Source organism: Scleropages formosus, chromosome 9, assembly GCF_900964775.1.
Source record: "Scleropages formosus chromosome 9, fSclFor1.1, whole genome shotgun sequence".
NCBI classification, from domain to species: Eukaryota; Metazoa; Chordata; class Actinopteri; order Osteoglossiformes; family Osteoglossidae; genus Scleropages; species Scleropages formosus.
Window position 1 is genome coordinate 16,998,533 of NC_041814.1, and position 72,089 is coordinate 17,070,621.

Below are 72,089 nucleotides of genomic sequence, written 5' to 3' on the forward strand. Positions count from 1 at the left end.
CAGGTAAGATTGGTTCAGGTAACCTCGGGCCCGGATCTTTTCCATACAAATGGGACAAGGTATCGGCCTTGGCGTTCTTTGTTCCTTGCCTGTAAGACACCGTGAATCTAAACTGTGTAAAGATCAGTGCCCAGCGGGCCTGGTGTGGGTTCAGACAAAACGCCTGTTGCAGGTATTCAAGGTTCCAGTGGTCCCTGAGCATGAAGAATGGTTGCGTGGCGCCCTCCAACCATCTTCTCCACTCCTCAAGGGCCAGCTTTATGGCTAACAGTTCCTGGTTCCCAGTATCGTAATTATGCTCGGCCTGGATCAACTTGCATGAAAAGCATGCGGACAGGTGCAGTTTTGTTGGCGTACACTGCCATTGAGGAAGGACAGCTTCGACTCCTACCTCAGAGGTATCCACTTCCACCATGAATAGGAGCGAGGGGTGTGGATGTCGCAGAATTAGTGCCGTCATGAACCTGTCTTTGAAGTTCTTGAAGGCTTGCCATGAGCCTTCAGTCCACACGAGCTGTATTCCCTTTCCCTGCAGCAGAGCCATCAGGGGGGCGGCCACCGAGCTGAACCCCCTGATGAACCAGCAATAGAAATTCACAAACCCTAAGAAACGCTGCAAGGATTTAACAGACATGGATCGGGGCCAGTCCAGCACAGCTTGGACTTTTTTTGGGTCCATACTCACTCCTTTGGCCTTCAAGATGAACCCAAGGAAGGCCACCTGATGCTGATGAAATAAGCATTTCTCCCCCTTGACATAAGGACGGTGCTGTAGCAGCCTCTGCAATACCTGGTGCATGAACAGAACATGCTGGGTCATGGTGTGTAAGTAGATTAAGATGTTGTCAAGATATACCAAGACTCTGTGGTTGACTAGGTCCCCCAGAACATGGCTGACGAACACCTGGAACATTGACTGTGTGCTGGATAGTCCGAACGGCATGACGGTATACTCGTAATGACCGAAGGAGATGCTAAAGCCTGTCTTCCATTCATTGCCTTCCTGGATCCAGATCAGGTTGTATACACTGCACAGGTCAGGCTTCATGAACACCCAAGCTCCATGGGCTTGCTCTAGAGCCACAGTAATGAGTGGCAGGGGATGCACGAACTTCACAGTAATAGTGTTTCAACCGCGGTAATCAATAGAGGGACGCAACCTACCGTCTTTTTTTCCTATGAAAAAGAACTCCGCTGCGGTTGGGGAAGTGGAGGGCCGAATGAGCCAAGGTCTCGGACATGTACTCCTGCAATGCCTTTTGTTCAGGTAACGACAGTGGACACCCAAGGAGGAGTGGCGCCTGGCAACAGATTGATCGCACAATCCCAAGGTCGGTGCAGGGGGAGTTTCTCAGCGTTGCTCTTGCTAAAGGCCTCGGCGAGGTCCTGATACTCTGCAGGGATAGATACCGCCACAGTGGTGTCCAGGCTCTCCACCGAGGTGGCCCGGCATGGAAGTACTAAGCAGTTTTTGATGCACTGCAGTCCCCACGTCACTAACTCACCGGTGCTCCATGAATAAACTGAGTCGTGTTTCGCTAGCCAGCTGAACCTCAGTATTAATGGCTTGTCACGGGACCAAATCAGAATGAGAGATCCTCCATATGGCAAACCCCCACTTATACGTGTAATGACTCGGTCTGTCATTCCACCACACAGGTGACCAACGGCTGTCCATCCAGTGCACTAATTCGGAGTGTGACATCACACTCTCAAACCGGGATGCCCTGCCATAGGGCAAAGACCACATCCATAAAGCAGCTGACTGTACCCGGGCGCCCCCCAGCACACCTCTATCAGCACCATCAACTGGGTAACAGAGCAGCATAAGCACTCACCTTTGTTCCCTTGCACGGGTTCCTGGTGGGTCATCTGGCGGGGTAGATTGAAATTGCTTCCAGAAGCAGTCATATGTGGTGGCCTCGCATTTGTGCCAAATGGCTATAGGAAAACAGTGCAGAGAAATGAGTACAGGAGATACATGGGAACACTTTGGCAAGTCAAACACAACTTGTGCAGCAGCATTCTGTATCAGCTGCAGAGGTTTGATGGCAGTAATGAGAAGGCCACACAGGAAGGAGTTACAGTAGTCCAGACGAGATGTCACCATAGCCTGACCTGACTTGGCCTAACCTAGGACCGGGTTGTGGCTTCGATGTTCTGAGAAAAAGATAGACTTGAGTCAATCATCATTCCCAGACTCTTAGCCAAGGAGGTTGGCAAAATGACTGAGCTGTCCAGTTTTATTGATAGATTGGGACAGGAGGACAGGCCAGCTGGGAGGTGAAGAATCTCTGTTTTGGAGAGGTTGAGTTGGAGGTGGTGATCAGACATCCATGCAGAGATGTCTGACAGGCAGGCAGCAATGTGTGTGGAAATGTCTGATGATCCAGGTGGAAAGGAGAGGAAGAGTTTTGTATCATCAGCACAGCAGTGGAATTGAATCCATGGGAAGCTATGACCAGGCCGAGAGAGAAGGTGTAGATCAAGAAGAGAAGAGGACCTAGTACTGAGCCCTGCAGGACACCGGTTAAGAGAGACAGAGGAGAAGAACGAGAGCTCTGCCAGACCACTTGATAGGATATGTCAGATAGGTAGGACTCAAACCATCTTAGTGCCGCTCCTTTGATACCAAGCTGACTAAGAGAAATCAGTAGAATCTGGTGGTTGACACTGTCAAATGCTGCAGACAGATTGAGGAGGATGAGGACTGAGGTGAGAGAGGCAACTCGAGCCGACTGGAGAGCATCAGACACCGCCAGAAGTGCCGTCTCAGTGTAGTGACCAAGTTTGAAACTAGACTGATTTCCATCAAGGAGATGGTTCTGAGTGAGGAAATCGGGCAGTTGATCATAGGCGGTCCGCTCTAGAGTTTTATATAGGAAGGAGAGGAGGGAGACTGATCTGCAGTTTTGGACTAAATTGGGATCCAGGGAAGGTTTCTTTAGCAGAAGTAAAATGAGAGCAGTTTTGAAGGCAGCTGGGAAACAGCCAGAGGAAAGTGAGGAGTTGATGATGTTAGAGATGAAAGTAGAGAGTTGCAGGGAGATGTTCTGTAGGAGTAACGATGGATTCGAATCTTACGTTTTCACACACATGCTCGCGCGCGCACACACACACACACACACACACACACACACACACACACACACACACACACACACACACACACACACACCTTGTCTTACATTTTGATAACTAAAATTCCAGTTAAATGATATTTACTACACTTCTCACATCTTCTCAGATCTCCAACATTCTAGCATAAAGGAATGCACTTAAGGGCTCCAAGAGAGATTATGGTGTACCAGCATTCCGTTAACCTGATACCCTAGCCTATAAAATAACTCAATCTTGATGATTTTTCCGATTCCATTCAAAACTGCACGCATGATCTCATTTTCACTTAATATGCTGCCTTCTTCTGCTGAGGCCCACAACAACAACAACAACAACAACAACAGCAGCAGAATATTGTAATGTATCCTGTTACCAGGAATAAGGACAGACAAGTCAAGTTGACTTTGCACGAACGTCATATTTGAGGAGGTGATGACCCAAGTGCTGTTTATTTGGCAACTGTATCCGATAAGGGGTGGGCGAAATAGAGAAGTCAAACACGCAGGGGTCACCGATGTGCTGTCGTCAGAACGGGTGGGGTAATCCAAAAGCTGTATGCCGAAGAACAAAGCAAAAAGGTCTAGACACCAGGCAACCATAGAGAAAAGGGCACAGGACCACAAGAAAGACCATATGGCAGCACAGGCAAAGATGTGCAGTTGGCTCAATGAGGTTCCACTCTCAGGAGTGTCTGGGCTACCTTTTTATCCCTTGGCTCTAAATCAGCTGCAGGTGTGGTCAATTGGGCAGGTGATTGGGGGGCATGACTATGAGGTTCACAAAGCTTTGAAGTTGAAGCAGCTTGAAAAACTTATCCTGGATCCTACTTTTCCTAGTCATCATAGAGCAACTTCAAATCTCCTATTCATCTCTAAAATCCTGGAAAAGATTGTTTCACAGGTATAATAAAATGTTGAAATGTAGAAATCCCACACTAAAATGTTATATTCTTTGACTCCATATCCTCGTCTCTTGTATTACACCTTGTGTCTCAGTATAGGGTGAATGTGCTTCCTCTGCTGCTTTTCTTCAAACAGTGGTAAGTTGCAACAAACCTTAATGCAAAAGGTTTTTATTAAAATAACCAAGTTGGTAGAGAGATAGAGACAGAGAAATGTCTGTTCTTCTTTCTCTCCAGAGCAGAAAGAGCCCTTTATATAGCCTCCCATTTTTGTCTAAGGAAGGACTGAGACATTTTCACCAGAAAAGGGGTATCAATGATGCAGATAAGAACTTGGCAAAACAAATTTGCAGATGAATAGTTAAAATAAACCACAATTTTCATAAATACAAAGTGTGATTTGAAACCGTGTCCAAAAGTACAGCTCAAGAGCATTATTGGCACTGCCTGCTGCACCACCAAGCCATCAAAAACTATTAACATTTCATGCTAATACCTCAACCATATTTACACTAGTGAAATTTACCAATCACCGTGGAACCTGGCAAAAAATACCAGTCGACAAAAAGTTATGGTGCTTCTTTCTTGTAAATCATTAATAGTTGTAGTATTGATTGCGTTTCTCTTGTAAAGATTCAGGGCAAAAAATGGCACTTATGTACTCTTCATTTATCCTGAAGTTTTAATAACACTCCCAATTAATTTGTATGTCCAAGTTACATGATACAATCAAACTGGAAGCCAGGACAACTGACCATTCCTCATAACACAGTTTCCAAGCTAACAATCACAGTGTTCATTTTTTTATAACCTAAGAATCCTTTGAATGTAAAAACAGAAGGTAAAGTACTACTACATTTAGGATAGATTACAATGTTGTTCCAGTTTGTTTCATGCTTTAATTCTGCATTTTAATGGAGTTTTAACTGTGATTTTTCACCTTGAAGCAAACTTTATGTGCAAAAAAAAAAAAAAAAGGAAAACACACATACACACAGACGAGAGTAATAATTCAGCCAGAAATATGAATGAAATTGTCCATCTATGGGAAAACCATGACTGCACATTGGGTAAAACTAGTGCTTCACAACTCCTGCTCCTTCAGGCAGAGGTTAAGGGTGTGCAGAGTCAGGATATTCTCTCTGTGTTCCCAACTGAAAGACATATGTGGAAGAAAGCAATCGCAAACCATTTCCGTACCCTCCTTTAGCGAGAAAATCACATGAGTTGTTGCTAGGAGTTGAAAATAGTCTGACAGCACCTCCCCTTACGGTAACCCAGACATAACGGTCTTAGACTGCCAGGTAAGGTGACCAGTTTTTAAATTAGTACTGGAAATGATTAACTTATGTTAATGATTAACTTGTTTTTAAGTTAATATAAATGCAGGCTTTGTCATAGCAGACAGTTTGGAAACTTCTGTTTCATGTTTATATTTTGAACATGAAGGGCATTAAAACATTTTTTATTTTTTCATTATGGATGCCCTTCACTGTGGTCCCAGAAGTGAATAGTAAGAGAATTGCTTATTTATACTTTCAGTGAATGTATGTATCCAGTCCTTACAATTTTCAAAACATTTAACAGAAAAAATTATATTGTTTAGAAATGTATTTCTTATGTTATGTTATGTTATGTTATATTAATTTTCCCACCTTTGCAGTGATAACTTGTATAGCTGTGTCTGTATATGTAAACAGAAATTATTTAATAGTTTCTGCATAACTTCATAATGAAACTATGAAACATATATGCTTCAATCTAATACATTTCTACTGAAAGCCTTAGCATGATCTAGGGTAGAGTACATATCACTCATACATACATATAAGAAAATGTTGCATAATGAGCACTAGCAACATATCACGTGCTCTTTGTGATTTTGATTTTGTATTTATAGATTTTACTCCAAGAGATGTGTAGCTCACAGTATACAAATGCTTTCAATAATTCAGAGCTTAAAAAAAAAAAAATTATCAAAGAACAACCTGTTTGTTGGGTACCACAGTTTTGGTAGTACATTTATTGCTCCCATAATTCCCTGGGGCGTGCAGTGGCGCAGTGGGTTGGACTGGGTCCTGCTCTCCGGTGGGTCTGGGGTTTGAGTCCCGCTTGGGGTGCCTTGCAAGAAACTGCCATCCTGTCTGGGGTGTGTCCCCTCCCCCTCCAGCCTTATGCCCTGAGTTGCTGGGTTAGGCTCTGGTTCCCTGTGACCCTGTATGGGACAAGTGGTTCAGGAAGTGTGTGTGTGTGTGTAGTTGCCTGTGGAAGTAACATTTAAATAACAAATACAGAGATAATATTAGCCTATACTGCAATACTTCCTGAAGAGGCTATCAGATATGCGGGGTTGTATCAGTGTTGGAAACAGTTTAATTTCCTTTTTTTTTTTTTTTCTTTAATTTGAATGATTTCCATTCCCCTTTCTTATTCCCCCGCTTCTGAAATCACTTCTGGTCCTGTACACATGAAATTTTACTGAAATGATAACTGGGAAAACTGCTGTCCTGGATATATTTATTGCAAGGGTAGGGGGGTACAATCAGGACGGGACACCACTGCGTCACAGGGTGTCACTTTTCCACTCATACACTAGAGGCAATTTAGTGTCGCCAGTCCACTGAAATGCATGTCTTTAGACTGTGAAAGGAAACCAGGGCACCCAGACAAAACCAAGGCAGAGACATGGAGAACACGGAAAATTCACACAGACTGAACAGGGATCAAATCCATGTTCTCTCACACCACCAAGGCGCTGTGAAGTGGCCGCGCCACCGTTTCGGCTTTGTTATATTAAATGATTTTTGAAAGAGTACATTGATTAAAAGAGTATTTCAAAATACTCATTACAAACACAATAGACTGAAAAGGTGTGAGGTTCTGACAAATGCCAAGTAGCCACGAATTTAAGTATTAGCCCTTTATGCGGTGGCCTGGGGGGCGTGGTGGCGCAGTGGGTTGGACTGGGTCCTGCTCTCCAGTTGGTCTGGGGTTCGAGTCCTGCTTGGGGTGCCTTGTGGCGGACTGGTGTCCTGTCCTGGGTGTGTCCCCTCCCCCTCTGGCCTTACACTCTGTGTTGCCAGATAGGCTCCAGTTCCCCACGACCCCATATGGGACAAGCGGTTCCGAAAGTGTGTGTGTGTGGTGTCATTTATGCACAAGAGTTAGACAATCTCAGTGAGCTCCACTACATCACACACTGAAATGTAGATATTAGTAAGATATTAAGTGCCCTTGCATGTCAATTCTGTCTTTCACCACATCATTGAAGGAATGGTCTTACTGGTAGTAGAAACAGCTCAATCAATTACTGCTCTACAATCTTACTTTCTGAATGTAACTTAATTATGATCTTTACAGAACAGACATGCAGTGTGCTTTACAGAAGCGATGTGGATGAAAAATCCTTCACACAGTCTAGTTACAAAACTGGAGAAAAAGTTTATTTCACTTGCAAGGGAGGATACAGAAAAAAAGAGAATACAGACTACATCACATGCACAGAAGGTGTCTGGGAGCCAAGAGATATGTGTGAAGGTAAGAGGTTTTTAGGCAAAAAAACCTGTAGATTTCGGTTTGATCTGTCATAAAACACTATTCTCAGAAGTGGCGCAAGGAGGTAGATGTTGATCATATTTTGATTACATAAATTTTAATATATATGTATATATGTTATTTCGGGGGGGGGACGGTGGTGCGGTGGTGCAGTGGCGCAGGGGGTTGGACGGGCTCCTGCTCTCTAGTGGGTCTGGGGTTCGAGTCCTGCTTGGGGTGCCTTGGGACGGACTGGCGTCCCGTCCTAGGTGTGTCCCCTCCCCTTCTGGCCTTACGCCCTGAGTTGCCAGGTTAGGCTCCGGTTCCCCGCGACCCCATGTGGGACCAGCAGTTCAGAAAATGTGTGTGTTATTTCACATTTTTTGTTTGTAAAGTCAGCAGTAGTGTTGAACACAGGATGTGAAGTTAAAATTGTAACAACATGAGGGTTGTGGTTGTCTGGAACCTATCCTTGGAAGCACAGGGCCCAGGTTTTTTAATGGCTACAGCAACTCATCGTAGGACACCCACACAGAATGTAAATGCACCTCACACACACGTCAGCTGGAACCACTTGTCCCGAGTGGGGTCGCGGTGAGCCGGAGCCTAACCCGGTAACACAGGGATAGGGCTGGAGGGGGACACAACCAGGACGGGACACCACTCCGTCACAGACACCCCTAGCAGGACTCAAACCCCATGCCCGCCAGGGAGCAGGCACAGGCCAAACTCGCTGTGCCGCCACCACACCCCCTGTAAAGCTACCTCTTCAGTAATTTATTAACTTGTTTTCAGTCTGTACTGCCTGTTTGAAAGGATCTGAAAATTGATTGTATTTCAACGCAATTTTTTATCTGAAACATGTTATGACATATTTTAATTTTCCCATCTTTGCAGTGATGACTTGCAGTGTGACAGATCAAGATCCATTTGTCATTGGGAGATCAAGACACTATGACGGACTTTACAGAGTTGAACCATATCAGTACAGGTATAACTGTAAGGAAGGATATGAAAAACCAGACAGATATGCTTATGCACAATGTACAATAAATGGATGGAAGCCAGATCCACTGTGTCAGAGTAAGTTTTTTGATAAGATTTATAAAATCCTTTTGCAGCTATATCAAATTTATGTAACAATAATTTTTGTGCAAAGCAAAAAATCAATTGTGAATATTTTGTATCTCATATGTGTGTGTGTGTTTGTGTGTTTATGTAAACAAATGTTTAGTAGTTTCTGCATAACTTTATAATGAAACTAAACATATATGTTTCATATTGAAACATTTTTACTGAAAGTCACAGCTTGATCTTGTCAGACATGCTGGGATATGCAAGGCTGTATCAGTGTTTGAAAGAGTTTAATTTCTTGATTTTTTTTTTTTTGTTTGGATGATTTCTGTTCTCCTTTACTATTCCCCCAGTTCTGAAATCAGTTCTGGTCCTGCTTTGTTATATTAAACAATTTTTGAAGGAGTACATTGATTAAAAGATTATTTCAGAATGCTCATTACAAACACAATAGACTGAAAAGATGTGAGGTTCTGACAAATGCCAAGTAGCCACATATTTAAGTATTAGCCCTTTATGTAGTGTCCTTTACGCACAAGAGTTAGACAATCTCAGTGAGCTCCACTACATCACACACTGAAATGTAGATATTAGTAAGACATTAACTTCCTTTGCACTTCAACTCTGTCTTTCACTACATCATTGAAAGAATGTTTTATTGATGGTAGAAACAGCTCAATCATCGACATCATCGCTGTCATGAAAAAAAGTCTTGCGGGATTTTTCCTGGCCTAAAAATTGTTTTACATTTACGTTAACATTTACATTTATTCATTTAGCAGATGCTCTTCTCCAAAGCGATGTACATCACATAGAAAATACAATGTATGCATTACATTAACAGAAAGAGAGACTTAGTGTCAAGAATGAGGATGGGAGACCAATGAGTAGGTGAGGACCCAATCACAGGTTTGTTTATGTTGGGAGGATTGGAGAAGGGAATAGGGAAGAATCGTAGTTGGGGACAGCCAAAGGTCGTTCCAGGCACAGGCATTGTATTTCAGGCAAGACAGGAATCACGGTTGATCAGACGAAGCAGGCGATCAGGAACCGAGAAGACAAGGACCAGGGGACAAAGGGCAAAGGACAGGGAGGGCTGTAAGAACAAGGCAGCAAAGGGGCCTCACTGGTTGCTGCAGGAGAAGCAGTGGGGACAATGAGATTCCGCAACCTTGGATGTCTGCTCGGCTTCCTTTATGCCTGGTCGCTCTGATGTGCAGCAGGTGCGGTCGTTTGACTTGATAATGTGGGCATGACACTTAGATGCAGACATGTCATTCTTAAGTGCAGTTTGTTACTTTCCACCATATGAACCAATGAACATCACACGAGTAGCTGCATGAAACTTTATCTGAATATTGACAATTCCTAATCTCTTTCCCAATTTTTTTTTTGAAAAATATATAAACATTAATGTTACATTACAGGAGTAGCAGTATGAAGGTTTATCCATTGTTTAACATGTATGATCTCAAAGTTATAGTACATGAACATTTACACCTTACACAAACTTAAGAGATCATGAGTGAAGTGGGTCCAGAAGAGATGAGTTTTAAGACTCTTTTTAAATGTGAACAGATATTTAGCAGTTCTGTGTGAGAAGAGGAGGTCAATCCACCAGATAGGAGCCAATATCAAGAACGTGTTTGCTTTTGGACCTTTTGTGCGTGGGACCACCAAGCAGGCAAAGGTAGAGGAGCATAGCAGTCTGGTTGGGGTGTAGCAAATTATCAGGTCTTTGTGAATATCTGGGAGTCTAGAGGAAGCCAATGCAGAGAGACAAGGAGGGGAGATACATGCGAACGCTTCAGCAAGTCAAACACCACTCCTGCAGCAGCGTTCTGCAGCGTTTTCTTGTCCTACTTTTAAATGAAAAGAGCAGAACAGTTGTTTCAGGAGGTACCAGACTCAGTTCCAAAACCGATGCCAAAGATAAGAAAAAATGACTTACAATACTACTTATCCAAAGAATGTCCTTTTAATACTCTTTTCCTGTATTTTTCAGCAAAAGAAAAAGTGTGTAATAAACCTCAGATAAACAAAGGATATATCTACCCAGGTAAAACCACTTACAATAATGAAGAAACTATATATTATGTTTGCGTTACTGGTTATAAACCTACAACAGAAGGATGGTGGGGACACATAACATGCACAGATCGAGCATGGTCGCGCAATCCCAAGTGTATTGGTAAGGAAATAAATCTATAAACTCATGTTTTTCATTTTGTTAAATAGATTAATACACAGGACAAAGTATAAATTTTAAGCATTTTAACATACTGAAACAACTCAAATGTTAATAATAATAAATAATATACTTTCCCAGTATGTATTTTAGCTCCAAAACTTTGAGTGCAATTTATATGTTGGGACACTCACTGAGTTTACAACTGATAAACAATGTAAAACACTGATAAACAAAGCTACATGTTGTCACTTTTTTATTCTGGTTCATATATAATTTCAGACGAAATGAACTGTGGCATTCTACCACCGATTGTTAATGGAAGGTCATGGGGAGTCCAACGTGATGAGTATTCAAATGGAGAAACTGTACACGTTCAGTGTAACACTGGGTACAAGCAGGTACGCCACAGTGCAAAATGCGTGAACGGAAACTGGATATTACCAGAATGTACAGGTGAGTACCTTTGATTAAGGCTCCTAGGTGTCAGGGAGGCATGGTGGGTCAGGGGGTTGGACGGGGTCCTGCTCTTCGCTGGGTCTGGGGTTCGAATTCTGCTTGGGGTGCCTTGCGACGGATTGGCATCCCGTCCTGGGTGTGTCCTCTCCCCCTCCAGCCTTATGCCCAGTGTGGTCTGGTCAGGTTCCCTGTGACCCCGCATGGGACAAGCTGTTTTAGATAATGTGTGTGTGTAAAAGCATGCTTCATATTTATTCATCCTGTAAATGCATTTTGTTTGCTTGTCTCATACAGAAATTGGCTGACTACATCCCATAATACCAGACAATATATGTATTCATAGAAGAATCATTTACAAGAATAACGACATCCTAATTTGACATCTTATTTAGAAAATGCAAAAGAATATATACTAAGTACAGTTTTCATTGGCTAAACCACACACACACACACACACACACTTTCTGAACCGCTTGTCCCCTACGGGGTCGTGGGGAACAGGAGCCTACCTGGCAACACAAGGCGCAAGGCCAGAGGGGGAGGGGATACACCCAGGACGGGATGCCAGTCCGCCGCAAGGCACCCCAAGCGAGACTCGAACCACAGACCCACCGGAGAGCAGGACCCCATCCAACCCCCTGACCCACCATGCCTCCCTGACAGCTAAACCACAACTACATATATTTCATATAAATAGTATTTTTATTTCCTAAAAAGTTTCTATGTACCTGAAAAATGTTCTCTTTTTTAGGCATCTTAAATCATTAGTCTTTATTTATTTTAATGATGGGATTTATCATACAATTTTTTTAGGCCTGAAATAAAAATCCATTCATGAATGTGTTTGTCCTGAAAAAAATGGCATTTCAAGGGTATTTATATAGAATTTATTTAAAAGAAAACACACACACACACACACACACACACACACACACACACACACACACACACTTTCAGAACCGCTTGTCCCATACAGGGTCACGGGGAACCAGAGCCTACCCGGCAACACAGGGCGTAAGGCCAGAGGGGGAGGGGACACACCCAGGACAGGACACCAGTCCGCCACAAGGCACCCCAAGTGGGACTCGAACTCCAGACCCACCGGAGAGCAGGACCCAGTCCAAACCACTGCGCCACCACGCCCCTTAAAAGAAAACAATGAATAATAATTAGTGAATTAATGTGAACCTGAATTATAAGAAAAATTTGAATCAAATAAAATTGATATGTTTCATAATTTGTGCTTAATCTTTCAAACAGAAACTGGACTACCTTGTAAAGCCCCTCCTAGGATAGAAAATGCAATAATTACTTTGCCCTATGAGAAGACATATCTTCATGCATCCAAAGTGACATATAAATGTCTTCCTTTGTTCACCATTGAGGGGAAAGAAGAAGTTGAGTGCAGAAATGGAAACTGGGCTGTTTTGCCAAGATGCATACGTAAGTACTAATATATCATTGCAAAGTGATTGTTTCAAAAATAAATCATGAATGGCTGTATAAAGATAAGTCTGGGTTTTTGAGTCTTCATTAGAGTCTAATGTTCTTTTATATTGATTTAGTTTTCATTGATTGATTGTTGGTTTTTTTTTTTGGCAATTTCAATGATGGACTTTAGGTGTAGGATGTGAATCCTGTCCACATTTTCAGACTCCAGCCACTGAAGTGCGCTATCCACAGCTGTTGGAGCCTCAGTCACTTTAGGTGGTGGTGGAGGAGCTGGAGCATCATCTTCATCACTGCTTTCATGAACTTCAGTTGAGACATGCAGACCTAATGCATTTTCTGCAATGGTCTCATGCCCTAGACATTTATACATCGCACATTCGTCATCTATAGTTTGTAAATTAGTCACATCTGTAAAGCATTGCTCAGTGGGTCAAAGCAACATCATTTTGTAGCAAGATTGCGAAGCTAAATCAAAAGATTGGGGGGAAAAAAAGGTTTTTGCGACATTGTTGACTTGACAGTCTTTGCAAATTAGTTTTTCAACATGTGAGCAATTTAAAGCTGTACTTCTCTGGAGCAAGAGATCAAAGTTACTCCAACAGATCATGGGAATAAAAAGCTTTAAAACATAAGTGACAAAAGCCACATAGATCTACTAGTGACCATTCAAAAGGTTTTTCATAAAATGTCAACATTTTTTAATTTTCATTGTAAGTCTGTGTTGTATGAATTGCTCTATTATATTAACTTTACCTTTCACCCTTTGAAAATGTGTTTTTGGGAACCATCCAGATGTGAAACACATGGAAAAGAATTGACTGAAAAAAACTTGGTGTCCAGGCTCTGACCGTGTTATATGTGATCCGGCATTATATCAGTCCTTAAAAAATTAAATAACAAAATTTGTTTTAAAGTAATGTACACTGATAATTCTTTCTTTTTCGGCAAAGAAATATATTTTACTGCTATGATTAGCAACCAAAGTTCCACATTAAATTTGTGGATGACTGAAGTGTTCAATTTTCTTCCATTTCAAAAGGTAACAAATCATCTGCAGGGCAATTCAAAGGAATTCTGGAATGTCTGGAAATTCTTTAAGAAGGGAAAAAAATGCTGCATAATGACACTGATGAAATATTGCAGTCTTTTGGCCCTTTGCCCTTGTTTTAATATATACAGTATTTTAAAAAAAATATATTTTTCTTTCCCAAAACATCCAGCAAATCTTTCATCGTGCAAACAGCTTCCAGCAATAGAAAATGGGGACACAATTTCTAATAAACGGAAAGGTGACCTGTATGAAGAAGCTACCTTTCAGTGTTCCAGGTATTATAAATTGGAAAGCAAACGAACTGTCAGATGCCAGAATGGAAACTGGGAGGAACTCCCAAAATGTTTAAGTAAGTAAATGACTTTTGTTTGTATTTTATTTCCGGACATTGTCATGCAGCATGTGTAATCATTTTGTCTGTTTTTTCTTCATTAGAACCTTGTGTGATAGAAAACATACCTGAAAAGCATCATGTTCAGAATCCAGGTTCCACAGTATATGTTGAAGAAGGGAAAAAACATACATTTAAATGTAAAAGTGAATATTATAAAGACACCTGGTACTGGAGTACGAATGTTGATGGGATTTGCAAAAATGGACATATGGAATTTCCAACATGTTATGTACAGATACTAAAAGCTATTATAGAAAACTGACTTTTAAAAAAATCACAAATGCAGATTGTTTATTGCATTTGAAAGTAAATTCTTGTTCCTCAACCTCAGTGAAGGAGCATGTGTTTAACATATTAATAAAGTGGAATGTCTGCAGTAATAATTGTTATTAACTACTTTAGGAAAGCTGGTTCTGAGCTTAAAATATAAAACAACAAACACAGGTATTTGCCAAGATAAAGGAAACATATGATCAAATGAAATTTTCATTCAAATTATATTCACATCATTCAAGGGCACCGGTTATTTTGGACTTTATTGTATTCTATGAAGTCAAGACTTGTTCAAGTGTGAATAATTCACATTGCATTTCTTACAAACATTTTGATTTTACCACAAAAATCTATTCCTTCTCCTTACAGGTGTACAGATGTAAAGCTAGACATCTATACACAGGTAATCACAGGGTTTGGATTTATTGCCAGTCAGACAAGTAAAACCCAGACATGTTCTTTTCTTATATGTCTAGACAAATCATAGTTTATTTTACTGACTGAAAATGTTTCAGAAATATAAATAATGTGCTTTCAAATGTAGGATTGTGGTGAATGACACTGTTATCAAGTTTGAAACAATTAATTTGGCAAAGTTGATGAAGTTTAAGAATTGGCTTAAGCTCCTGAGGAAAAGCACAAATATTGACAATGACAGATGTGCAATATATATATGAATAACATTTAATGCTCTTTGTAATCTTTTTGTCAGGTTTGTTAGTATATGAAAAAGAAGACTGATGGAATAGATAAAAGAATTTTGTTGATCGGAGACAAAATGTTTTCTTGAATTGCAATTTTGTTTGCTTTGAGTTATGCAATATTTTGGAGAGGAATGTCTGTAAGTGAATTAATGTAAATATAAATGTCAGAAACATGGCATTTCTGCTGGGGGATTGAAAACATAGAGCTTTATAGATGTGAACATTCAAGCATTTGTTTAAAGGGCTTTCCAAAACTAGATATGCTTCAACTCTTGAATTCTTAATTGATGTATCTTTAATTTAAAGAACTGATCCTAATACCTTAACAAATGTTTTTCCAAAAAATATCATAGACTGTTAATGTAGAACTCTTAATAAATATATACTACTATCGACCAAAGAGTATTTATTGCATTCATGAAACAACAATGACTACATTGCCATCTCCCACATGAACACAGGGAGAACATGTGAACCGCACACAGGCTGAGCTACATTCAAAATTCTACCTAAACAATCCAGGCACGGCACTGCGAGTCAGCAGCACTGCTTGCTGCGCCCCCCCAGATACTGATTTTACAGACCATTTTTGGTGGTCAAATGTGTCTTTGTATCTTTAAACACAAAATTTTAATGAGGTGCATTTTCTCGAATACTACCCAATATGTGGATCCTCAGCCATGGTATCAGTTCTCTGACGCCAACATAAGACCTTTGATCCGACTTATCCATTTGCAAAATACAGCAGTTCTGAAAGCAACTAATAGTTTGGATTTTATACTTATTTGTTGCTTAATGATTAACCTTAATTAAGCTTTCAAGATACACACCCACAGGTGGGCAAATACAGCAATCTACAAGAATCTTCTGTTTATTTAAGGTATTAAAGATGCGGCAACTGTCAGCACACTTCAACTAATACATGTTTTACTTCTAGACATGGTACCAGAAAATGAGACACAGCTAACATTTTTTTTTTTGGTTTACGTGATATATTAGTGGAATAAAAGCATTATATTTTGTTATTAATTTTATCATTTTTGTGTGTCACAACGGGGGTGCGGTGGTGCAGTGGGTTGGACCGGGTCCTGCTCTCCAGTGGGTCTGGGGTTCGAGTCCCGCTTGGGGTGCCTTGCAATGGACTGGCGTCCCGTCCTGGGTGTGTCCCCTCCCCCTCCGGCCTTACACCCTGAGTTGCCGGGTAGGCTCCGGTTCCCCGCGACCCCGTATGGGTCGAAGTGGTTCAGAAAATGTGTGTGTGTCACAAAACATTTTCAGAACTCATCACTCATTTTCTATTTTCCCAAATAAAAGTCATAATTGGTATCTGACACTAAAATAGTTTGTTTCATCACATCCACCCAAAGGAATGTATACTATTGTTCTAATGCAGCTTTGACAGCATGTGCTCGCACCTTGTCGACATATTCATTACCTTGATTCACATGTCATTTGCTTCAAAAGCTTTTTGCTATATTCTAAAATTTTTCAACAGCATCCAGAGCAAACTTCACTTGCCCCATCCATCAGCTATGCAGTGGCAAACTACTGCAGCTTGACACACTACTTTAAAAGAAGCTTTAAGAACTAATATGGTATTTGTTTGCGGATGATCCTATGCCTAATTGTGTAACACATACAAAATAGTTAGAGAACTGGGCAAGTGGGAAAAAAGAAAATCCTAGGAAACCCCTTGCAAAGGTTTCTGTGAGAAATACCTTACAGATCCTGCTGCCATATTAAGTTGCATGTGTAGTACAACAGTGAGAGTATCCATCAATCCATTTTCATTAACTGCTTGTCCCTAGCAGGGTTGCGGTAGTCTGGAGTCTACCGAGGAACTACCGGGCACAAGGCTGGGGGGGCACCCAGAATGGGGCACCAGTCGATGCCAGGGCATCCACATAGTCACCCCTCTCCAAGATTACACCAGATACAAGACCTATATCACTCAAGACTAGGATCCTTCATACCTTAGCAGGTCCATCCACCTGTTGGAAACTTTATCTCTCTAAATGACTGAAGACTTCCATCACAATGAATTCATAACCTGATCTTGCAGACACTTCCTGTATATTGTCCACAGGACCCAGCCCAAATCTCACAATAGACTCTACACAGCTCCTTTCCCAGGCTGCTGCGATATCAGTGGTGATAGTTTGGATTATTACACTTACCCTCTGTCTGGTACTGCAGCCTTTATGTCAAAGCACCCCCATGTATCTCTCCTCCTCGCCTCACTGAATTATTTCCTCTAGCTACCCATATCATGTTCAACACATTGCTCAGTGCCTAAAAGATGGTCAAAGAATTTGCAGCCTCTTATCTAAAGGGGCTGATCAGTCTGTCTTCGTCCTTTTGCCATCTGGCACAAGGTACAGGAGCACTCATGCCACCACCAGCAGACTCCACAACAGTTTCTTCCCTGAGGCAGTCAGATTACCCAACACCCTGCTGCCAAAAGCCAGCATGACTCCATACACTACAGACTGCCTACAATTCACAGTCCATGTCCGTGTCCACGTCCTGTCCTTTGTATTTATTTATTGTCTTTTACTCCTGTTCTGTGTTGCACCATGGTCTCCAGAGAAACAAAATTCCGTTCCACTGTATACAAGCTATATAGAGGAATGACAATAAAAACAACTTGAACTTGAACTTGATAACTCAACAAGACTGCTGTACTTCTCCACCTCTGGCCTCTTGGTGATCAGTTCTACAGGCAATTATTCATGTGATGTGGTCTATCAAAAGATGTGATGTTGGATAAATTGATTTTGCTTCAACAATGTTGTATCTGCATCTAAAACTCAATCTAAAATGTAATTTTGTTTACCCTAAGTAGTATCTTTGGAGAAAAGTGTTTCCATAATAAAGAAATGTAAACGCATGCTATTTTATTGCTGTCATCTACAGATTTCTTTGCCATATATGTAATTAATCTGTGATCCCCAAACAACACATCCAATACATGTTTGGCAAAATTAAAAAAGATTTTAAAGCATACTCTTTGTCCTAAGATCAGCTATAATCTCCCATACAACTTGGTACAGAACACATTTTATAGCATTTATTCTAACACATTATATACATATAGCCAAATTCCACTCTGCCCATGGTATGTTTTCACACACACACACACATATTGTCTTACATTTTGCTAACTGAAATTCCAGTTAAATTATATTTACTATACTTATCACATCTTCTCAGGTCGCCACCATTCTAGCATAAACAAATACACTTCAGAGCTCCAGGAAAGATTATGGTGTACCAGCATTCAATTAACCTGATACCACAGCCTATAAAAGAACTCAATCTTGATGATGTTTCCGATTCCATTCAAAACTCCACGCACCGCACTCAATTCCACTTTTGTATTGACTCTTGTACATTCTTCTATGCCTCCTATTTCCCTATCATTATCACTTTGCTGTCACTATTGTAAACTTCTAGTCCTTATATTGGTTAATGAATATGTTGCCTTCTACTGCTGAGGCCCTCGACAACAACAACAACAACAGCAGCAGAAGCAGCAGCAGAAGAACATTGTAATGTATTCTGTGTACAAGGAGTAAGGGCATACAAGTCAAGTTTACTTCGCATGAGGTTCACAAAGCTTTGAAGTTGAAACTGCTGAAAATACCTACCCTAGATCCCACTCTTCTTAGTCTATTGAAAACTGCACGCATGCTCTCATTTCATTTAATATTCTGCCTTCTATTGCTGAGTCTGACAACAACAACAGCAACAGAAGAACATTGCAATGTATCCTGTGTACAAGGAATAAGGGCAGACAAGACTAGTCAACTTTGCATGAGTGTCATATTTTTGAGGAGACAACAGTCCCAAGTGCAGGTGCATTGTTTGTTTGGCAACTATATCCGATAAGGGGTGGGCTAAACAGAGAAGTCAAACAACTAGGGGTCACTGATGTGTTATCATCAGAACAGGTGGGGTAATCCAAAAGTCATATGAAGCAAAAGGGTCTAGACACCAGGGAACAGTAGAGAAAAAGGCACATGACCACAGGAAAGACCATATGGCAGCACAGGCACAGATGTGCCGTTGGCTCAATGAGGTTCCACACTCAGGAGTGTCTGGGCTACCTTTTTATCCCTTGGCTCTAAATCAGCTGCAGGTGCGGTCAATTGGGCAGGTGATCGGGGCGGGGGTATGACAATGAGGTTCACAAAGCTTTGAAGTGGAAGCAGCTTGAAAAACTTACCCTAGATCCCACTTTTCTTAGTCATCATAGACTAATTTCAAATCTCCTATTAATAATTCAGCCAGAAATATGAATGAAATTGTCCAACTATGGGAAAACCATAACTGCACATTGGGTAAAACTAGTGCTTCACAACTCCTGCTCCTTCAGGCAGAGGTTTAGGGTGTGCAGAGTCAGGATATTCTCTCTGTGTTCCCAACTGAAAGACATATGTGGAAGAAAGCAATCGCAAACCATTTCCGTACCCTCCTTTAGCGAGAAAACCACATGAGTTGTTGCTAGGAGTTGAAAATAGTCTGACAGCACCTCCCCTTACGGTAACCCAGACATAACGGTCTTAGACTGCCAGGTAAGGTGACCAGTTTTTAAATTAGTACTGGAAATGATTAACTTATGTTAATGATTAACTTGTTTTTAAGTTAATATAAATGCAGGCTTTGTCATAGCAGACATTTTGGAAACTTCTGTTTCATGTTTATGTTATGAACATGAAGGGCATTAAAATATTTTTCATTTTTTCATTATGGATGCCCTTCACTGTGGTCTCAGCAGAAAATAGTAAGAGAATTACTTCTTTCTGCTTTCAATGAATGCATATATTCAGTCCTGATGATTTTCAAAATGTTAAATAGAAAAAATTGAAACTGTTAAGAAATGCATTTCTTGTAATCTCGCAAACAGTACCTTTTTATTAATAATACATTTGAAGTTCTTCGTATTCTCTGTGTTTTATAAAACAATCACCAATATTTTCTTCTTCAACTGATTTCCCTGTCATTGTTCTCATGTTACTAATCATTATATTTTGTTTTCACGTTTTTAGATTAGCATATTGCTCTTTCTCTTACAGATTGCAGTAGTCATGGAATTCCTCTACAGGGAAACTTTGAGTTGGCTTCTGATATAAAAAACTCCTTTAGCCCAGGCGAAAGTGTGATTTTTTCTTGTCAAATTAAATTTACTTGTGATGATGGTTTTTGGAAGAGAAGTGCATCAAGGTGTCAGTGTAAGATAAGTATTTTCTTCAGATGTTGTCTTAGAAAACAGTAGAATGAAGATAAATGTGTGAATTTACATTGTGGACATCATTCTTGTAACAGAGTATTTTTATTTTGTATAAAGTACACTGTTTAAAATTATCATGATTCCCCAGTAATGGTGTGTGTGTCTGTGTGTGTGTACATAAAGTAAAATGATTTATTTTTCAAATAGGATACAAGTTTAATGTTGTACATTTTAAAATATTTGCATTATATAAATTAGCAACTTTTATCTTCAACATATTCAGCATTTAAAAAAAAATCTTGTGTTTTTGCTTGTTTGTGTATTTCAGTGGTGAAATGTGAACCAATCCAACCAACTAAAGGATTGGTCATGAAAGGAAATTTTGCCAGTCCTCAGTACAATGATGTGATTGAGTTTGAATGTCAGTCTGATGACAATCAACTAAATGGACCAGGTCAGATACAATGTACTGAAAAAGGTGAATGGAGTGGGCCAATCCCAGAATGTGAAGGTAATTTATGTTTAATTATAACTTTCATAAACTGAAATCATGTAGCTTTTCTCTGTGCCTTGTAATTAAATCAATACCTTTTAAAGTTAAAAATTAAATTTTAAATTTAATGAAATGTGTTTAATAAACATATGAGTTCACTGGCTTCATGACATGTAATCATTTAGTAATACAGTGCCTTTGAGAAATGTCCTTCTGATATTTTATTATTTAATTCTGCAAGAATTCTTAGACTGCAAATCCAACAACATGTACAAAATCCAAGAGACCCAAGTTTTACATGAGTGAACTGTTGGTTGCAGTCATGGAACTCTAGTAGTCTGTGAGTTAAAACAAAGGAATTTTAAAATGCTACACATTTGCTGTATATAACTGGGAGAAAATGTGTGTTTTCAGGGTTTTCACAAGTTGCTGACTGCAAATACTTTACAATTCAATGTAAACTTTATATGCATTATCACCTGTCCTGGATATAATTTGTGATAGTGAATATGGGATATTTAATGTGCAATAAAATATTTCATTTTTCGTTGTTTGTCAGAACCTGCACAAGGCATTAATAATCTGTACTATACCTAACTGTATACTCTTTTGTAAATCAACCATAGTAATTTCACTAATGTCTGGCTGCATCATAATTATCATTGTTATGGATGATCAAAAACTAAAAAGCTGTTTCCAATTATTTATTCACATTTTATTTCTCTTCTTAAGAAATAAGATGCCAGTACCCTCTCATACAACACGGTAATCCTAGAATTTCAGACACCATCTACAAGAAAAATTACATCCTAAGATTCTCTTGCGAACAAAACTACATACCTGTTGGAAGTGGGACTGTTAGGTGCACAAAGACAGGTTGGAGTCAACAACCACGATGTGAAGGTAACTGTTGTTTTCACTGAAACTGCAATTAGATGTTTCGCTACTTATTCAGTTTATTAATTACTCAGTTTCGATTATTTGTGCAACATATGTAAAAATGTGAAATATACAATAGTGTGTAACTGATGTATTACCTTAGCGTGTTTTCACTCTTTAGGACTGAAAACACTATTACTGCTCTACAACTTTACCTTCTGAATGTAACTTAATTATGATCTTTACAGAACAGACATGCAGTGTGCTTTACAGAAGCGATGTGGATGAGAAATCCTTCACACGGTCTAGTTACAAAACTGGAGAACAAGTTTATTTCACTTGCAAGGGAGGATACAGAAAAAAAGAGAATACAGACTACATCACATGCACAGAAGGTGTCTGGGAGCCAAGAGATATGTGTGAAGGTAAGAGGTTTTTAGGCAAAACAACCTGTACATTTCTGTGTTTGATCTGTCATAAAACACTATTCTCAGAAATGGCGCAAGGAGGTAGATGTTGATCATATTTTGATTACATATATGTATATATGTTATTTGACAGAGGGGGTGCGGTGGCACAGTGGGTTGGACCGCAGTCCTGCTCTCCGGTGGGTCTGGGGTTCAAGTCCCGCTTGGGGTGGCGGACTGGCGTCCCGTCCTGGGTGTGTCCCCTTCCCTCTCTGGCCTTACGCCCTGTGTTGCCGGGTAGGCTCCGGTTCCCCGTGGCCCCGTCAGGGACAAGCGGTTCTGAAAATGTGTGTGTGTGTGTGTGTGTGTGTGTTATTTGACATCTTTTTTTGTCAAGTCAGCAGTAGTGTTGAATACAGGATGTGAAGTTAAAATTATAATCCATTTATTATAAATGACACCAAACAACTTGGTAGCTAATGATGTTCTTGACAAATATGCACGCACTTACACTCATTCACTTACTCATTGTCTATCACTGACTGCTTGTCCATCCCAGAAGCACAGGGCTCAAGTCTTTTCATGGGTATATCAGCCCATTGTGGAATAGCCACACAGAATGTAAACACACCTGTTTAGTAATTTGTTAATTTAGTTTTAGTCTTTAGTGAGTCTATTTCAAAGCATATAAAAATTGTATTTCAAAAAAGTTTTTTATGTTATGTTATGTTATGTTATGTTAATTTTCCCATCTTTGCAGTGATGACTTGCAGTGTGACAGATCAAGATCCATTTGTCGTTGGGAGATCAAGACACTATGATGGACTTTACAGAGTTGAACAATATCAGTACGGGTATACCTGTAAGGAAAGATATGAAAAACCAGACAGAAATGCTTATGCACAATGTACAATAAATGGATGGAAGCCAGATCCACTGTGTCAGAGTAAGAGTAAGTTTTTTTGATAATATTTATAAAATCCTTTTGCAGCTATATCAAATTTATCTAACAATAATTTTTGTGCAAAGCAGAAATTAATTGTGAAGATTTTGTATCTCGTGTGTGTGTTTGTTTACGTAAACAAATGTTATTTAGTAGTTTCTGCGTAACTTTATAATGAAACTAAACATATATGCTTCAGTCTAATACATTTTTACTGAAAGTCACAGCTTGATCTTCTCAGACATGTTGCGATATGCAAGGCTGTATCAGTGTTTGAAACAGTTTAATTTCCCGATTTTTTTCTTATGTATTTGTGTGATTTCCATTCTCCTTTCCTATTACCCCACTTCTGAAGTTAGTTCTGGTCCTGTACATGAAAAATTTTAATGAAATCATAACTGTAAAAGCTGTTTTTCTTTACAACATCTATAAAAAACAGGGATAGCAACAATATTGATGATGTGAGTACAGTGTTCAGAGTCTTTGGACTCCTTTAAATATTTCACTCTCTTTGTCTGGATGTGTTATAAATGCCATCCATTCATTCACTCAACAATTGCTGTCCTGGACACATTCGGTGCAAGGGTCGGGGGGTACACTCAAACAAAATAGACTGAAAAGATGTGAGGTTCTGACAAAATAGCCACGAATTTAAGTATTAGTCCTTTATGTAGTGTCCTTTACACACAAGAGTTAGACAATCTCAATGAACTCCATTACATCACACACAGAAATGTAGATATTAGTAAGACATTAACTTCCTTTGCACTTCAACTCTGTCTTTCACCACATCATTGAAGGAATTGTTTTATTTATGGTAGAAACCTCTCAATCACCGACATCATTATTGTCATGAAAAAAGTCTTGTGAGGTTTTTCCTGGCCTAAAAATTGTTTTACGTTTACAGTAACATTTACATTCATTCATTTAGCAGATGCTTTTCTCCAAAGCGATGTACATCACATAGAAAATACAATGTGTGCATTACATTAACAGAAAGAGAGACTTAGTGTCAGGAACGAGGACAGGAGACCGATGAGTAGCTGAGGACCCAATCACAGGTTTGTTTATGTTGGGAGGATTAGACTAGGGAATAGGCAAGAATCGCAGTCGGGGACAGGCAAAGGTCGTTTGAGGCGCAGGTGTTGTACTTCATGGGGGACAGTAATCGAAACTGATCAGAAGACAGGGACCAGGGGACGAATGGCAAAGGACAGGGAGGGACTGTAAGGACAAGGCAGTAAAGAGGCCTCGCTGGTTGCCACAGGAGAAGCGATGGGTACAATGACATTCAGCAACCTTTGCCATCAGCTAGGCTTTCTTTATCCCTGGTTGCTCTGATGCGCAGCAGGTGTGGACATTTGACTTCATGATGTGCACGTGACGCTTAGATGCAGACGCGTGATTCTTAAGTGCAGTTGGTTTGTTACTTTACACCAATGAACATCACAGGAGTAGTTGCATAAAACTTTATCTGAATATTGACGATTCTTAATTTCTTTTTGAACGAACACACACACACACACACACACACACACGGAACCAGAGCCTACCCGGTAACACAGGGCGTAAGGCCGGAGGGGGTGGGGACACACCCAGGACGGGACGCCAGTCCGTCGCAAGGCACCCCAAGCGGGGCTCGACCCCCAGACCCACCGGAGAGCAGGACTGCTGTCCAACCCACTGCGCCACCACACCCCCTTTTTTAAAACACATAAACATTAATGTCACATTACAGGAGAAGCTGCATGAAGGTTTTTTCGTTGTTTAACACTATGATCTCAAAGTTATAGTACATGAACATTTACACCTTAAATGAACTTAAGAGGTCATGGGAGAAATGAGAAGATGTGAGTTTTAAGACCCTTTTAAATGTGGATAGAGATTCAGCGGTTCTTAATGAGAAGGGGAGGTCATTCCACCACATTGGCGCTAGAATTTGTAATGCACAAATGTAAGGCAAATGTAAAAAGTTCTTGCAACTGACTGTATGTTTTATTTAGGAAAAAACTACTGTGATAAACCTGAAAAATAGACATATGATAACGAAGAAGGAATTGAATTCGTATGTTTAAAACCAGTTGGGGGGGGGGGGGGGGGGGTGCAGTGGTGCAGTGGCGCAGTGGGTTGGACCAGGGTCCTCTTCTCCAGTGGGTCTGGGGTTCAAATCCTGCTTGGGGTGCCTTGCAACAGTCTGGTGTCCTGTCCTGGGTGTGTCTCCTCTCTCTCTGGCCTTATGCCCTGTGTTACCGGGTAGGCTCTGGTTCCCTGCGACCCTGTATAGGACAAGTGGTTCTGAAAATGTGTGTGTCTGTGTAAAACCATATGACAGTATACCAGGAAGTTTTGTAACCTGTAGGAATGGGGACTGGAGTAGAAAAATAGAATGGAAAGGTATTTTTTTTATAGCCAGAAAATAAATCACCTCCATTTCCCTAACCCAAACATAAGTGTGTGTGGACTGCAGTCTGATAACCATACAAAATATCATCATACTGTAAAAAAAACACTTGGCTGCCTGAAGTATGTCTGCATGAATGAACTTATGCAGCAGTATTTATGCAGCTTCATAATTTTCACTTGGTAGCTCAGAGTAATTTTTACGACTAGTACTAATACATGTGCAAATCTGGCAGTAGTTTGGTTCATTGCTATTTTCTTCCATTTCAAAAGGTAACAAATCATCTGCAGGGCAATTCAAAGGAATTCTGGAATGTCTGGACATTCTATATTAAGGGGGAAAAGTGCTACATAATGACACCTCTACAATATTGCAGCCTTTTGACCTTTTGCCCTTGTTTTAATATATGTAGTATTTAATATGTTTTTTCCTCTCCCAAAACATCCAGCAAAGCGTTTATCCTGCAAAGAGCTTCCAGAAGTAGAAAATGGGGACAGAATTTCTGAAAAACAGGAAGGTGACCTGTTTAAAGAAGTTACCTTTCAGTGTCGCAGGTCTTATACATTGGAAGGCAAAGAAACTGTCAGATGCAGGAATGGAAACTGGGAGGAACTCCCAAAATGTTTAAGTAAGTAAATGACTTTTGTTTGTATTTTATTTCCAGACATTGTCATCCAGCATGTGTAATCATTTTGTCTGTTTTTTCTTCATTAGAACCTTGTGCGATAGAAAACATACCTGAAAAGCATCATCTTGAGAAATTACCTTCCACAGTATATGTTGAAGAAGGGAAAACATATAGATTTACATGTAAAAGTCGATATTATAAAGACACCTGGTACTGGAGTACGAATGTTGAAGGGATTTGCAAAAATGGACATATGGAATTTCCAACATGTAAGTAAAATTATGTACCATAAATAAAAGCTATTACAGTAAATTAACGTTTTAAAAAGCACAAATGCTATTGCTTAGTAAAGGGCTTTTGCCAACACTTTGATAATTTTCTGTGTTTCCCTAAGTTGACTGAAGAGCAGTTATAGTCCGTAACAGTGTCATTGACAATTCTTGTCAGATTGTTTATTGCATTTGAAAGTAAAATCTTGTTCCTCAACCCCAGTCAAGAAGCAAATGTTTAACATATTAATAAAGTGGAATGTCTGCAGTAATAATTGTTATAAAGCAGTTTAGGAAAGCTGGTTTCAAACATATGAGCTTAAAATATAAAACAACAAACACAGGTATTTGCCAAAATAAAGGAAACATGATCAAATGAAGGGGAGCAGCGGGCTTGGTTGGGTCCTGCTCTCTGGTGGGTCGGAGGCTCGAGACCCTCTTGGGGTGCCTTGCGACGGACTGGCATCCCGTCCTGGGTGTGTCCCCTCGCCCTCCAGCCTTGCGCCCTGTGTTGGCGGGTTAGGCTCCGGTTCTCCGTAACCCCTCTTGGGACAAGCGGTTGTAGATTTTGTGTGTGTGTGTGTGTGTGTGGTTCTAAATTTATGAGCTTAATATATAAAATAACAAACATGGGTTTGTCCTAAAATAAAGGAAACATATAATCAAATGAAATTTTCATTCAAATAATATTCACATCCTTCAAGGGCACCACTAATTTTGGACTTTATTAAACACTATGAAGTCAAGGCTTGTTGAAGTGTGAATAATTCAAATTGCATTTCTTACAAACATTTTGATTTTCCCACAAAAATCTATTCCTTCTCCTTACAGGTGTACGGGGGTAAAGATAGACATCTACACATAGGTAAGTTTCTGTAATCCTTATATAACTTTAAGAATTCAGTTTTGTCTACTGTCTACAAACTAGTCAATTTATCAGGAAATATTTACCAGGATTTTCTTCCAGATCAGTCAGGCATATAAAACCCAGACATGTTCTTTTCTCATATTACTAGCCAGATCATAGTTTATTTTACTGATTAGAGATGTATCAGAAGTATAAATAATGTTCTTTAAAATGCAGGATTCTGGTGAATGACACTGTTCTCCAGTTTGAAACACTTAGTTTGGCAATGTTGATGAAGTTTAAGAATTGGCTTAAGCTACTGAGGAAAACTACAGATATTGACAACAATAGGTGTGCAATATAAACGAATAGCATTTAATGCTCTTTGTAATCTTTTTGTCAGGTTTCTTAGTATATGGAAAAGAAGACTGATGGGATACCTAAAAGAATATTGTTGATCGGAGACAATTAAAATGTATTTACATCTCATAACTGTGTGTTTCTTATTAGATTATTTAGAATTTTCTTTCAATTTCTGAATACATTTGCAAATTTCAGTGTGTGCGCAGTTGTACTTTAAAGTTAATACTTTGAACATAAATGAATTCCTTGATGACTCAAAATATCAAAAATTAAATTAGAAAGTTAGTCAGATCATTTATAAAATTATTTTAAATTTTTTTTCTCAGTAGACACAACACAAGTGCTGTGAACAGTTCCCTCCATTAAAAATGTCTTTTTACACATTATAAAGAAAGTCTTAAATTAAGACTGATCCGTGACTTCAGATTCAAGAACTGAATATGAGGACAAACACCTTAGACATTCTTTATGTGAATGCCAGTGCTTGCGAAATTTCATAGTTCACACATTTAAATGGTTACAGCAGTTCCTTTGAAGGCTGTCTTTGGATTATGAGAGAAACTCATACACACGATGGATTCTTTCAATGGCTACCCTCAAATGACTTACCGGACACATGTAGGTCCAATCTTGTGGCTTTCTTAATTTCTTTACAGTCAAAACAGATTGATAATGTTTAAAAAAAACAATGTTAATTTACTAGAAAATATCTTAACAAAATTATTGTTAAACTGATTCCAATGTATGAACATTCATGTCACTGCATTATAAGGGATTTTACCTCAGTTTGTTTTAATGAATAATGTAGACTGTGTTTTGACAATCATGTATAATTGTATCTCTCTTTTTGTTGGTGAATTGCAATTTTGTTTACTTTGAGTTGTCCAATACTTTGGAGGAGTGTCTGTAAATGAATAAATCAAAATATAAATGTCAGAAACATGACATTTCTGTAGTGAGATTAAAACCATGGAGCTTTTCAGATGTGAACATTCAAGCATTTGTTTAGAGGGCTTTCCAAGATTAAATATGCTTTAACTCTTGAATTCTTAATTAATGTATCTTTAATTTAAAGAATTGATCCTAATACTTTAACAAATGTTCTTCCAAAAAAGATCATAGACAGTTAATGTAGAACTCTTAATAAATATACATTACTGTCAACCAAAGGGTGTTTATTTCACTCATGAAACAACAATGACAATATTGTCATCTCCCACATGAACACAGGGAGAACATGTAAATATTCAAGCATTTGTTTAAAGGGCTTTCTGAGACCTTTGCACAACTGACACAAGCTGTTGGGAGCAGCTGGTAGCATAGTGGTTAGAGCTGCTGCTTTTGTGTCACGTCCACAACCTTGCCCCGGATACCTGCACCTGCCCAAAATCAGAGCAATGGGGCCGATGAGAAGATGCACCAGCACTCCTTGGTTGTGGAATCTCATTGAGACCACCGTCCCTCCTGCACTCTTGATTCGACCCACAAAATCTACCTGTCCTTCTAGAACCCTCACCTTCCTAGATCCATCGCACGTCTCCTCATCCCTGTACCTGTCTTCAATGGCTTTTGACCTTCGCATTGCCTCGTCGACCACGACACCAGATCCTCCTCCAGAGCCCCGTTTGTACATCAACTCACCCCTGCTTGTCTCTGACCATGAACCTTGCTTGATCCCTTGAGTTTTTAAAATAAAAGATTCTGCGATTGGGTCCACACACCCCGGTATCCTGCCCATTCTGTGTGACACTTTGGATCCAAAAAGCTGCAGGTTTGAACCTCACCTCCAGTTGTAGTACCCTTGGGCAAGGAACTTACCTGAAAATTGCTCTAGTAAAATTATACAGTTTTATAAATGGGTAAATAATTCTAAGTCCCTTAACATTGTACTCTTAACATTGTTGCTTTGGATAAATGAATAAATGTTGCACTATAGCAGAATTCTGTAACTTTTGAATTGCGCACTGTCCATAGTATGTTATTTGACTGCCCCCAGTTACAAGTATTACATGACAGCATCATACTGATGATCACAGTTCACATTACATATATCAAATTGCCCCAGACAGCCTGCTTTCAGTATAGAGGAATCTTTCAATATAGAGAAAAGAGATAAAATGCTACTACGTTTAAAAAAAAATAGCTTCAAGTTTTCCAATTCATGTCCCAATTAAGCCACTGCTGCTATGACCTTCAGTAAGGTATTTCCACTAAAATCTTTAGCTGTTAAACATGAAAATTCAAAGTTGGAAATAAAAAAGTGAAGCTACACCTTTACAGTCTGTTTAATCAAAATTCTCCTGAACTACAGCAACCTTTTGGAAAATGTACTTTTTTTGTTCCCCTAAAGGTGTTCCCAGTATCACTTTTGATATTGTGATTGTGGAACAAGGATTGCAGAAGTAAAAAAAAAAAAAAAAAAGTTTTTTAGCATAAGATCCACAGGCAAATGCTAAAAAAAAATAAATAAATAAATCTAGGCAGAAAAAACAGAAAAAAAAAGGAAACATTTAATTGTAACCATAATGAAGTGCAGCTCAATCGCTGTTGGTGAGGTTTATTAGTTGTCTTCATTTACATCTGGTTATTTATGCTTAAGAGGGTTCCACATGTAAAAACTCAACCATGAAGAGTACATATTTCATACAAAAGGTTTCTAAGTGTTGGTTGTTTTTTTTTTTTTTTTTTTTTATGATGATGATTATATGATTATAATGATTTCATAATGATGATTATAAAGTTTGAGCTTGGTCTCTCTCTCATGAGGTTAGATTGATGTGTTAGATTTGTCTACTGGCACGGAATATAATGATACAGTAGTAGTATTTATTTAGCCAAAGCAACTTACAGTGTTAGATACACTGCATTAAACTCCCTACCAGTATCATTCATCTATGGAGCAGAGCAATGTAACGCATTCACTCACAAAGAAACTATAAGCAATTCAGTTACCAGTTCACCTGAAATAGACATGTTGGACAACTGGAGCACCCACAGGAAACCCACATGAACACAGGGAGAACACGTGAACTCTTCACAGTCTGAGCTACATTCAGATTTATGCCCAAAGAGCCACGACACTGTGAATCAGCAGCACTGCCCACTGCATGACCCATACATACATTTTATAGACCATATTTTGGTGAAGACTCGATAAAGGTTAAATGTGTCTTCGTACATATGATCACAAAATCTTATTGAGGTGTACTTTCTCTTCACCATCTAATATGTGGATTCTCAGCCATGGTATCAGTTCACTGGGACCTGAATAAGACCTTTGATCCAACTTATCCATTTGCAAAATACAACAGTTCAGAAAGCAAATAATTTTTTGGATTTCAAACTTTTTTGTTGCTTAATGATTAGCCCTAAATAAGCTCTCAAGATACACACCCACAGGTAGGCAAATAGAGCAATTTACCGGAATATTCTGTTTATTTAATGTATTAAAAATATGGCAACTGCCAGCACATTTCAGATAATACATATTTTACTTCTAGACATGGTACAACAAAATGGGACACAGCTAACAGGTGTCACTCACACACTATGGGTGAACCTGAAAAGCTTGTCTTTGGAAGGAAACCAGATCACCCAGAGGAAACCCACAGAGACATGGGGAGAACATGCAAAATCCACACAGACTGAGTGGGGATCAAACCCACGTTCTCTCACACTACCCAGGCGCTGTGAGATAGCAGCGCTACTCGCTGTGCCACCATTATTGAGATCCTCTACAGCAAACCTTGCAACGGTTTTAGCTGGGATGGTAAACTGTCCCAAATTTCTCTGCTTTAGTTACATTACATTTATTCAGCAGACGCTTTTGTCCAAAGTGACGCACATCTCAGCAAAAGTACAATTTAAGCATTACATTAAGAGAAGGAGATATAGTTGCAGACATGAAATTCTCAGGCAAACCTAGTTTGTTACCTTCCACTTGCTGCACCGAGGTTTGAAGAAGGAAGAAAGAAACTGAATGTCGTTATAGTTGCCCTTCAGCTTTGCCGCTCTGAAATTGATTGTCTTAATTTAAACAAATGTATTTATTATGTGCTTTTTTTCTTACACTCATGTAATGTCACAATTCTGATTCTGTCTCCATGAACAGCTACATGAAACTTACTTCAAACACCACTGAACGTATTTTAAATCAATTTTAAATGTGCGAAAGGATCTTTCATGAATATACGGGTAGTCATTGTTTAGCTAGTACTTTTGTTCAAAGTTAGTTAAAATGGTAGCTTAAAACTAAGAAACTTTGGTTTTATCCTTAAAATTTTAGCTCATCAAAAATCCTAATTTAAACTTTACAATATTTCACAACCAAACAAACAGAGAAAAATGGGCAAAAAAAAATCATGATAGAATAAAGATAAGCAGCCTGTAAACTACGAGAGTCAGGGCAAAGAGAAAGGTCAGATGCAGAAAACTATTTGTGTGATAGATCAGACTGTTGATCCTCTCCTCGTTTTCCACCCCCACAAATGCCAGTGGCTTACAGGAAGCTGACTGTTGAGAAATCTTGAGTGAAATGTGTAGGGTTGCAGGAATCATTGTCTTAAGCTGTCTCGTCAGCCATTTATCAGTTGACCTGGAGGCTTTCCTTCATGCCTTGATCATACGTCACTGGCCTGTTTGACTTATAATGGTTCTCATTCAATTGTCATTGGGTGAAAGCAAAATGTATTGCCAACACATTTCTGTGTTTCTCAAAACTGTTTGTTGTTTTTGGTACGATTTGAAAATCAGCTTATAGTAGTGAAATTAAAATTATGGTACCACAATGGACTGCGATGGGTACCAGGCATCCTCCAGTCAGGTCCAGTGGGTTGATAGTTCATATTGAATATTATATATTTGTTTCAATTACATTTAAAAGCAGAGGAACGGTAAATCAAACATGTCATGCTGCTCTCAATAAATCGATGTTGCCACATAACAGCTATGTTCCAGTTTAGCTAAGCTGATTAAATGCTGCACTTTCAAGATTCAACCATCTAACCAATCTGCTTAAAAATACACAAAGCTACTAATCTCTGAATCCAGTCTAGAAATCATTAACTTGCAAAAGTCTATATAACCAAAACCTTTGTCCTTTAGGATAAAACACCAGAAATTGTCAATGCCTCTACGGCACGGTAGTTTTATAAAGATGCAGGTAACTAAAAGATGTCTCATTTTTTCCTTATGTATATACTTCACTGCGGTTACAGCAAGAAAAGGTAAGAAAATGTCTTACTTCTTCTAACCAATTTATATTGTTCTGGACAAAATGTGAATGAATTCCAATTATTTTTCAAAATGTTGTATTTGATGAATTTTGAAAAGTGGAAAAATTTCAAAAATATATTGCTCTGAGCTAGCAAAATGTGTTTCTTCCCTATCAGTCTGCACACTTTACAATCAACAAATTATTTATTATTCTGTCATCTTTATTACATCTTTTCCAGATTGCGCTAGTAAGAAAATTCCTCGAGGTGGAAACTTTGAGTTCCCGGCAGATATTGCGGACACTATCAATGACAAGGAACAATTGAGATTTTCATGCCAAATAGGCTATACTGGTATGGTTAGGTTCACTTGTGAAGATGGTTCTTGGATCAAAAATGGACGGGGCTGCCATCGTAAGAATAAGCAATCATCTAACAATTTCAGAATATTTTACTGCTCCTGCTATTTCATCATTATATTGTACACTGTCTCTTTTTTTTCTTTAGCAAAGCAGTGTGGTCATCCTGGTGATACACCCAATGGTGACTTCACTCTTACAAAAGGAGAGGATTTTGTATTTGGATCAGAGGTTCAGTATACTTGCAAAAAAGGGTATAAATATTTACTCGTAACATCTAAGTTGTAACTTTCTTCCTTAGTATTTTCATTGTATCATGAAGCCTATTGTGTCTATTCATGTGGCCAGATATAACTTCATTAGTGTAAATTATCATTTGATTACACTTAATTATTTCATAACAAAACTACAAATTTGATGCCTATTTTTACAAATATTATGTGGAGACACTTTGAATAATAAGTGATATTTTGAGAATATATGTAATAAGTAAGTAAAAAAAGACTGATTTCCAAAATTAGATTTTTTTACGTTTGCTTCCATGATAAGGTATTCTATTTCTGAGAAGTACAATATTCTCATGTTAATTGTAAGATCTGTAAGATTATTATTGTTTTAGTTGTTACTATTATAAAAAAAAAAAGGTGTGGTATACCTGGCCTGGCTGTTTTCTGTTACAAAACACTGTATAACCTACAATGCATGCAGTAATGACAGCAGTACAATAAACTTTTCAGATATGTAATGGTGAGCCGAGTTAGTCACCGCAGTTGCTTGGACAAAGGATGGGATAATTCTGTTCCTATTTGTGAAGGTACAAAGTAGGAATTTAACTAAAAGTAAAACGCATCAACATTATTAAGTATGATGTTTGCATGAATACTGTTTCTTTAAAATTATGAAAGATTTTTAAATGTGCCACAAAATGTTGATTTTTTTATTATTTATCCATGAATTTTTCTGACAATCTGAAAAAGTGTTGCTGTTGTGTGTTTTCATGTGAATGCTTTGCTTGTTTCTCTAATGCAGTGGTGAAATGTGTACCAATTCAATCAAGTGATGAAATGATAATAAGCGGAAATACAGAACAACCTCAGTACAGTGATGTACTACAGTTTGAATGTCGGTCAGATGATCATAAACTCAGTAATCCAGATCAAATATATTGCACTGAAAATGGAGAATGGAGCGGGGACATCCCAAAATGTGAAGGTAAACAAAATGAAAGACATTATGATATATAACTTGCGTAAGTTTTTCCAGAGTAACTAGTCCAGCTGTTTTATCCTTTTTCAACTTCAGGACAAGTTACATTAACTTTCATAAACTGAAATCAGGTCATATTAATTGAATAAGATGAATCCTCAGACTATAAACCCAGCAACATGTACAAAATCCAAGAGACCCAAGTTTTGCATGAGTTAACTGTTGGTTGCAGTCATGGAACTCTAGTACTCTGTGAGTTAAAACAAAGGAATTTTAAAATGCTGCACATTTGCTGTATATAACTGGGAGAAAATGTGTGTTTTCAGGGTCTTCACAAGTTGCTGACTGCAAATACTTTACAATTCAATGTAAACTTTATATGCATTATTACCTGTCCTGGAAAAAATTATGGTATTAGCTATGGGATATTTCATTAATCATTGTTTGTTACAACCTACACAAAGCATAAATAATATGTACTTTTACTAATTGCTGTAGTAATTTCAGTAATGGCTCACTGCATTATAATTATCATTTGTCATGGACGATCAAAAACTAAAAAGCTGTTCACAATTATTTATTCACATTTTATTTCTCTTCTTAAGAAATAAGATGCCAGTACCCTCTCATACAACACGGTAAACCTAGAATTTCAGACACCATCTATAAGAAAAATGACATCCTAAGATTCTCTTGCGAACAAAACTACATACCTGTTGGAAGTGGGACTGTTAGGTGCACAAAGACAGGTTGGAGTCAACAACCACAATGTGAAGGTAACTGTTGTTTTCACTGAAACTGCAATTAGATGTTTTGCTCCTTATTCAGTTTATTAATTACTCAGTTTCGATTATTTGTGCAACATATGTAAAAATGTGAAATATACAATAGTGTGTAACTGAAGTATTATCTTAGTGTGTTTTCACTCATTAGGACTGAAAACACTATTACTGCTCTACAACTTTACCTTCTGAATGTAACTTAATTATGATCTTTACAGAACAGACATGCAGTGTGCTTTACAGAAGCGATGTGGATGAAAAATCCTTCACACAGTCTAGTTACAAAACTGGAGAAAAAGTTTATTTCACTTGCAAAGGAGGATACAGAAAAAAAGAGAATACAGACTACATCACATGCACAGAAGGTGTCTGGGAGCCAAGAGATATGTGTGAAGGTAAGAGGTTTTTAGGCAAAAAACCTGTAGATTTCTGTGTTTGATCTGTCATAAAACACTATTCTCAGAAATGGTGCAAGGAGGTAGATGTTGATCATATTTTGATTACATAAATTTTAATATATATGTATATATGTTATTTCGGGGGGACGGTGGTGCGGTGGCGCAGGGGGTTGGACTGGGTCCTGCTCTCCAGTGGGTTTGGGGTTCAAGTCCTGCTTGGGGTGCCTTGGGACGGACTGGCGTCCCGTCCTAGGTGTGTCCCCTCCCCTTCTGGCCTTACGCCCTGAGTTGCCAGGTTAGGCTCCGATTCCCCACGACCCCATGTGGGACAAGCAGTTCAGAAAATGTGTGTGTGTTATTTCACATTTTTTGTTTGTAAAGCCAGCAGTAGTGTTGAACACAGGATGTGAAGTTAAAATTGTAACAACATGAGGGTTGTGGTTGTCTGGAACCTATCCTTGGAAGCACAGGGCCCAGGTTTTTTAATGGCTACAACAACTCATCGTAGGACACCCACACAGAATGTAAATGCACCTCACACACACGTCAGCTGGAACCACTTGTCCCGAGTGGGGTCGCGGTGAGCCGGAGCCTAACCCGGTAACACAGGGATAGGGCTGGAGGGGGACACAACCAGGACGGGACACCACTCCATCACAGACACCCCCAGCAGGACTCAAACCCCATGCCCGCCAGGGAGCAGGCACAGGCCAAACTCGCTGTGCCGCCACCACACCCCCTGTAAAGCTACCTCTTCAGTAATTTATTAACTTGTTTTCAGTCTGTACTGCCTGTTTGAAAGGATCTGAAAATTGATTGTATTTCAACGCAATTTTTTATCTGAAACATGTTATGACATATTTTAATTTTCCCATCTTTGCAGTGATGACTTGCAGTGTGACAGATCAAGATCCATTTGTCGTTGGGAGATCAAGACACTATGACGGACTTTACAGAGTTGAACCATATCAGTACAGGTATAACTGTAAGGAAGGATATGAAAAACCAGACAGATATGCTTATGCACAATGTACAATAAATGGATGGAAGCCAGATCCACTGTGTCAGAGTAAGTTCTTTGATAATATTTATAAAATCCTTTTGCAGCTATATCAAATTTATGTAACAATAATTTTTGTGCAAAGCAAAAAATCAATTGTGAATATTTTGTATCTCATATGTGTGTGTGTGTTTGTGTGTTTATGTAAACAAATGTTTAGTAGTTTCTGCATAACTTTATAATGAAACTAAACATATATGTTTCATATTGAAACATTTTTACTGAAAGTCACAGCTTGATCTTGTCAGACATGTTGCGATATGCAAGGCTGTATCAGTGTTGGAAAGAGTTTAATTTCCTGATTTTGTTTTTTTTTTTTTTATTTATTTGGATGATTTCCATTCTCCTTTCCTATTACCCCAGTTCTGAAATCAGTTCTGGTCCTGTACAAAATTTTATTGAAATCAGAACTGTAAAAGCTGTTTTTTTTACAACATCTATTAAAAACAGGGATAGAAACTTAGTCAATGATGTGAGTACAGTATTCAGAGGCTCTGGACTCATCTAAATATTGGACTCATCTAAATATCTTTGCCTGGATGTGTTATAACTGCCATCCATTCATTCACTTTCAACAACTGTTGTCCTGGACACATCTGGTACAAGGGTAGTGGGGCACACTCAGGACGGGGCACCAGTGCATCACAGGGTAGCCACACAGTCACTTACCCACTCACACACTACAGGCAATTTAGTGTTACCGGTCCACTGAAATGCATGTCTTTGGACTGTGGGAGGAAACCAGGGCACCCAGACAAAACCAGTGCAGAGACATGGAGAACATGGAAAATCCACACAGACTGAAACCCATGTTCTCTCACACCAACAAGGCTCTGTGAGGCGGCTGTGCCACCATTCCGGCTTTGTTATACTTATATTAAACAATTTTCAAAAGAGTACACTGATTAAAAGAGTATTTCAGAATGCTCATTACAAACACAATAGACTGAAAAGATGTGAGGTTCTGACAAATGCCAAGTAGCCACATATTTAAGTATTAGCCCTTTATGTAGTGTCCTTTACACGCAAGAGTTAGACAATCTCAGTGAGCTCCACTACATCACACACTGAAATGTAGATATTAGTAAAATATTAACTTCCCTTGCATTTTAACTCTGTCTTTCACCACAGCATTGAAGGAATTGTTTTATTGGTAGTACAAACAGCTCAAGATTATGTGTGTAGCAGATTGTCTAGTTTTTTACAGCTGCAGTGCTACATACCTCAGTAAGATGATATCAATGTATCACTACAAACAAAAGAAAACAAAACTTTATGCAATGTGCACTGACATCATTATGATAATTTTTAAAAAAAAAAAAAAAGTCTTGTGGGGTTTTTCCTGCTCGAGCAGTGTTTTCCTGTTCTGCTTTTAAATGAAAGGAGGCCAATAGTTGTTTCAGTTTAGGTACCTGACTCAGTTCCAAAGCTGATGCCAAAGAAGACAATAAATGACTTAGATTACTACTTTATCCAGAGAATGTCCTTATAATACTCTTTTCCTGTATTTTTCAGCAAAAGAAAAATTGTGTAATAAACCTCCGATAAACCAAGGATATATCTATCCAGTTAAAACCACTTACAATAATGAAGAAATTCTATATTATGCCTGTATTACTGGTTATAAACCTACAACAGAAGGATGGTGGGGACACATAACATGCACAAATCGAGCATGGTCGCATAATCCCAAGTGTATTGGTAAGGAAATAAATCTATAAACTCATGTTTTTCATTTTGTTAAATACATTAATACACAGGACAAAGTATAAATTTTAAGCATTTTAACATATTGAAACAACTCAAATTTAAATAATAATAAATAATATACTTTCCCAGTATGTATTTTAGCTCCAAAACTTTGAGTGCAATTTATACATTTGGACACTCACCGAGTTTACAATTGATAAACAATGTAAAACACTGATAAACAAAGCTACATGTTGTCACTTTTTTGTTCTGGTTCATATATAATTTCAGACGAAATGAACTGTGGCATTCTACCACCGATTGTTAATGGAAGGTCATGGGGAGTCCAACGTGATGAGTATTCAAATGGAGAAACTGTACACGTTCAGTGTAACACTGGGTACGAGCAGGTACGCCGCAGTGCAGAATGCCTGAACGGAAACTGGATATTACCAGAATGTACAGGTGAGTACCTTTGATTAAGGCTATTTTCATAAGTGGTGTCCTGCAATTATATTGAAAATGAAAAGGTTATCAGGCTAGGTAATAAAAACATTACAGTGGAGAAATGTTACTGTTAACAGTAATTCTTTAAGTAGCTCGTATCTTCTGTCAAGGCTTCTGTCAAAAGCTACCTACAATGATCCACCCTTTTATTCAGCTGGATCGTTTTCACAGCTACAGTATAATTCAGTTTAACACAGCAGGAGTAGCAAACCACAAAATATGTAGTATGGAATAATTTTAGGCCACTCAGATACATAAATTTTCCACTTTTGCTTTGTGCTCAGGTTTTTCTCACTTATCTCCCAGTACTTTGCACTAGTGTCAGTCTCCACTTGACTCTCTAGCCTGATGCTGCAAAACACCCAACAAAAATACAAAAAGCTGCACATTTGTTTTACTGTAGGCATTTGGTTTATATCTCACTTTTCACAAGGGCCAAGTCTTCCTTTGAGAAATAAAATCACTTAAAGAGCTTCATTTTTTAAGCAGTAGAATGTCAAAATTTGTAGAAGAGTGAGATTTGCAAATAGTTAACAAGGAGGCTAAGAATAAAATGAATAGCTAATGCCAATAATAGTTAATAATGCTGTCAATAATCTCTGAAGCTGTATAACTTTGCTGCTAAAAGTTTTTTTTTTTTTTTTAAATTTGGAATATTGTAATAAACAGGGGCTTATCGGGTCTGGGCTAAGTGTGAGGTAACAATGGGGGAACTTATAATTTTAATTATATTCATGACATATGATTATAAAAATCAAAACAATTGCACAGAAAATATAATCATATAAATATTGATTATATTTTTGTATCAAATATAAATCTGGGAAATCACTTTCTTTTACAAAAAGAAAAAAGGAAAAACTCAGATGTCGAGAACATACAAGTGAAACACAGGACACAGAAGATGCTGAATTTTTATTTCTTGGCAAAATACATTTCTTCATGTATACACTGTGTAAACTGATTTTATTGTCTCTGACAAGCAAAGGACCAGTCAATATCATGATGAAGTCCTGCTTCAGCACCAAAGTAGTTTTTAGAATTGTTAAATCAGAGATTCTATCCATTTAGCAGTAAAGCTGTGTTTCTAGGCACTTTCATTGTGTACTCCTCTGCTCTGCGGCTGTAGCTCTCTAACCATTTTATGTATTTATCATTCAACACATTGAGGATTTTGTCACCTTTTTAATTAGTGTCGGTTTTTGTCCTTCTTTTTGTGTGTTACAGCTGTGAAATGTGAACCAATTAAACGAAATGAAGAACTGATAATGAAAGGAAATTTCACACAACCTCAGTACAACGATGTGATTCAGTTTGAATGTCAGTCTGAAGATCACAAAGTCAAAGGATCAGATCAGATCCGTTGTACTGAAATAGGTGAATGGAGTGGACCAATCCCAGAATGTGAAGGTAATTTTAATTATGCACATTTTCTCGCAAATCATGAAAAATATTTCAGAACATCTAGTTTGAGAACAGTTTTTAAAATATTTACGTACATGTAAACTTAGAGTAACATTTTGTTTGCATAATGCAATCATTAAGTTTGAAAATACTATTTCCCATTCATAATATATTCAGTTTTCTATAGGTTTTTAAGTAACACATAAAAATATTGTAGTGTGCCTCAGTTACCCCAATCCGCTCTATCATGGCTCTAACACTGTTAGGCCACCTGTATTTCACCATAACCAGATTCACTGCAGATATTTGGGGAATAAACCCTATACAGTCCAACAACAGAACAGCGGATTTTGTGTGTGTGTGTGTGTGTGTGTGTATACAAAATGCATGTTCACAAGAGCCATGTGTGTAAATCTATAGCAGTTTGCATTACATCAGTCAATCAGAGCAAGCCTAATACATGGCCCAGGCTCAGTGCCTCCGTCTCTCAAAGTTTGCAAATAAGTCTCTTCTTTGCAAGTTTTCCTGTTCTTATTATATCAGTGTGTTATTTTAATAAATGATTTTTTGCTTGTATTGTTTTTGTCTGTAATACATACATATGTTAATATTAATTTACAGTACATTTTCATATTATAAAACATTGTGTATAGACAGATTTGTATCTCATTTAAAAAGTTAAAAAATGCACTCAAGGAGAAGAGGGAGAGGGTGCAGGAGCAACTTCATTCAACATATTTTTATTTATTATTGCTATACTAAACTTTCACAGAAACTATCCAGTGAAAAAAATAGTTACATGCCTATTATTCAACTTTTTTGATGATTAGAGAAAGGTGAGCAGATGTTGACAAACATGTTTCTGTGATAAATGTGACTTAGTGGTTGGAATTATGAACAATTTCGAGTTACAAACAGACATCCAGTCCCAGTTTTGTTTATAAGTTAAGGTAGGTGTACATCTATGTGTGCGTGCATGTGAGTGTGTGTATAAATTTGCTTCTCAGCCTTCTCTATAGGTATGGGCCACTAATTGTCACTACCATTCACCTAACCAAAACTCTTTTAATGATGCCCCTGACCATCAATAATTAGCATAAACTAAAAAGATGCTTCATATTTACTCATCCTGTAAATGCAGTTTGTTTGCTTGTCTCATAAAGAAATCAGGTGTCCGAAGCCCATCATAGCAAACAGTATACATATTTATGGAAGAAACTTTTACAAGAATAATGATATCCTGAGATTTGTTTGTGAAGAAAACTATACACCTGTGGGAAATGAAAATACCAGGTGTACTAAAAATGGTTGGAGTCAACAACCAAAATGTGAAGGTAAGTATTTTTGCTGCTAGTCCAATAGGGCATTTTGTTAGTTGGTCAAAATTTCATCAGAGGTCTATCTATAAAAAGAGAATATTTTCAAGATACATAAAAACCTTTATTTACAAAATAAAAAACTATATGCTTAAGTATTTTGTATATTTTTTTTACAGGCTAAACCACAATTCTATATATATATATAGTACTGTTATACTGTTAAAATACAATTTATATGAGCTATATATATATATATATAGTTCGTATAAATAGTATTTTAATTTTAAATTGTATTTTTTTTATTATTTTTATTTCATTTTATTTTTTCCATGGTCCTGGAAAATGTTCTCTTTTTTAGGCATCTTAAATCATTAGTCTTTATTTATTTTAATGATGGGATTTATCATACAATTTTTTTAGGCCTGAAATAAATATCCATTCATGAATGTGTATGTGCTGAAAAAAAATCTCATGTCAAGGGTATTTATACAGCATTTATTTAGAAGAAAATAAAGAATAATCGTTAGTGAATTAATGTGAACCTGAATTATAATAAAAATCTGAATCAAATAAAATTGACATGTTTCATAATTTGTGCTTAATCTTTCAAACAGAAACTGGACTACCTTGTAAAGCCCCTCCTCGAATAGAAAATGCAGTAATTATTTCGCCCTATGAGGAGACGTATCTTCATGCATCCAAAGTGACATTTAAATGTCACCCTTTGTTCGGCATTGAGGGGAAAGAAGAAGTTGAGTGCAGAAATGGAAACTGGGCTGTTTTGCCAAGATGCATACGTAAGTACTAATATATCATTGCAAAGAGATTGTTCCAAACATAAATCATAAATGGCTGTATAAAGATAAATCCGGGTTTTTGAGTCTTCATTGGAGTCTAATGCTCTTTTATATTGATAAGGCATGAAGTGTGAACGTCCAGAGCAAAAAATTAACAATGCAAGATTACAGGATGAGCCAAAAGAACAACATGATAATGGAACTCATGTTCACTATAAATGTGATGAAACATTTATTCACACAAATGGAACAGCAGCAATATGTAAAAATGGACACTGGAGTTATCCTTTTTGCATCAGTGAGTATTGAACTGTCAAATTAACAATATGTTAAATCTTCAAAAAATACGTAAAACAACTATATTAAGTTATCTACTGGCTGCAAAATAAATTTAAAGAAATTCGGCAGAATAATTAGTCACTGGCTATGTAAATAAAACTGACATTTTTGGTAATGTGTGGAAAGATATTCCAAAGATGGGCCATCTCTAAAGTCTTACTAATATGTTGTAGGCTGAGTAATATCTCTAAAGGCTGTCTCAGACCTTGCATCTTGGTGTGGGATGAATGTGCTTCCTTTGTTTTTGTTCTTCAAACTTCGTTATTGCCAAAGGTGTTTATTAAAGTGCCCAAGTAAAAGAGAAAGTAGAATGATATATACCACAATTGACATTTGCCATCAAGAGCACAAAACATGTATATGTAACAACTTCACCTCTTTTTCTTGAGCAAAAGTGCCCTTTAAATAGCCTCCCGTTGTTGTTATAAGAAGGATTGAACCATTTTCTCCAAAAAGGGTTATCAATGATACTGAAAAAAACTCAAAACAGTGATTTAAAGATGTTCATTCACAGTCAGGCATAAATACCTTTTTATCCTACATTACCATTTTCATAAAACACAATGATGAACAAAAACCAGTTCATGACAAACTTCCCCAGTAATTTGCTTTCCCATTTCCATCCCACTGAACCCTAGAACCTTAACCTTTTTAGGCCACTGGGCCTCCTCATTCTTCTCCTGCCCCAGAACTATGACGGACCTGTTGTGTCACACCGAGTTACATATCAATGATCGATTTTAACCTGGCAATACCATGTATTTTAGGGGAGAGTTTAAGATATTCCTGGGATATATGCTGGCTTCTACAGTACTGCTTCATGTAGAGAAGTCAGGTACCATTGGAAGGACAAGTTCTTCAGTCTTTTACTCAACCAGTTTAGTGTAAAGCAAGCAGTCTGTTTGGCATAGTGTGTCACAAGTGTCCAGTTGAGCAGGGTTATGATTGGAGGACCCCGATAGAAAATTTGGAATTTATCTATCCAGTATCCATAACCACTTGTCCGACACATGGTCACTGTGGTATGGAGCATATCCCTTAAATATAGGGCAGAAAGCAGGGCAGAGCCATCGCAGGGCACTCACACACACAAAGAGTAATTAGTGGGGAATTAGCATACTAAAGATTATACGGAATGAAAAAGTTCTTGCAACTGATTGTATGTTTTGCTTAGGAAAAAACTACTGTGATAAACCTGATTTAAAAAATGGGAAGTTCATACCTGAAAAAGAGACATATAATAACGAAGAAGAAATTGAATATGTATGTCACAAACCATATGACAGTATCCCAGCTGGTTCTGTAACCTGTCAGAATGGACAGTGGAGTGAGAAAGTGGAATGCAAAGGTATGTTTTTATAGCCACAAAGCAGATCACCTACATTTCCCTAACCCTAACATCTGTGTGTGTGTTTATTGCAGTCTGATAACCATACAAAATATCTCTCACACACGCACACACACACACACACTTTCAGAACCGCTTGTCCCATACAGGGTCACGGGGAACCGGAGCCGACCCGGTAACACAGAGCGTAAGGCCGGAGGGGGAGGGGACACACCCAGGACAGGACGCCAGTCCGTCGCAAGGCACCCCAAGCGGGATTCGAACCCCAGACCCACCGGAGAGCAGGACTGTGGTCCAACCCACTGCGCCACCGCACCCCCTTACAAAACATCATTGTACTTTAAAGACATCACTTGGCTGCCTGAAGAATGTCTGCATAACTGAACTAGTATAATCCATCATTTAAAAAAATTGTGTGGTGAAAAATTTGGTAGCTGAAGAGAGTCAATGATGATTTTTATAATTGTTCTATCAATGAGAAGGGGTGTGGTGGTGCAGCGGGTTTGACCGGGTCCTGCTCTCTGGTGGGTTGGGGCTTCGAGTACCGCTTGGGGTGTCCTGTGATGGAGTACCGTCCCATCCTGGGTGTGTCCCCTCCCCCTCCAGCCCCATACCCTGTGTTGCCAAGTTAGGCTCCGACTCACCGCAGCCCCTCTTGGGACAAGCAGCTTCAGACTGTGTGTGTTGTATCAATGACAAAATGTTTTCCTTTTTGCCTGACTGTTTTGTCCAAGGTGATTTATAATGTTATACTAATTTACCCATTTAGGCAGCTTCATAATTTTCACTTGGTAGTTCAGAGTCATTTTTACAACTAGTACTGATACATATGCAAATCTGGCAGTAGTTTGGTTCATTGCTGTTTTCCTCCATTTCAAAAGGTAACAAATCATCTGCAGGGCAATTCAAAGGAATTCTGGAATGTCTGGACATTCTATATTAAGGGGGAAAAGTGCTACATAATGACACCTCTACAATATTGCAGCCTTTTGACCTTTTGCCCTTGTTTTAATATATGTAGTATTTAATATGTTTTTTCCTCTTCCAAAACATCCAGCAAAACGTTTATCCTGCAAAGAGCTTCCAACAATAGAAAATGGGGACAGAATTTCTGAAAAACAGGAAGGCGACCTGTATAAAGAAGTTACCTTTCAGTGTCCCAGGTCTTATAAACTGGAAGGCAAAGAAATTGTCAGATGCAGGAATGGAAACTGGGAGGAACTCCCAAAATGTTTAAGTAAGTAAATGACTTTTGTTTGTATTTTATTTCCGGACATTGTCATGCAGCATGTGTAATCATTTTGTCTGTTTTTTCTTCATTAGAACCTTGTGCGATAGAAAACATACCTGAAAAGCATCATCTTGAGAAATTACCTTCCACAGTATATGTTGAAGAAGGGAAAACATATAGATTTACATGTAAAAGTCGATATTATAAAGACACCTGGTACTGGAGTACGAATGTTGAAGGGATTTGCAAAAATGGACATATGGAATTTCCAACATGTAAGTAAAATTATGTACCGTAAATAAAAGCTATTACAGTAAATTAACGTTTTAAAAAGCACAAATGCTAATGCTCAGTAAAGGGCTTTTGCCAACACTTTGATAATTTTCTGTTTCCCTAAATTGACTGAAGAGCAGTTATAGTCCGTAATAGTGTCATTACATTGTGCAAACAATTCTTTTCGGATTGTTTATTGCATTTGAAAGTAAAATCTTGTTCCTCAACCCCAGTCAAGAAGCAAATGTTTAACATATTAATAAAGTGGAATGTCTGCAGTAATAATTGTTATAAAGCAGTTTAGGAAAGCTGGTTTCAAACATATGAGCTTAAAATATAAAACAACAAACACGTATTTGCCAAAATAAAGGCAACATATGATCAAATGAGGGGGAGCAGCGGGCTTGGTTGGGTCCTGCTCTCTGGTGGGTCGGAGGCTCGAGACCCTCTTGGGGTGCCTTGCGACGGACTGGCATCCCGTCCTGGGTGTGTCCCCTCGCCCTCCAGCCTTGCGCCCTGTGTTGGCGGGTTAGGCTCCGGTTCTCCGTAACCCCTCTTAAGACAAGCAGTTGTAGATTTTGTGTGTGTGTGTGTGGTTCTAAATTTATGAGCTTAATATATAAAATAACAAACATGGGTTTGTCCTAAAATAAAGGAAACATATAATCAAATGAAATTTTCATTCAAATAATATTCACATCCTTCAAGGGCACCACTAATTTTGGACTTTATTAAACACTATGAAGTCAAGGCTTGTTGAAGTGTGAATAATTCAAATTGCATTTCTTACAAACATTTTGATTTTACCACAAAAATCTGTTCCTTCTCCTTACAGGTGTACAGGGGTAAAGATAGACATCTACACATAGGTAAGTTTCTGTAATCCTTATATAACTTTAAGAATTCAGTTTTGTCTACTGTCTACAAACTAGTCAATTTATCAGGAAATATTTACCAGGATTTTCTTCCAGCTCCCTTAACCTCTTCTGTGTTCTGACCAGCTGCCTTAGACTGCATGTTTTCCATGATCTTCAGTCATATAATGAGATAAATGAGATAGAAAAGCAAAGGGTTTGTGCTTATTGCCAGGCAAGTAAAACATGCTCGGGTTATTTTTTCATACTTCGTGCCAGCTCATTGTTCACTTTACTGATTGGAAATGTTTCAGAAATACTGTATGAATAATGTGTTTTCAGATGGAGGACTTTGGTGAATGATACTGTTTTCAAGTTTGCAGTAATTAAAATGTCAGTGTTGGTGAACTTCAAAAATTTACTTAAGCTGGCTGAGACAAAGTGAAAATACTGACATTAATAAAGTGGAATGTCTGCAGTAATAATTGGTATAAAGCAGTTGACAATGATGAATGTGCAATATTTGACATTCATAACTAGCATTTAATGCTCTTCGTAATCTTTTTCTCAGGTTTGTTAGCATATGAAAAGAAGACACAGATGGCATACCTATAAGAATATTGTTTATGGGAGAATTAAATTGTATGTGCATCTCATGTTTGTGTGTTGATGTTGTATTTACATATTGCACGTGTGTGTTTCTTGTCAGATTATTTAGAATTTTTCTTTACATTTATGAATACCATGTCAGAAACATAGACAGTGGACTTGTCCATTTGACAAAAATTTTCCCATTATATTTTGTAGTCTACAGGAGCAAAGAAAAACGTATTTCCACTCCCATTTTTCCCAAACATCACCGAAGCTTCCACTTTCTAACAGTTTAGTACAGTGTTCTGTTCTTTAAAGTACAGATTCGACAGGATGGGTTTTACATTTTGCAGTTTTCAGTGTGCGTATAATTGGACTTTAAAGAAAATATTTTGAACGCTATTGAAATTGTCAAGTACTCACAGCCCCTTGGGTGATGCGAGAGGACGTGGGTTCGATCCCCGCTCAGTCTGCGTGGCGTTTGCATGTTCTCCCCATGTCTGTATGTGTTTCCTCCGGGTGCTCCGGTTTCCTCCCACTGTCCAAAAACATGCTGTTCAGGTTCCCCCCATATTGTGTGAGTGACAGAGAGTGTGTTTCACTGATGTATGGATGAGTGATAGATTGTAAGTAGTGTATCTAGCGGTGTAAGTCACCACGGTGAATAAGGTGTGTGGGCTGATAACACTACATAGAGTTCATTGGAAGTCGCTTTGAAGAAAAGCATCTGCTAAATAAATAAATGTAAATTAAAATGTAAATTATTTCCGTGACTCAAATTATGAAAGACAAAAATTCTATTGTTTAGAAAGTCTTAGTCAAATTATATTTAAAAATAATTTTGAAATTATTTTCTGAATACACAAGAAACAAGTGCTGTGAACAGTTCCCTCCATTAAAAATGTCTTTTTAGACATTATAAATAAAGTGTTTAAATTTAAAGTAATCCATTAGCTATTCCAGATCTGAATATTAGCACAAACACCTTAGATACTCTTAATGTGAATGCCTGTGCTTGGAAACTTTCATAGTTCACACACTTAGATATTTAGAGCTGTTCTCTTGAACACTGTCTTTGGATCATGTCTGGATAATTCCTACAGACCACAGGGTGGTGCGTTCTTTCAACGGCTGCCGTTTTCCGACTTATTAGACACACAGATGTCTTATTCTAAAGCATTTTCCCAAGATGCCATTTTAGCTGTGTTTTTCATTGTAACAATCCTGCGATTCCGCACCAGATTTTACTCAGACTTAAAGCTGTTTTTGCAAACTGGAGAAATTTTGCCTTTTAATGGAATTTTGCTTCTCTCGATGCTGGCAATTTCATACTCATGTTGCTATCTACCAAATTCAGTTTTGGTTTATATTCTTTTTTGCTCTGTCCTTTTTCCAAATTTATGCAACATTAACGACTTACTGCATTTACTAGTCTTGTTTGTTAAATGCTGCACTGGTAGCCTCTGAAATATATTTCTGAGTCTTGTTTCATTATTGTCAAATAACTTACAAATAATTAACAGTAAAAAACTTACCATTAAATACTGGATTTCCCTTGTCACTATTTCGTTTTCTGTGTCTGGTACTAGTTCTTGTGAGTAGTTCATAAATGTTTTAGGTAGGATCATGATAATGCCTGCTTGCTGTGGTTATGCTGTGAAATCACACAAGGATAACCTGCAAGATTCTGCCACATGCAACATCCAAACTCTCAACTGACTTTCTGTTGTGTAGTTGAAGTAGAAATGTGAATAACAGCACTGCAAACTTAAACGAGAAAAATTCATAGCTGTTTTCTAGATGGTTAGCATAGATATTTCATCTGGGTTAATGTATGTATTTCAAGACCTTACCTATCCTGTATATTCCACTTGTAATTACACTCTAACGTATAATTACATTTTTCCACCGCTCTTGAGTTATGACTTTAATAATTTTCATTAGGAACATAGATTACTGGATTTTTATTTCAAATTTTACAGCGGTACAATAAATTTTGATTATGTCTAATTTAATTTGAGGGCGGCATGGTGGTACAGCAAGCAGTCCTGCTGTCCCACAGTGCCTGGGTCTTTGGACATAGATTTAAATCAGGCTCAGTCTGTAGAGAGTTTGCATGTTCTCCCCTGTATTTGCATGGGTTTCCCTTGCCTATGGGGAGAAAATGCAAATTTCACACCCTGCAAGCAGCTCAGGAGCTATGAGGCACCTCAGTGTCCTACCTACCCATTCATATAGTAGAGTAATTTTTACTGGAGTAATGCAGGGTAGCGGGGGCGTGGTGGTGCAGTGGGTTGGACTGGGTCCTGCTCTCCAGTGGGTCTGGGGTTTGAGTCCCGCTTGGGGTGCCTTGCGACGGACTGGTGTCCCGTCCTGGGTGTGTCCCCTCCCCCTCCGGCCTTACTCCCTGTGTTGCCGGGTAGGCTCCGGTTCCCCGTGACCCCGTATGGGACAAGCGGTTCTGAAAATGTGTGTGTGTGTGTGTGTGTGTGTGTAATGCAGGGTAAGTTCCTTGATCAAAGAAATTCCAATAACAAGTGGAATGCAAACCTGTGCTTCTCAATTCCATGACAATGAGACAAACTGCAGTGACACCTTCTGAGTACAGTATACCTGTGTAGTTTTCAGCCTATGTATTATAAGCAGCTTTGAACAAAGAATATAAATATGACCTTCATGCTGAAAGATTAGTCTGTCATTAAGTAAATAATTGTCAAGCCCACACCAGAGGACCACACCTGCTTCTGATCAAGGGAAGGGCTATATAAGGACCGCTCCAATGCACCGGTTTGCGGAACCCTGTTGAACAATCACAACAGCCTCACGAACCACAACTGTGCCTCCTTGCCTTCCTGTTTTCCTTCCCTGTGCTTACCCTGTACACCCCTTGTTTCACTCTCCCGGCTTCTGACCTCCTGCCTCGTCTCTCGAACCCTGTCTTTTGGATCTTCCCTGTTATCAACGAACGCACTTCGGCGACACCTTGCTTATCCTGGACCACAACTCTGCCTACTAAATAAATGGCTCCAACCCTTGGGTCTGACTCGCCATGAAAATAATGTTCAGAGGGAGGAACGGTGGCTCATACTCTCAGCCTCTGTGCAAGGACCCCAGTTGAGGGCCACTGCCACTGGTGTAGGTATGCGACCGGCAGGTGATGGTTGCCATGAGTTTCCAGTTATCATTACAGGCACATTTGTGAGGTCAGGCATTGCCCTGCTGAATAAAACTTCTAAATAAGTCACCTTCCAGGAGATTACAATGCCATCAGATGAATCTACTAGGCATTACAAAGGCACTCATGATCTCTCAAGCCAAACTGTAGGATGTCATAAATAGATAAATTAAAAAACTTTCAGTGCATGTTCGATTTTGTTACATATATGTGCAAAAAACGTAGGCCAGTCCTCCTTTCCTTCTGTAGGTCTACTGAAAAATACCCTTGCATTTCAGTGTCATTTGTATTATTTAATTGTTGTTTCAAATGCGCAAGAGCCAGGCCACTTTAAAACAGATATTGCATTCAGACTTAGGATGTGTCAAATACATGTTTAAAGAGATATCTTTTGATTTACTTTGTTTGCTCAGCTGTCACTAACTAGTGCATTTTGTAAATGCAAAATGTGATGAATTTTGCCTTAATAAATGCGCCAGTTTAACGTGATGACAGATGAAAGAAATTTGGTTTACTATACCACAGTTGCGAAATGGCCACATGGGTACAGCAGGAGGTTCCCATGCAAAATAAGGTCTTTATTGCAAACAAACTAAAGCTAACAAACTGGTGATGAAGACCCACTAAGGTCCAGGAAAATTCTATTTCAACAGAACACAACACCAGCAACGGATATGTGCAAAGCGGTCCAGGTCCAGGTCCAGTCAGCTACAGATACTCCTCCTGCTCCCCATCTATACTCTCCCAGTCTACCCACTAGCTGTCTTAAATGGTATTGCTGGATTATGGTGGAAAGATTATTATATGGTGGAAAGAAACAAGCTAACTTTGCTTAAGAATCACACGTCTGCAACTATGTCTCTCTTTCTCCTAATGTAATGTACAAATTGTATTTCTCTGAGATGTATGTCGCATTGGAAAAAAGCATTTGCTAAATGAATAAATGAAAAATGTAATTATCTTCACAGTCACTTGCAGCTAGTTCTCATGAACTTGAATTAGTATGGGGCAGGTTTAGGGGATTTGTCCTCAAAGTTTATCCCCACCCCTGCCAAGGCTCTACTACCCATAGTTCACCCTTAATGCAATGCATCATTATTACAATTACTAATATCTGTTAATCTGTCATTAACAACTGCATGTATTGTATAATGCAGGGTTGTGACGGTCCAGAGCCTGTTCCAGAAGCTCAAGGGGTAAGGCTCTTAGAGAGTATACCCTGGACAAGATACTAGTCCATCACATAGTAATCACATTCACTCATACATGCACACATTAAAGACAATTTCGAGTCAGTGATTGACCTGAAAAACATCTTTGGGCTGTGCTAGGCACCTGGAGGAAATTGAGGAATGACAGGGAGATATCTGTTCATCAGACCTTTTATTCCAGTATTGTGCAACTGAACATCTCAAAGGTTTTCCAAGTGCTGCAGTTCAACAGAGGGAGCACTTGTGTTTGGATATAAAATCCCACGGAAGTCCAAAAACATTTTTACAGAAACTTCATGATTCCCTTAATCGGAATTGTTTCTCTCATGCTATTTTGTTTATGCATCATGATGAATTCAAAATTTTAGTGAAGGTCCTGTGACATTTAATTGCCTGCGCAAACATAGATATGAATGTTTGTAAACACACACATACACTTCATTACATACAACACCACACACAAACACAAACTCTCTCTCTCTCTCTCTCTCTTATCTTTCTCACACACAAATGTACACAATGACTAAAAGCACAGTCAGTGCATGTTGAGGCTGGTATATTTGCTATCACTGTACATTGTTTCACACACAGCCTTTAACTTTAAAACTGGAATTGTAAAATACCTATCTATTTCCAAGTAAAAATAATTTTTCACAATGAAACAGAAAATTGTAATTCTGTATTTAATTTTCTTGGAATGTGTGCATGCTTTACCATCGACAACAGGTAAGAGACACTTCTTAAAAAGAATTTGAATTTTTACTTTATGATTTCACTTAATGAAATGTGAAGTCAATCTTAAACTGCTCAATTATTATTATTTATTATTGTTATTCTTATTATTGATAATAATAATAATAATATTACAGGTTGCTCCACTCTTCCAAAAGTGCAAAATGCAGATATTCTGCAAGAGTTTCTCAAAGATAGCTACAAAGAAGGAGATGTTCTATATTTTTCCTGTAGAGCTGGTTATGTGTACAGGAAAATTATGTATGAATGTAGAAATCACATATGGAAACTGAACGGTGAAGGAGAATGTACATGTGAGTAACTGGCTTTTACTCATCATTAAATTAAAGAGAATAACTGCTGCAAGATGTAATAGGTTCTACCTCTCTGTGTGTGTCTGTCTATCATTTTTGCACAGTATTAGGGCAGTATTAAATCTTAAAGATAATAAAGACCTTGTAGGGTTTTGCCATTCTTGCTATTGTAAACTATCTAGTTAGAATACATGTAATAATTATACTGTAACACGGTATGATGGTGTGGTAAATGCAATGTAATTAAATCATGAGTTTGAAACTGACCAAGTGTTTGCATCAAATGTAATCAAACTGTAACAAAGGTTTATTATATTTTGTGAACAATTCATATATTTCCCTTATCTACTGAAAAATACTAAATCATTGAAAAAATGTTTGTGTGAAAAGTATGTGGTAAATCACACTTAATTTCTAAAGTTTTCCAGAATGTCCATGGTGTTGAAAGTGGTACACAAGTCTGTGAGAACTTACCATATTTTTTGATGGTTCTTAGTAAAATCATGTGAGCTTCCTGAGGACATTGCACATGGCCGCTATGAAATAATTGAAGGAACTGACTTTGTCTTTGGAACAGTGATTAAATATTTCTGTAATGAGGGGTATGTAGCAGATCTACCTTGTTCTATTTTACTGTTTATATTGAAGTTATGAAAATTTGTCACAGAAGCCTCTTTCATGGTATTCAAGTGTATAAAACTTGCAAAATCTTAAAAATGATTTTTGCCTGCTTATTTCTGCTAATCAGTACATCTGTCAACAAAACATTTCAATATTCACTGGGTTATATTATAATTTTATTATATAATAATAATAAATAATCATTTGTTGGGTTCTATAAGTTAATTTTCATCACAAAAACAAAAATTGTGTAAATGTACTTCTCAAGGAAAACCCTGCTTACAAGTTTAAGAGACAAAAAATTAAAATACACACATTATCATCTGATTCAGACTTACGAATTATGATAATTTATTGCTTCATTAATTTTTTTACAGATTTCAGATGGTAAGCAGAGAATACACCAGAACATGCCTGTTAGAAGGGTGGAGTAACCGTCAGCCTCAGTGCCAAGGTAGTCAGTCTGCAATAAATGGAACTACTTGTAATTAGTTAAAAATACACACACACACACACACTTTCAGAACCGCTTGTCCCTTACGGGGTCACGGGGAACCGGAGCCTACCCGGTAACACAGGGCGTAAGGCCGGAGGGGGAGGGGACACACCCAGGACGGGACGCCAGTCCATCGCAAGGCACCCCAAGCAGGACTCGAACCCCAGACTCACCAGAGAGCAGGACTGCGGTCCAACCCACTGCGCCACCGCACCCCCTTAGTTAAAAATATTTAACTTAATTTTATTTTTTAATGAATCAAACCCTAAACTGAAATATACCTTTCTTTTTGAATAATTGAGATCAGGCTATACAAGAACTTAACTAACTAAGTCCCTCCTTTGTTACATGCACAGAAGACTTTGTCTGGTAGTGTAATGGTTAGTGCAACTGCCTTTAGACCCAAAGGTTGCAGATTTGAGCCTCTGCTCCACCTCTAGTACCCTTGAGGAAGGTGCTTATCCTGAGTTGCTCCAGTGAAATTACCTAGCTCTATAAATGGGTAAATAACTGTAATCTTAACATTGTAAGTCACTTTAGAGAAAAGTGTCAGCTAAATGAATAAATGTAAATGTAGATTAGGAGACCTAACACCTTCATAGTTGAGTTCTATGGCAGTAGTGATCTATGGGAAGTAAAATTTCCTGTTTTGACATTTTACTCTTCAATTTATACAAGTCCAAACCTAATTTTAAACTATTTACCCTAATACTTAATTTTCTTGTTTCTTGTTCTTTGTTGTTGTTTTCTCTTAAAAAGGAGGAGCTCATGATTTAATATACACTTTTTGTGTTCTTTCTAATTGTCTTGTATTGTCTTGTAACTTTTATAAATCTAATGTAAATCCTTCAAGTGCACCAGTGATGAGGTGCAAAAATTAAACTCAATACAGAATTGAACGAGCCATTTTTATGTCTCAGAGCACTATTCCTTTGATTTAATTTGTTCAGTCTTTATTTCATTTTCAGCATTTTTGAATTTGAGGCATCTGAAAATGTTTAACGAATACATTTTAATTTTTCCTAGCGGTCCGTTGTTCACCCGAAATAAACACAGATGGTCTGATTGTAACTGGATTGCCAGAAGATTCCCACATGACAACTGGGCATGTGTTGCATTTTAAATGTGCCACTACCGGAATGACACTGAAAGGGGCATCAGAAGTTGTTTGCCTATCAAATGGAATATGGAGCAGACCATTCCCTACATGTGAAGGTAAACCTATTTTCTCAAATGAGTAAATGCAAAATAAATAGCAAAACACAGGACAATTATTCTATATGTATGTTGCAGTTGTGTTTTTGAATTCTTAATGCAGTGTGTTTACAGCAAAAGAAATTGTCACACCTAAGATTAATATGAAATTAATCTCATATTAAGTAACGAGGATAAAGAGGTGTGAAGATTTACCATTTTAAAAAGTATGCCTAATGATGAACTTATTTTATACTCTGAAATGACATTTTAACGGGGAATTCCCTACCACCAAAGAGTTAAATGACAACATTCTTTATTTGACAAGACAAGACAAAATTGTAAAATTTAATGTGTAAATATTCTGAAAATAAATCCAGCTCACAACCTGCATTTGGAAAACCATTTTAAAATTTGCCATTTACTTACTAATCAATACAATTTTTAAATTCCAGATAAATTTCCCACATTGATTTTTTTCCCCAGATGTTAACTAAACATTTGTTTCTTTTGTAAGCTTTAACTCCTGCACCAGTGGGTAGACCAGTGGGTACGTATGAAACCAAAAATCATTTCATTTCTTCAGAAATACAAAAAAATCTATAATGAAATCAGCAGTTCACAATTTTGTTAAAGTGAACTGTTGCTCTTCCTTTCCTTGAACTGTGGCAAAACATAGAAACTCAGGTGTAGTGTCACAGTTTGAATTTTTCCCTACTTGACTAAGAAAAAAACCTCTAGACAATTTCGTATAGATTTTCCGAATTTAAGCATCATCTAAAATTAACAAATGTACAATTGAAAGAGTGAGTGCATCAATGAAATAATCACATTTAACAAATAAAAGTGAGAATTGGCAAGTTTTCTAACAGCCTTTTTTACATTTGACCCACACTTCCACACACAAGGCCTTCTTGCATGCATTATTGATTTTAAATCCCCCGCAATATATCAGAAGGGATTAAATGTGAATTATGATTTAACCAACTCTAGTATACTTCCTTTTTTGGGGGGCATTCATACAGGAATGTTTTGTAACACTTGTTTCAGAAGACTCATTTCTAATTCATCTTCAGTTTATTGACAGACAACCTCAAATTCTGCTCTACTATTATTCTCTAGTATAGTATGGAATTCATAGATGATTCAGTATTAGCAACTCGTCCAGACCTTGAAGCAGCAAAATCATTCACAAAGCTCATACATTTGGTCTTTAATTTACGAGCACAATTTGCATGACAAAAGTTTTAAAATTCACAATATCCTTCAAATGTTTTACTGAATAGGTGATGTAAAAAACCTCAGATAAAACTAAAATTAATATATATTTACATTTAGTTAGTTTTTTAGCATATGTTTCCCCAAAGTTACATAAATTACACAAAAAAGTGTATTTTACCAAATTAAATCAATTTTCATAAAGAGGCTCACTGTTTTTGAGCCGCAATGGTGCAGTGGGTTGGACCAGGTCCTGCTCTCCAGTGGGTCTGGGGTTCGAGTCCCACTTGGGGTGCCTTGCGGCAGACTGGCGTCCCGTCCTGGGTGTGTCCCCTCCCCCTCTAGCCTTATGCCCTGTGATGCTGGGTTAGGCTCCAGTTCCCCACGACCCCGTATGGGACAAGCGGTTCAGAAAGTGTGTGTGTGTTTTTGAGCCTATTTTAGAAACTTTAAACAGCGTGATGACGAATGTCTTTCAGTTTGCTTTATTATTTTGCTCTCAATTAAAGCATGATAATAGAATCATACCTTTGATTTAATTACTTATTACCTTTTTTACTATTATTACTTATTAATTCATTTTAAATGATAATTAAAAAATAAAATCACTGCCTTCACTAATTCCTATTTAATATCAACAAGTTCATTCCAATAACATTCGCAGAGATGATCTTATTATAAATCACCAACACTCAAGAACACCAGATGCAACTTGTAAACTATGTATAAACCAGGTGAATTAATCACAATAAAATGCAGTTTGAGTGCAATAATTAATGACCAGAAAACAAACATTTGAAAATAGACAAGTGAAGAAAATACAATTAAAAATAAGTACAAAATTTTATCCTTAAAAATTAACAACCACCCAGTTTTTCCATAGTAACAAAAATTTCTTATAATTATTGAAATTATTATAAGTTCTTATGTTCAAAGAAAGTGATTATTTAGTGTTTTGTGTATGGAATGCAAAAATAACTACTTGTTTTTTATGACAGGAAATACATTCTGTGGGCCACCACCTCAAGTTAGATATGCAGATGTAGTAGGTTTTCAAAAGAATACCTACAGACATGGTGATAATGTTGAATTTCAATGCCAGAATCTTTATACACTTGTTGGTTCAAAAGTTATAAAATGCAACCAAGGAAGATGGACTCCTGAACCAAGTTGTCTCAGTAAGTTCTTCCTTGTGTGCTTCAGAGGTATTATTTCAATTGCATCTCACATAAAAGTGTCAGAGAAGCAATTTATTTAAAAAAAACTTTTTTGCACTCACCAGTAAAATTCAATATGTAATATATATTTAGCCAAAGGTTTATTTCATGTTTTTACTTCTTCTTTCTTAGAACCCTGCACTGTGACGCTTGAAGACATGAATGAAAGGAATCTTATCCTCAGGCATACTTACATGAAAAAGCTTTATGCAAAACACAGACAGCCTATAGAATTCTTTTGCAAGTATGGAACAAGAAAAGCTAATGACATCCCCTTCCGTCAGTACTGTGATGATGGAAAAATGATATTGCCTCTCTGTCATTAGAGCAGCATGTTTATACTCGGTGTATGGTTTAGTAAAAGATGGAGCTACACTGACAAAAATGAATACATAAGCACTTTGTACACATAATATTTGTCAAATTCAGTGAACGAAGCTTCATCCGTTAATCACGCACACACATCATCTGAGCCTCTTGTCCCATACGGGGTCGCGGAGAGCCGGAGCCTAACCCGGCAACACAGGACGTAAGGCTGGAGGAGGGAGGAGACACATCCAGGACGGGACGCCAGTCGATCGCAAGGCACCCCAAGCAGGACTCGAACCCCAGACCTACTGGAGAGCAGGACCCGGTCCAACCCACTGCACAACTGCGTCCACCCCCCCGCCATCCGTTAATCAACAATATCAATATTAAAATAAAATGAACAGGATTTTGTGCAAATCAACTTGTTTTTGAAAGATTTGGTTTTATCTTTACTTAAAATGGACCAGAATATGGCTCTCAGTAATTGGAAGTTTTCAGAATGACTTTGTAAAGGTGTTGATACATTACGTTATTATGCAAGTCTAGATATTGTTTATTCAGCACTTTTACTGAACATATCCATAGAACAAGGTAAGAATTTAAACAGAAATACAGCAAGGATTTTGAAATAGCTACAAATATATGAAAATGCACCCTGGAAAGACATTAGGAAAAAGTAAAATAACTGCTTAATAAAGACAGGATGTAACACTATGAAAGCAAAGGGAAAAGAAAAAACAAGCAAGCCTAAATAAAGTGTAAAAATAATATCATTGCTCCAGTTAATTAACAACATAAATTGCTAATTAAGATTCAATCCATTTTATTGAAACTTTGTACAAATTTTATATGCAAGCTTGAACAGGAACCAAACCTAGAGCTAAAAGACCAGATTGCAACCTGAGCTATGATGTCAGCTTCAGTGTCCCCTGTGCTCTCGTTCAGACCTTTGATCAAACATACCATTTGTATGGTTATGCAACAATCTGTCTGATAGATGTTTGTTTAGTGATATCCTTCCACAAATAAAACAATGTTATGCAAGTTTACCAAAATGTTCTTTTTATTTATTGAAAACAAAGCAAAAAAAAACTCAAGACAATTGAAGTAATTCTCATCTTGGTTTCAGATAATATAAAGATGAGCATATGTGGTACAAGAAATATACTTTTAAATGGTAAATAAGGTTTGTGAAAGAACATGGGGTGTATTTGTCATTATGCATGATTCTCATAATGGGTAAAGACAAAATTATAGTGTTTCCCAGTATATGAGCTTATGACACAGGTTTCGCCTTTCTAAAGTTTTAAATGAGAATTAGAAAGCTTTAATTCAAAAAAATCCCAGCATGTGGAGACTTCATTCCAGTGTATCATGACTGAAGCAACTGTCAGAGGGGAAGCAGAGAGATAAACTATAAATAGGGAAAAATACCACTACATCACCCTTTGTCAAATACTAGACTGGTGAAAAGTTATGGTGATAAAAGTAGTGCAGCAAATCTGACTGCCAAACTCAAATGTGTTGTCTTCAAATTATGATAGGGAATGTAAAGCTGGCTCGTAAATACATTTTCAGCTCAGAATTTACTTTTACCATTTGCACACAATGTGTAAAAATACACTGTTGACAGCAGTGCTGCAAACATCACGAGGTGATCTTTTGACTTTTGCATGGAACAAGTACTTTAGACATCAGTCAGCTTTGTTCACATCTGTATATATGAATGTTTATAAATCAAGAATTGTCAATACAATAAAATTATCAGGTAAATTAATGTAATGTAAAAATTGTATTTTCTCTGAGATGTACAATGCTTTGGAGAAAAGCATCTGCTAAATTAATAAATGTAAATGTAAAACACTTCGAGACCCAAGGAAAATAAAATAGCAGTGGATATTCTGTACAAAAATCTGAATATGAATATGAACTATCTGCTATGACAGAAAACTGTTGGATGACACTTAATAGCACTGGATACCAAAACTCATGTCCATTTTCTGAGTGTTCAAAATTTCATGGGTTTTACAAATATGAAATACTGAATATGTTAATATTATAATAATATTGGAATATTCAATATTTCATATTTGTAATAATATAATATTATAAAAATATGAAATATGACACTATCGGCTGCTCCCACATAAGATAGCTAAAGTGCTTATTCTAAATATCGCCAAAGCTCTGGACATCAGTTGTGTAAAGTGTTAAATGGTCTAGAGGTTCCAGCAAGAGCAGTTTTGACCTCAGTCAAATGAGGCGACTGGCGGGATTATTTGCAGAAGGATGAAGCAAGATTCCCGTAAAACATTGGCCAACATTTGTTGACTTGTCGTTAACTGGCAGGACAAATAAACATATCGTTCCTTTGTGAGTGACACAGGCTTTTCAGTTCAGTTTTTAAAAGACATTCAGAACGCATATACGTTCAAATAGATCACATCATTTTTTGTACAATTTACTTCTCTTCTTTACAGGCATAGGCTGTAAACATCTCTGTTTACCATCATTTGGTATCTTTGATCCCATGACCTCATTGTGCACATTAAGTTTGAAGTTTTATTGTATTGTGTATTGGATTAATAAAATGACATCCTTATGCTACAGTCCTCTGCAACTACACTAATATACATTGTGGCGGGCAGTGGAGAAGCCTAAAACAAGCAAGGAACTTCCTGAAAAGCAGCAGAGAAAGTTCAATATAAGAGTTAAAATGTTTTTTTTTTTTCCTTCTGTACGGCTACCTTGAGGCACTGTTAGTTACTACACATTTACTATGACAGAACTTGAACAAATTTGAAACTTCTCTCCCTTGCTCGTCCCTAGTATTCCTTGTAGAGGTGGGTAGAAACTATTACATTTACTCCATTACTTGTACTCAAATTTTCAAAGTGGTCTATTAATATAATAACAGCACACGCCTTGTAAATGAGGGAGTGTGGTGGTCAGGATGCGTAGCATATTGTCATGCAGAGCAGACCGGAGACCCGGGTGCGGGCCCAAATACAGGATCGATGTGGATAAAGGTATTCAGGACAAGGCAATAATCTCAGTCAGGGACAAGCGTGGTTCAATCCGAAGCACAAATGGGGTCAAAGGGGAGACTCTGAAGACGTGGTCAGTGATGCAAAGTGAGGTTCGATGTTATAGGGAACAGGAACAGCGAGACAAGAAAGGGAACGAGGAGCAGGGAACTCAGAAGAGGCCAGGTAAGGCACTGAGGAAACATCTTGAATGCTGGAGGGACAGTTGTCTCAAAGAGATCCTACGACTGGGAAAGAATTGGGGATGGTTTTTATAAGTGACTTTTCTCCCTGCTGCAGTCAGGGAAGCATTTTAGCTCCCTGAAGGCCAACACATCCCGCAGGCCATTCAAGCTCATGACAACATGGAGTAGACATGAGAAACAGAGAAAAAACATCCAGCCAGCATTGCCATCATACATCTCCATGACTTAAAAGCAAGCAACGTAATTTCCTCTCCAAATCACCACATCAACCACAGGGTTCCAAGATGGGTATTCATTGAGGTTGTCATGTGGGCACCTCCCTTCATCAGTGTTTTGTTGAACTAGACCCACAACACCTCAGGAAGGCTCAACAGTGCAGTCTGACATCCCAAACCCACCCCCCTCCACACATGTTAGATGCCCTTCATTCTCAACAAATGCATCAATTACACACACACACACACACACTGCCTGAAACCGCTTGTCCCATGCGGGGTCACGGGGAGCCGGAGCCTAACCCGGCAACACTGGGCGTAAGGCTGGAGGAGGAAGGAACACACCCAGGACAGGATGCCAGTCTGTCCCAAGGCACCCCAAATGGGACTCAAATTCTATAACCACCCAAAAGCAGGACCCGGTTAAACCCACTCCGCCACCGCGCCCCCTTCCACAAACTCAACCACCCCAATTATACAATACGCCCATACATACCATCAAATGCTGCAAATGCACCACTCCACAAATCACCAGTCCAGAGAAAATTTCCATTATTACTGTTTTACATTACATGTAGCTGACACTTTACTCCAAAGCAACTTACAGTGTTAATCTACCTATAGTTAGTTACCCATTTATACAGCTGGGTAATTTTACTGGAGCAATTTAGGATAAGTACCTTGCTCAAGGGTACTACAGCCAGAGGTGAGATTCGAACACAGACCCTGTGCTGTATGAGCTGTTGATGAAAACAGAATAAAGTCCACCAGTGAATTTTCAGTTCAGTTCAGTTTCAGCTTTATCTGATGTTTAAACAATAACAAACCTGTGAATAACTCAAAAACATTAAGATGCATGATTAAGCTTTTACTGCCTCTGAGGGAGCGGGAGGACTTAGAAACAATTCCGAGTTGCAAACCAACTTAACTGAAAAGTGGGAGTATACTGGAAAATGAACAGGCCTCCCTCCAACACTTATCACACACTATTGGCATAGATCTAAACTTGAAATCATATAGAATGACACATTGCTGCAATGAGGTATAATTACCATCCCAAGATGCAAATCTTTCTTGCAGGGAGGTAGTATGCTGAGCTAAAGAGCATATTCTGAAGATCACCAAAGCTCTGGACATCAGTTGTGTAAAGTGTTAATTGGTCTAGAGGTTCCAGCAAGAGCAGTTTTGACCTCAGTCAAATGAGGCGACTGGCGGGATTATTTGCAGAAGGATGAAGCAAGATTCCCGTAAAACATTGGCCAACATTTGTTGACTTGTCGTTAACTGGCAGGACAAATAAACATATCGTTCCTTTGTGAGTGACACAGGCTTTTCAGTTCAGTTTTTAAAAGACATTCAGAACACATATACGTTCAAACAGATCACATCATTTTTTGTACAATTTACTTCTCTTCTTTACAGGCATAGGCTGTAAACATCTCTGTTTACCATCATTTGGTATCTTTGATCCCATGACTGCTTACTCAGCGTATCGGTGTTCCTCCAGTTTAATCACTTGACACTTTCAGCAGGGTTCAGACTATGAACCCCCTACAGGCCTTCCTAGGAACCAGTGTCAAAAGTGTGATGTGTTTTAAAATATTAGTTTTGTTTCCCGCACTGCTTTCTTGTGGCAGTGCTACGTTACTACACATTTACTTTTACCACTTCATATTCCCGCTCTCCCTTCTGTTCCTAGTAGTTGGCTGAATCACACATTTACTCCATAATTTGTACTTAAATTGTATTTTTCAAAGTCATTTTTGACAGCATTCTGTCCCAGTTGCATTAGTAAATTGAGGTAAAAGTGTGTTAATTCAGTGCATTTACAAGCAGCTTTACAACTCAAAAGCAATTCACAAGAAATATCAGCATTTAAAAAAATACAATAACACTTATTCACTCACATATGTACATTTACATTTATGGGTAATATGTGTGATCACCAGTTCACTTAAAGCATGTCTTTGGATGATGGGGGGGGAACCAGAAGACCCAGAGGAAAACCCATGCAAAGTCTGAGACAGATGCAAACCCACAGCTCAGGAGCTACGAGGCCCCCCTTTGTGCTTCCCTGAACTGAGAAAAGCACACACACACTTGTTGAAGCCACGGTGAACCGGAGCCTAGCCCAGCAACACAGGGCGCAAGGCCGGAGGGGGAGGGGACACACCCAGGAGGGGACACCAGTCTGTTGTAAGGCACCCCAAGTGGGACTCGAACCCCAGACCCACCAGAGAGCAGGACCTGGCCAAACCCGCTGTGCCACCACACTCCCAGAAAAAATCCCTAAAATAGAAACAAAAAATAAAGCAGTAAATGACAAGGGCAGGGGGGATGGGAAGAAATGGGCATAGAAATGTGCACTCACTGGCCATTTTATTAGGAACACAAAAGTATCTCAGAATACACAATATATCAAACCTTGAGGAGGATGGGCTACAACAGCAGAAGACCATGTTGGGTTCCATTCCTGTCAGCTAAGAACAGAAATCTGAGGTTACAGTGGGCATAGGTTCACTGAAAGTGGACAGGTTGGAAAAATGTTACTTGGTCTGATGAATCTCAATTTCTGATGCAACATGCAGCTTATGGGGTAACCCACATGAATCCATGGATCCGACCTGCTTTGTATGAACAGCTCAGGCTGGTAGTTATGGTGTAATGGTGGGGGGATGCTTCTTGCCACACACTGGGTCCCATAATACCAAAGCCTGTCTACATCCCTTTATAACCACAATTGACCCGTCTTCTAATGGCGACTTGACGAGTTCAGTGTACTTCAATGTCCACCCCAGCCACCAGATCGGAATCCAGTAGCGCACCTTTGGGATGTGGTATAACAGATTTGCAGAATGAATGTACATCTGACAAATCTGCAGCAATTGTGTGATGCAATTACAGCAGATTTGTCAGATTTGTTGTTCTGAGGGGAAATGGGGGTCCTACCTAGTATTAGAATGGTGTTCCAAACAAAGTGGCCAGTTAGTGTATAGATGGGTATTGAGTTAATATGTATTAATGATTTGCATTGTACAGTCACAGGTGCCCTGAGCAGTTCTGATATTCTGAATTTTATTTTAACAGATTTTGTACAAAAGACAGGAATTTTGTACGTTTTCTGGAAAAAAAATTAAACCTTTTGTGGCTCAATATTTTCTCCAATTTAAATTTATGGTATTTAAAAAAAAAAATCACTTCACAAGCATACCATCACGGAAAAAACACACTTATGCAAGCAAAGCTTTTAACTTTATTTCTACCTAAGCTTAAAGGATAATCAGTGTAGCATGTAATGGTACGGTTTAATATAAATGTACAAAAATATTTTCAGTATCTTAAAGAAGGCATTTTTGAGTCCCATTTTGTTAAAGGTGTTTTAAAATGCTATTTACAAACTGCACAAGAAACATTATCATCACTTTCATTAAAATATAATTCTAAAAATCCAATATATTAACAGCAAAATACTAAAAATTAGGTTTCTTAGACCTTTTCAGCTATAAACAGGTACAGCTCAAGAAGTAACATACAGGTTTGAGAAACACCAGCAGTGATGCAAGCGTATTTTTGGAACAATTTGTTTTGTCAAAGGTCCATACACATAACCAGCATGGACGTAAAACAAGATGCAGCTTACAATAGAGAAATGTTCACAAATTGGTAAATATTTTGAAGACGACACACTAAATTCAACAAGGGATGAATAGACCAAAGTCTGTCATTTCCATGAAATAGCACAGAGTAAGTCTGCTGCGATTAATTGTTTTACAGCAATGGCCTGTTTTGTGATCCCCTCAACTCACATCTTTTGTCCACCTTTTTTGTCCATCAGTAAGCGACAAAATAAATGCACTCTTGTCTGTCAGAAAACATTTGGCCAGTCACACTACTCCACAAAAAGTTGTCCAACAACTTTAAACGTTTTCAAGTACGCTGTGGCATTTTGATTATTCTAGAACTCTTACAGACAAAATATATCCAGTGAATACAACAGTGATTTTAACATTATAATCACACATTTTCATCAAATTTCTTTTCCTTCCCAACTTCACGGCACAATGCCAAAAACATCTGCAACCATTTTAATTGCACGGAGAGGATCCACTACTTCTTTCATGTTGTTTTTTGCCAAGATCCAGTCTGGTGCAATTCTGGAAAACAACACGTAAAATTTGTGAGGCCAGTGAAATACATGGAATCTCCTTGCTCCCGTTATACTGGGCTTAACTGTATACAACAGATAAAGTGCGCTACTGAAATCTGTGGATCTCGGTGAACATGACAGATGAGCGATATTACCACGGAATGACCACAGCACAACATTTGTGGGCCAAAGTCTCAATGCAAAGATCAACTGAGTGCCTGGAAAAGAGTGTTTGTATTGTACAGAGGGTTGTGAAAGCGCAATCCTTCCCAGCTGGAGGGCATTAAAAGAGTGAGTTACGCTATTGAACGAGCTATGTAAAAAAAATTGCTTTCTCATAAAATACAACATTCTAAAATTAACCAGCGTTCATTATTAGTACCTTTAATGAATGTAGGTATTTATAGGTGTAGACTGTTTACACATATTGAGGTAGATATCTAACTTTGCTGACTGTCACTTGGGACCCTTAATCCCATGACTGTGTGACAGGCGCATTGGCCTTTATTCCAGGTTAACAACATGGTATCTTCAGCAGACTTCAAAGCACGAAGTTCCTACAGGTTTTCAAAATATCCATGCAGAAAGTTTGATGTGTCTTTATATTTTGTTTGTTTGAAGCACTTCAAAATTAACATAAATCTACCATAACAGAAGTTATTAATAAATCAAAATTTAAGTTTAATTAATAATTAATCTATTCTGTGGAAGTGAACACTCATGCAAAGACACCCTTTGGTCTTTCACGCCAAAATTTGACTTCTAAGGTTCCACAGAACAAAAATACTGTATGTTACCGAGAAACAAAGATGAGTCAAATCACTCATTCCTCACAAAACATTCATAGTAGTCCTTCATTTACCAAGGACATTTTAACAGGAATACCAGCCAAATAAACTGTGCACACAAAGTAAATACCATTGAATTTAAAAGATGGCCCTATTAGCCATTACAAAAAGTGGAATAGAATAATCAGAATATTGTAATAAAAATCACTAATTATTGAACATACCTTGGAAGAGGTTTTGGGTTATGAGAGATGGTTTGACTGAAAAAGCTACCATTAAGGGATGCATTCATCTTTTGCTTTATCATTGTTCTTTCAGCATCCTTTTTGTGCTTCCGAACAGTTAGACGGTAAATGCTACCAATTCGATCCACTGCTTTTGGAAGCTTTCTCACCTCCTATCAAAAAAAAAAAAAGAACATAAATCAGAGTAAATTATAGTGGAGAGCAGTACATGTATTTTTAACATGACTTCCTAAAAAGTTCATTCTTACCAAGGCTCTCTGTTTGTCATGAAGCAAAATGATTAGGAGGAAACACGTTTTTGTGAAAATGCTTCCTCCTTTGTCTGCCACCTTATCTCCAGCTTTCTCCCTGTAAATCTGCAGCAGATCTAGCAGAGTCTCCACAGAATCCTCCACCCCATAAACTGCTTCTGTGGTTTTCTCATACTGTGGGAAAGGAACAATTGCCACTGTGACATTACTTATTGAAACAATCATGTGACATTATGTGGATATTTACTCATTTAGGCTTACTTTTGACAAATTGAGAAGGACTTGGATGGCATAAGTGATGACTTCCATACAAGGAACACTACGATTGCAGCTCCTTATCAAAGTAAAAATGATCAAAGTAGCACCACTCTCAACAAGGTGCTCACAACACTCAGGTGAAAGTCTGGTTGCAGTCTCTGAAAGAACAGAAACAAAATCCAGTGGGCTTCCTGTGTACTCCAACACTTCAGGGCATGTCTGATCCAAAAAGTTACCATGTGAGAGGGTGTAACATGTGCACTGTTGGTTTTTACTGACCAAAATAAACAAAGCAAGTACTGGAAAAAGGCCAATAAACTCAAAAAAAAAAAAAAAAAAACATTTTGAACAACTAATGAAAAGTAAAAAGTCTGAGCTAAATTCACAACTCTCACACTAATTCAACACCTAACCCTCCTCACACAAAAGCCTTTTGGTTGAATGACCACACCAAGTACTTTTTTTCCCCCCTTCACCATAAACCATTCCCTGTGTGGAGCTGCCAGTTCAGGACATCAAGTGTGATCTAAACCACACCTGCCACAGCTATATATCAAACATGTTGCCACAGAATACATTTCAACAACAAAAGTGCATATTACCTTACACTATTACACTTTGAAGTCTTACCTAAATGTTTTAAGGCTGCTAGAATGTATGAAAAGTGCTTGTATTTTAAGAGGTAGTCAATGGCAATTGCAGTCTTGTTACAAAGCTTGTCTTCCTCTTTAACTGCCAAGTTAACCTTTCTGAAGCGATGTCTCATGGCAATGATTTTTGAGGTATCGTTGAGCCTTCGTGAACAGTGCCCTCTCCACAAAGCCTTCGAAGGGTAGGAAAAAAAGGGGAAGCCTCATCAACACAAAGCGACCATTAAACATTGCTTCCGAAATAGTTTTCGTGTTTTCTTAGGCATTTATTGCATGCACTAAGCTCTAAGTTTAAAACAGGAAAGGTGAATTCAAACTCTATGGCTTCTATATGCACCCGCCAGTGATGAGTACCTGTGCTTTAATGATTCCACCCTGCAACCTCTTTCCTTGTCTCTTCAGTAGGTATTTTCTGGCTGCTTGCTGAATGACAGTGGCAGCTTTGTTGCGTCGGGATAACCACCCTTTCACTGCCCTCTGCAATGTGATGATCTTCCTTTGCTGCTCAAGATACCGTCTTCGCTGTGCCCAAGTTCTGAACCATCTCTGGCAAACAGAAGAATGGTACAAATTGGGCAAAACTGCTACGTTATTGTAAGCTGCCTATGTATAAATATAGGATATGTATTAATATATATGTCTTCAGCAGGGTCTGTTTTCCAAATACCTGAATGCAAATAACAGAGCAGATTTGTTTCTTAGCAGATTCCAATGCCCAGTGGGCCCGAAGGGCTCTCTGAATTTTTACAGCACAAAGATGGTGGTAAACAAAAGCCGTGAAAAGTTGTCTTCTCCTAGCTTGGGCCTCCTCTTTGACCTACAGTACAAAACAATGTGATATATGTACCTTTTCTTGATTTGTTACATAATTGTTGAAAAGCCTTCTGCACTTGAAATTTACTTTAATAAAAAATTAACATGTAAAAAAAATTCATTAAGGTTTGTATTGGAGTATTGACAGTTCACATTAAAACTGAACACTAGAAAGATATGTACCAATTTTCTGACAAGCCAGCCACGACAAAAAGCTTGAAGGATCACAGCAGCAGCCTTCATGTTCTTAAAGGACTCCCTGACTTCTCTTCCTTTTTTTAAAGCTCGAAGATGTCTCTGTAGAACAACAGCAGCATTCCTCTGATGCTGGAAAGACCGTCTGAGCACATGTCCCCTGTAGGCCGACTGAATTACCACAGCAGCTTTCAGTTCCTGCAGCAAACCAAGAAAAATTAATGATATTTCATGCAGCGTGGTCATTTCAGTAGACAAATCACTGTCAAAAAAGTTTTACTTTCAGAAGGTGCCTTCGAATCCTCCGGGCTTTCCACAAGGCTTGAATTCTCATAGCTGAGGCTTTCATTTCCAAGAAGTCCTGATGCTCTCTCCTGGCACTAAGTGTTTCCCTCCATCTTCTCTGAATAACACAAGCACTGTGACATATTTTTAGGAACCTGTCAAAGAAAATGTTCAGCATTACATAAAACTGTAAGCAATGGTGACAAAAGTTTATCTGAAACCCTCTACACTGTGTGACTTTTTTCTCTGAGGTATTAAAATCATTAGTTTTTTTATCCATTAAGATTTGGCCAACCCATGGATGCTTATGAAACCATACTAAAACCAAGCATATAAAGTGGAACTGTTTAATGCTTTCTCCAAAAAATATTTTCCATTTACAATCACTATCCATGTTCAGACTTTTTTATTCTTGGGGAAAAAATGAAAATAAGAATACATCTTTAAAAAAATTGAAATTTAGATAATTATCTTCTCTGGTTCAATTCTTCCCCAGTATTACACATAAATTAATTTAAACATATTTTAAATATAAAAAGTCTTTCAAACAATGAAAATTCTACGTAATTTTTATCGTACTTTTCTATTATAGTATTTACCTCTTTCGGAGAAGTCTTGTTTGTACACATCTATGGATTGTTGCAATGGCAGACTGCTCCAAAATAAACTTCCGACGGATCATGTTTGTTCTGTACCATGCTTGAATTCTAACTGCAGCTTTAAGTTTCCTAGCATGTTGTCTTGCTTGATAGCCTCGAAACATCGCCTGCGGAAAAATTTGGTAATATTAAAGGCAACAAATCTGTTTAAATTGACTAACTCATTACAGTGGAACCTCGGAACTCGAACTTAATTCGTTCCAGAAGGGCGTTCAGGTTGTTAATTTTTCCCATAAGAAATAATGTAAATTAGATGAATACATTCCAGACCCCCAAATGATTGCCTATTTAAACCTATATACATACATACCTGATGCTAAAACCATAAATAAAAAGTGTAAAACCCAGTGCAAATCATAGATTTAGGCATTCCATACTGTGCAGCCAGATCAGCCACGCGAACACCTCTCGTGTTTTTCAATTATTTCTTTTTTAACCTCTATCATGGCTCTCACTATTTTCCTTTTTGGCTGATTGCTTTCACTAATAACCTTCTTAGGACCCATGGTGGCTCATTTAATATAATATATAAAAAAGCAAAAAAACACTGGGAAATTCACAGCACAATTCATCGAGATGTTCACTCCGCGAGTTTTCAGGCAAGACTGACTCATATCGCGTCATACGCATCCTTTGTTTTAGGGCAAAAAAAGACGCGTCACGTGTCCGACAGGTTTTAGCCTGAAAGGGTCATCGGTTCGAGTTCCGAAATTTCGTTCGAGTTCTGAGAAATTTTTTTTCTCAAACAATTTGTTCAAGTTCCAAAGCGTTTGAGTTCCAAGGTTCCACTGTACACTAAAATACCTTCTTTGCATTCAATGAAACTGCCTGTTTTAGAAAAGGTTTTTACTTATGAAGCTAGGTATCTTGTTAAAATCTATACAGACGGAACGTCTGAGCACAACATTAAACAGTAATGCTTTTCTTTAAAATTGCCAGATTTAAGCCTACATCACTAAAGTTATAACAACTACAATTATCTGCCTCTATAGTATCTTCTAAAACATGAAAAAATTACCTGTATCAAAACAACTGATTTTTTAATCTCCAAGTACTTTGTCCTTTCTTTTTGGCAGAGTGCATGTGCTCTGTAATATGCCTGAATTTTGCTAACTGATGTTTTTTGCTGCAGGAACTTTCTTCTTTGTACAATTCCACGATAAAAGGCCTGTTAGGAAAAAAACAAAACACTTTTTGTTAATCGTGATTTTTAAAAATATTATTAAAACTAGAGTTCAAAGCCTATGCAAGAAATAAGACATGAATTGTAAATGCATACCTGGATTGTTACAGCACTCTTCTTAAGTTGAGAAAATTTTCTCCGTTCAATATGTCCACGTAGACATGCTTGAATTGTTCGGACACTTTTCAGAGCCTTCAGATAGCAAGCTCTCTGCTTTCTCATTACTTGTCGAGTTTTGTAATGCTTCTGCAAAATGATTGCTGCACTCCGATAGGCTAAAAACTGTCTTCTTGCGATGAACATTCTGCAACTCGCCTGTATTTTCACCGTACTTGAGCGGAGATTCAAAAATCTCTTTCGGTACATGAACATGTGCAGCACTGACTGGATCTTGATCGCAGACCGCACACAGTAAGCCATCCTCCTTGCCAACATTCCTCGAAAGGCAGACTGCAACGTCACCGTGGCCCGCCTGACAGCAAGATATGCAGCTCTCTTTTTTTTAGCAAGTTGGCATGACTTGTACCAACGCTGTATCAGCAAAGCAGCAACTTGCATTTTTCTGAAATGAATTCTGGCACAGTGACGTCTAAATGCATTCTGGATAACTATGGAAGCTGCCCTTTTGCGCAAGAAACGGCGTCGATCCGCAGTCATTAGCAGGAATGACTGAATTGTTTGGGAAGCCCTTCTTTGCCTCACCAGCTGCCTTGCTTTCTTTGCACGGAATGCTGCCTGAATGCAAACTGTAGCCCACCTAATCTTCGTGTACTGCTTCACTTGATCATCTCTCATTCTTTGAGCTCGCAGTCTTTCTTGTAGAACACAGGTTGCCCAACGCAACCTTCTGAAAGCTACAAGCTGTCTGTACATCCTAAACGTAGCTTGTATAAGGGTGGCGGCCTTATGCATTCGAGCTTGTTCTTTTCTCAGCCTTTGTCTCCTGAATGCTGACTGAACGGATATGACAGCGTTTCTTAGTCTTACAAAATTCAATCTTTCCCATCTGCTACGGAGGAAGGACCTGTAATGTCTCTGAATAATGAGGGCAGACAACCTCATTGCTTGATATTTTATCACTTCCCTGTGTCTTCTGAATGACGCTTGGATCAAAGTGGCTGCTTTGTGTTGCTGATGAATCGTGTTTCTTACTTTCCAGCCCCTGTAAGCCGCTTGCAGAATTATTGATGCATGGCGAATGTGATGATAGTGCCCTCTCTGTTTTCTGGAAGCAACCATGGCACGATAGCGTAGTTGAATAGTAACAGCAGCAGACTTCAAGGCAAGATACTGCTTGTGTGCACAGTACACTCGGAAAGCTCTCTGAATGTTGCACGCGGCCTGGTGCATTCTTCTGACATGTTGTCTGGCCTTCATGCCACGGAAAGCAGCCTGAATCAAAAGGGTAGCATGCTTTTGTTCATTTAGTTTTTGTCTTTCCATATTCATCATTTTGTTGGCCCTGTAACGCTGCTGCACAGCGTTTGCTGCCCATCGCAGTCTCTTATAAGATGACATGGCTAAGTGCTGTCTGACTTGGGTTTGAATAGCAACTGCTGCCTTGTGCTGCCTCCGCAATTCTTTCCGAGCTTGCATTCCTCTGTAAGCCGCCTGTAACGTAACAACAGCCTTGCGCATCAAAAGGTACTCTGCACGTTTGGTTCTAACAGCTACCAAAGCCCTGTATTGATATTGAAG

The 72,089-nt window shown here is 38.3% G+C and overlaps 4 protein-coding genes across 6 annotated transcripts in view; 3 read left to right on the forward strand and 1 right to left on the reverse strand.

Annotated features, from left to right (window-relative positions):
* Positions 1-5,443: 5,443 nt before the first annotated feature.
* Positions 5,444-15,545, forward strand: LOC108935331 (complement factor H-related protein 1-like). 3 transcript variants are annotated; one of them, XR_001966194.2, is made up of 8 exons: positions 5,444-5,534; positions 7,382-7,558; positions 8,453-8,638; positions 10,635-10,820; positions 11,100-11,273; positions 12,662-12,719; positions 13,949-14,128; positions 14,215-15,545. XR_001966194.2 is itself a non-coding variant. In XM_018753857.2 (8 exons), exons 1-8 carry the CDS (start codon positions 5,465-5,467, stop codon positions 14,433-14,435), a joined length of 1,377 nt encoding a protein of 458 aa, XP_018609373.2. In that variant the 5' UTR covers positions 5,444-5,464; the 3' UTR covers positions 14,436-15,545. The 3 variants fall into 3 exon arrangements, 2 of the variants coding, with proteins under 2 accessions (XP_018609373.2, XP_018609374.2); XM_018753857.2 differs by having other exon boundaries at positions 12,537-12,719; XM_018753858.2 differs by lacking the exon at positions 7,382-7,558 and having other exon boundaries at positions 12,537-12,719.
* Positions 15,546-19,837: 4,292 nt separating this feature from the next.
* LOC108935488 (complement factor H-related protein 4-like) lies at positions 19,838-27,739 on the forward strand. Its single transcript, XM_018754135.2, has 10 exons — positions 19,838-19,936; positions 20,229-20,384; positions 20,712-20,894; positions 21,609-21,779; positions 22,004-22,180; positions 22,923-23,114; positions 25,955-26,134; positions 26,221-26,403; positions 27,235-27,268; positions 27,654-27,739. Exons 1-9 carry the CDS (start codon positions 19,861-19,863, stop codon positions 27,246-27,248), a joined length of 1,332 nt encoding a protein of 443 aa, XP_018609651.1. The 5' UTR covers positions 19,838-19,860; the 3' UTR covers positions 27,249-27,268; positions 27,654-27,739.
* A 4,958-nt stretch (positions 27,740-32,697) lies between these two features.
* On the forward strand, positions 32,698-57,678 carry LOC108935381 (complement factor H-like). The gene is made up of 25 exons (XM_018753952.2): positions 32,698-32,838; positions 33,067-33,240; positions 33,334-33,439; positions 33,923-33,999; positions 34,215-34,397; positions 34,997-35,167; positions 35,392-35,568; positions 36,455-36,640; positions 38,147-38,332; positions 38,612-38,785; positions 40,055-40,237; positions 41,395-41,565; positions 42,165-42,347; positions 42,469-42,645; positions 43,861-44,034; positions 45,092-45,271; positions 45,358-45,540; positions 52,018-52,095; positions 52,239-52,415; positions 52,912-53,017; positions 53,414-53,490; positions 54,559-54,747; positions 55,244-55,276; positions 56,943-57,122; positions 57,294-57,678. Exons 1-25 carry the CDS (start codon positions 32,739-32,741, stop codon positions 57,485-57,487), a joined length of 3,819 nt encoding a protein of 1,272 aa, XP_018609468.2. The 5' UTR covers positions 32,698-32,738; the 3' UTR covers positions 57,488-57,678.
* A 6,548-nt stretch (positions 57,679-64,226) lies between these two features.
* aspm (assembly factor for spindle microtubules) overlaps positions 64,227-72,089 on the reverse strand; it is a 19,127-nt gene continuing 11,264 nt past the window's right edge. The window contains exons 19-30 of the mRNA XM_018753812.2: positions 70,488-72,089; positions 70,227-70,376; positions 69,149-69,315; positions 68,545-68,704; positions 68,253-68,462; positions 67,924-68,073; positions 67,611-67,802; positions 67,237-67,429; positions 66,610-66,764; positions 66,346-66,522; positions 66,077-66,249; positions 64,227-65,071 (exon numbers count right to left, since the gene is read on the reverse strand). The exon at positions 70,488-72,089 is cut by the window's right edge and continues 2,523 nt beyond it. Of these exons, the coding sequence (XP_018609328.2) occupies positions 64,969-65,071; positions 66,077-66,249; positions 66,346-66,522; positions 66,610-66,764; positions 67,237-67,429; positions 67,611-67,802; positions 67,924-68,073; positions 68,253-68,462; positions 68,545-68,704; positions 69,149-69,315; positions 70,227-70,376; positions 70,488-72,089 (3,432 nt within the window). The 3' untranslated portion in view covers positions 64,227-64,968. The remainder of the gene's footprint in view (positions 65,072-66,076; positions 66,250-66,345; positions 66,523-66,609; positions 66,765-67,236; positions 67,430-67,610; positions 67,803-67,923; positions 68,074-68,252; positions 68,463-68,544; positions 68,705-69,148; positions 69,316-70,226; positions 70,377-70,487) is intronic.

Bases quoted from the DNA above. Each gene is read 5' to 3' on its own strand.
- LOC108935331 (XM_018753857.2), top strand. From the start codon at position 5,465: ATGAAGGGCATTAAAACATTTTTTATTTTTTCATTATGGATGCCCTTC. The intron at 11,274-12,536 runs GTGAGTACCTTT...TCTTTCAAACAG, and splicing joins GATATTACCAGAATGTACAG to AAACTGGACTACCTTGTAAA. The intron at 12,720-13,948 runs GTAAGTACTAAT...CAAAACATCCAG, and splicing joins TGTTTTGCCAAGATGCATAC to CAAATCTTTCATCGTGCAAA.
- LOC108935488 (XM_018754135.2), top strand. From the start codon at position 19,861: ATGAACATGAAGGGCATTAAAATATTTTTCATTTTTTCATTATGGATG. The intron at 23,115-25,954 runs GTAAGTTTTTTT...CAAAACATCCAG, and splicing joins TCCACTGTGTCAGAGTAAGA to CAAAGCGTTTATCCTGCAAA. The intron at 26,135-26,220 runs GTAAGTAAATGA...TTTCTTCATTAG, and splicing joins GGAACTCCCAAAATGTTTAA to AACCTTGTGCGATAGAAAAC.
- LOC108935381 (XM_018753952.2), top strand. From the start codon at position 32,739: ATGCCTCTACGGCACGGTAGTTTTATAAAGATGCAGGTAACTAAAAGA. The intron at 41,566-42,164 runs GTAAGTATTTTT...TCTTTCAAACAG, and splicing joins TCAACAACCAAAATGTGAAG to AAACTGGACTACCTTGTAAA. The intron at 45,541-52,017 runs GTAAGTAAAATT...AGTAAAAATAAT, and splicing joins ACATATGGAATTTCCAACAT to TTTTCACAATGAAACAGAAA.